At 48.6% G+C, this 71,636-nt stretch overlaps 1 protein-coding gene across 1 annotated transcript; it reads right to left on the reverse strand.

Annotated features, from left to right (window-relative positions):
• Positions 1-800: 800 nt before the first annotated feature.
• Positions 801-52,332, reverse strand: LOC132250263 (scavenger receptor cysteine-rich type 1 protein M130-like). Its single transcript, XM_059726793.1, has 16 exons — positions 52,216-52,332; positions 41,249-41,563; positions 30,253-30,567; positions 29,424-29,738; positions 25,933-26,250; positions 23,503-23,817; positions 21,950-22,264; positions 20,941-21,003; positions 20,542-20,856; positions 19,624-19,659; positions 18,333-18,470; positions 17,261-17,356; positions 15,907-15,990; positions 15,187-15,276; positions 3,333-3,479; positions 801-1,168 (listed from the first exon to the last, which is right to left on the reverse strand). The coding sequence occupies exons 1-16, from the start codon at positions 52,295-52,297 to the stop codon at positions 1,044-1,046; spliced, it is 3,069 nt and encodes a 1,022-aa protein (XP_059582776.1). The 5' UTR covers positions 52,298-52,332; the 3' UTR covers positions 801-1,043.
• Positions 52,333-71,636: the final 19,304 nt, after the last annotated feature.

Genomic DNA, 71,636 nt, shown 5'->3' on the forward strand with positions numbered 1-71,636 from the left:
CTGGGGTGGGGACGGAGTGCTCCCTGGAAGGTTGTGGCGCTCTATCCCTGCCCACCCGTGCATACCCCTGGTTGACAGCACCTGCTTTATAAGACTAGTGCAGCAATTAGTTATGGGGCTGCTACAACACTTATTAACCCTCACTGCCTTGTGCTCTGGGTGCTGGTACCTGCAACATGGATCCATCAATCTCAAAGCTCTTAGACTCCAGAAAGAAGCTACTCTTCCCTTGGCTGGAGCTGGAGCTCAGTATTGAAGTCTCCATTGAGCAGCCTGGCTGGTCATATTCACTGCAGGGAAAATTGCCCTGGTCATCCTCTACCACTATTCTTTCTGTCAGCTTTGCAAGAAATATTTAAAGCTTATGCATAGCCCTTATCAGGCTCTCCCTGGCATGACCAGATCCAGTAATCAAGTGTGGTAGACCCCACACTGTGAACTGGATGGTACAGAGGTCTCCCACCATGCTTTCAGACAGATTAATGGACTCAGCCTCAGCCGGCTCTGTGTTTTCTGTTGCATGAGTGTCTGCTCACAGTCCAAGTCAACCAGAACAGCAGCCAGATGCATGTCTGCTATCATTGTGGTGGTTACTTGAGATGGGTCATTCTGCTCCAGAGTGACACCTTTCATGTCAAATTGTTCTGACAATAATTGACAGTAAGCAGGGAGGGAGGAGGCCCAAGGAAGTGACGTCTATGAGCAGGATAGCTGATGGACTTCATGAGAGAAACAGCAACTCTGAACTTAATAACAAAAATGTTTTATTTATAAAAGATTAAATTGATGATAAAGTATAAAACCCAGAAAGTGCCGGGAGAGCCTGAGAAGTACAAAATGAAAAGGCACGTTACAGCACCTTCCTTGGTCACATTTAGAGATCTTGGCCAGTACTAAAATCCCTGTTCAAAAAGTTAGTCACAATAGTTCCAGGTGGGCTTGCCCATTTGGCTACAATGGCCTAGTGTGTATTTTGCACAGAAGGCTGCTGATCATATTGCATTTACACTCCCACGGGATATTATCTAAACACAAATCCATTCTTAGGGTGATGACACAGAGATGCCGTCTTCAACATCATCATAACCTGTGTCTCCAGGAAGAAGGGCTGGGTCATCTTGCACAGGCTCAAAGATTCCTTCACTTTTAAGCCAGGTCATGCTCCGTTCTGAAAAATATCAACAGAAACAAATTACAGAGAATATGTTTAATATGAGCCTTCACACATTCATTTAACCTGTGTGTGGCCTATAGCCTGTGCTGCCACTGGTCTCCCATCTCTTCTTGTAAATGATCCCAGACAAGTTTCCATTCTTACTCTCTATGCTCTCAAGGCCTACGCTTACATTCTTTGCAGCACAGATGCTCAGATTCAGGACGAGGATCAAAGTATTCCTGACATCTTTTGGGCAATGCAGGCAACTCTTCTGGGCAATGGAGGATCAGGACCTCAGTCCAGCAGGAGGAAGAGGACCTGGGACACAAGTCAGAGTTGCTTTGGGAGTGCTCTAAATACAAGACAGCTATGAAACAGTTGGGTGGCAGTGGCATTAGGTCCTTGCCTTCCTGAAAACAAGAACTGGGGTTCAGGAGCACACCTGGTCAGGGATAGCTCTAAGGATGGATGGAAGTGAAAAACACCCTTACTCTCATCAATTGCTGTTGACTTAAGCACTGACTTTGGTGAGACACCCTTTGGAGGCTCCTAATTCCCTTCAGGGACTGTGTAGGAAGCCTAGGCACTGATCTCGGTTTATCTGAATTCCAGGCACCCAGTTATTAATCAGAACAAGGCATTAAATGGAGCTGTCAAAGGGGATAATTTGGATTTGATGTTTATAGTTCTCTCTTATTCCAAGGCTTTACCTTGGGAACAGTAAGCCATTCTAGCCTGGAGGCATGCAGGGAAGTAGGTTCTTCTCAGCTGATGGCAGTGTTTCTCAACATGAATGGTTGGCATCTCTTCACTCCAGGCACATATTCTTTGCCAGAGTTTCATTCCGCGAGGGTGAGAGGGTCTTCAACAGCTGTCTGTGATTCTACACACATGGGCAAGATGCTCTGAGGAGCCTATGATTCTGATCAAAAGACTGCAACTCCCTCCCACATTGTCAAAGATATTCTACAAAGAAAGTTGTGGGAGCAGATCGGCTCCTGTGCTGTGATCTGCTGGGTTCAAGACAGGTGTCAGGAACTAAGGGGTTTGCTTCCTTCTTCTCAATGATGGGCTGACATTGTCTTATGACAACGTCTGTAGCCCTAGGGAGTCATAATGCCTGAAGGAAACTGAAGAGAGGACAGCTCCCTTCACCACAATATATGTCAAGACCAAGGACCTGTAGAGCAGAAGACATTGCAAGTCTCACACAAAGCAGATACACAGTTTATTCTCATTTAGTTCACAGAACCATATAATCCATCCCTAGACAGTTCCCTGCAGGTTGTAAGGCAGTAGCTTAGCACTTGAAAGAAGAGTTCAAGGGGCTCTAATGACAGGTACTTACATGCCTCATGTCATCCTCTCTCAGGGTAGCTACTTTAGACTTTTGCCTTAACTTTTGCCAACCTTTGGTTTCTGTATTTGAGCCCTGAAGTTAACCCTGTTTTATGTCCTGAAGTTTCCTTCTGCAGTAATAAGGGCTAGAAAGCTGGCTGATCTTTAAAGTGAAACAGCATTTTTCTTTTAATCATTTTCCTTCAGGAGCTGCAGATACAAGCAGACCTAGACAAGCTGCTATGTTGCGCAGAATGGAGCCAGATGAGGTTCAACACAGAGAAAAGCAAATTGCTGCATCTGGGAAGGAAGAACCCACAGCACACCTACGGGCTGGGCATTGCTAACCTGACCAGCACTGCAAATGAAAGGGATCTGGAGGTAACAACAGACCCCAGCATGAATATGAGCCGGCAATGAGATGCAGTAGCCACTAGGGCCAATAAAACTCTGGCATGCATCAATCGATGCGTCTCTAGTAAATCTAAAGAAGTGATTTTCCCACTTTACTCAACATTGGTGCAGCCACACCTGGAGTATTGCATCCAGTTCTGTGCCCCGCACTACAATAAGTATATGGTAAAGCTCAAGAGAGCCCAGAGAAGTGCCACCCGCATGATCAGGGACTTGCATGGTGAGCCATATGAGGAGAGGATGAGGGATCTTAGACTCTTCACACTGGACGGTCACTTGGCTGGGGTCATCTTAGCCCAGATGTTTTTCCTGCTCATGCAGGGGGCTGGACCCGATGACCCTTCGGGGTCCCTTCCAGCCCTGTGATTCTACGATTCTAAGTGATGATGTTGTGCACACTGGACACACTGCCCTTCCCTCTCACCTGTCTGTGAGTCCCTGTAGGTCTGTAAGTTCTCTCTTTCTGCTGGGACACCAGTGAGTCCAGAAACAGGAAAATGTGGAAGATCAGGAACTTCTCCAGCTTCATCATAACCATCTTCAGTGACATCTCCTGCCAGGGGAAGGGCCTCTGCAACAGAGGAAGGAACCACTGGACATGAGAATTCCTCCACCGAAGACAGAAATACATGACTGAAAGGGAAAAAAAGCTGAGGGGCTTCCACTGTCCAGATCCCTGATGCAATGAGAGACCAAAGCATCCACCACAAACTCGGTGTCACAGGATTGTCACATAGGTCAAAGTCAGAAGCACGTTTCAAAGTATAGGTGTGCTGTTATGCTGTAGGAAGGAGCCAAATGCAGCAGCTGTGCTGGCTTGTGTGAGGTAGGTGTGGGAGATCGAAATGAGGTTGTCATGCCTGAGGACGAAATTCTCAGTGCACATTGAGTGTAAGTTTATTAATCTTTGTGCACTAACTGCACAGTGCTTCTACAGTGATCCTTTAAAAGTGGAGAGTGCCTTTAGATGCGTGCTTCTCCTTATGCCATAATTAATTAAGTCTGATGGAGCATGTTAATTAGCGTGTTCCAGCAGCCCTTGCGACTCATGTATTCAGTGCCCCTTTACCTCAAAATGCTGGCAGGGATGTTTTAACTAAAGCTCATCAAACCAGGTTTAGTTAAGCACCACCACCACCATTTTGAAGCATGGGATGCTGAATACACAAGACAAGACACTGCAGGCACCTTAATTAGAGAAGCTATTGGAGCTGCTGTAATTAAAGTGCTCCCACCCAGCCCAGAGCATGTGTAAAGATGCACTGAGTTACTAGCATTATTTGGAGAAAAGAAGTGAAGGGCATCACAGGGAGAGGTCTCCCCAGAAGGAATCATTTGTGGGGGAAGGGGGAGGGGGTAGAATCCAGGTCCTCTGGCAACTCAGATACATTGTCCGGAAAGTAACGAGGTCATTTTGAAATATTGTTTCTAAGGCTGTGCGAAATTTCGCCGGCAGTTACTTTTCAACTCTGTTTCGACTCGTTTTGAGCTCAAAACAGCAAAATCAAAATGAAACAAAGAGCTTTGAAACATCCTCGAAATGAAACAAGTCTAGTCAAAACATTTAAAAACTTTTGAAACCTTTTGTGTTTCGAAGCTCAAGCTGGGTTTGCCTGTAGGGAAACAGAAACTAAAGTAGAGAGGGAGTGGGAAGAGTGGGGAAGGCAGGGAAGGAGTGCTCTCACTATTGACTGTGTAGCTCGCCATTAAGCATCATCCTTCCCTGAGGTCCCTTCCAATCCCAGTGCTCTGAGGGAGGATTGCAAAAACTTCATAAAAGGCAACATTGTTTGAACTGAACTGCCCTGATTTCTGCCTTGGTGTCAGTTAGTGAGCTGTGTGTTGCAGCAACTAAGCATCAGACAAGAAAGGCTAGCAGCACTGATCTTCTAAAGGATTCCCTACTTGCTAGCAAGAGGGATTTCCGATTCAGAATACCTTTTTCTTTGAAGCTCTTTAATTTTATTATATTCACTGATTCATTATTTTGACTTCTATAATTATATTGGATAGGATTACTGTAGAGTTCTATTTATATAGGAAACAAAATACATTCATATTTTATTGCTATTCATTGAAAGCTTTATACATTATAGAATTTATAAAGGGACAAAGCCATATTTCTGTTTTCTTTTATACATTTCTTATTTGCACCACTCACCTACCCACACTCTTGCACCCACACTTTTGAATTTATACAGGGGCTCAGCCATATACTTGCCATTTAACATTTCTTATTTGCCCCACACACACACCTAGTAGTACTACCAACAAACTTGCACCCACAGTGTTTGAGTTATACAGGGGCTAAGCCATATACTTGCCATTTAACATTTCTTATTTGCACCAGATATGTACATTTTTAAATTTATATAGGAATGTGAATACATTTATATATTTGTATAAAAGGAAGACATGAAATACAGCATGAAGCGTGGTGGAAAGGCAGGTGGCCACACTGACCAGCCTTCGAGGAGGAGCGGAAGAGTGGGTAGCAGGAGAGGTGTAAGTTCCACCCTGCCACCAAACTGAGATGCAGCTTCTTTCCTCCAGGTAAAAGGGATAAGGCTGCTGCAAGCAGCAAGGAGAGGGGAGCAGTGCCACTGCCTGTGCCCAAGACTGCATCCCCTCCACGCGACCCAACCATAACCCCCACCCCTACCACCATAACAGCAACAACAAGCAGCACCACCAGCATCGGCACAGCAGCCTACTCCACCACTATTTCACTTCTCATACTGAGCCTTCCCATGCCAAAGGAGGAGTTGGTGCTGGAGCTGGATCTCAGTGCCCTAGCAAGGGAAATTCTGGGGAAGGAGGGGGAATCAGCTGAGTCTGTGTTGCACACCCCTCAAGTTTTCCCAAGAGTCAGGTCTCCTTCCCCAGAAGGCACTTTGGAGGAGGTTGATGTACAGGTGGAGTCAAGCAGCTCAGGTGAGTCTGCTCCTTCTCTTGCTGTGCCTCTGCCTGCTGAGGAGAAGGAAATTGCAGCACCATCCACAGATGCACCCACACCCCAGAAGCGAGTGGGTAATGTGGTCTGGGATCACTTTGAGGTGGTAGATGATCCCACACATGCTATCCGCCTGCACTGCCGAGCCAAAACCAGCCGGGGCAAGCGAACAAATCATATGAGCACCACGGTGATGCTGATGCAACTCCGCAGCACCACCCCCTTCCACTTGATCCTTCCCAGCTTGGCACCAATGGGAGTGTGCCCAAAAGGAACCCTCTCTTGATTCAAAGCCCCCATCCCCCTAAAACAGAGGCAGATCACCCTGGAACAGTGGGAGAAAGATAGACAGAAAGGGGGGCACGTTACAAAGGTGAGCGATATCACCCAGAGCATTGGGGAGATGCTTTCTGTCGATGGCCAGCTATTCTCCCTAGTTGAGCAGCCAGGGTTCAGGTGGCTCATGGTACTTGTGGCCCCATCATACCAACTGCCTGCATGCACCACTTTCAGTAGGATTGTGGTGCCATCCCTGTATGAGGTATGCATGGAGTACCTGAGGGAGAAGCTGCACTAGGCAGGTCCACAGTTTGTCTTACACTTCATCTTGGCCATCTGGAGCAGCCAGGGTGGAGATCATGCCTACCTCTCCCTCACAGGGCACTGGTGTGACCAGTCATGCCATCAGTGGGCTCTCCTTCATGCTGAGGTGATGGATGAGTCCCACATGTCAACGGAGATAATGGGGACCATGAACCGCTTGGTGCAGGGGTGGCTTGCTGAGCAGGGCAAGCTCACACACAGGTTCATGGTCACTGACAACGGGACCAATGGGATTCATAGACATTAGGGCTGGAAGGGACCTGGGAAGATCATTGAGTCCAGCCCCCTGCCCAAGGGCAGGAAGTCAGCAGGGATCACAGGATCCCAACAACATAAACATCCAAATGTGTCTTGAAGGCGCTCAAAGTAGGCTCTTGAACCACCTCCAGTGGCAGTCTATTCTAAACCTCGGGGGCTCGGACAGTAAAGAAGTTCTAACTTATGTCCAGCCTGAAATGGTCATGGAGGAGTTTGTGACCGTTTGACCTCGTCATCTCTTTGGGAGCTCTGGTGAACAGACGTTCCCCCAGATCCTGGTGATCACCCCTGATAAACGTATAGGTGGCCACCAGATCACCCTTGAGTCTGCGCTTTTCCAGGCTGAAGAGTCCCATGGCGCTCAGCCTCTCATCATAAGGTTTGTTTTCCTGACATTCGAACATGCACGTGACTCTCCTCTGCACTCTCTCAAGATTCTCCACATCCGTTTTGAATTGTGGAGCCCAAAAGTGGATGCAGTACTCCAGCTGTGGTCTCACCAAGGCCAAGTACAATGGGAGAATGACATCCTGGGATTTCCTTGAGAAGCATTTATGGATGCAGGCAAGCATTTTGCTCACTTTACTAGCCGCAGCATCACATTGAAGGCTCATAGTCATCTTGTGGTCAGTCATGACCCTCAAGTCCCTTTTGTCCATAGTGCCACCCAGTGTAGCACTGCCGAGCCTATAAGCATGCAGCAGGTTTTCCCTCCTGAGGTGGAGAACCTTGCATTTTTTAATATTAAACACCGTCAGGTTCTCATCCACCCACTTTCTGAGCCTGTCAAGGTCTGCCTGGATCAGCCTTCTGTCCTCAGGTGTGGATGTTTTACCCCAGAGTTTGCTGTCATTGGCAAACTTGGGCAGTCGATTTCTGACACCAATATCTACATTATTAATGAAGATGTTAAATAGTATAGGCCCTAGGACAGAGCCTTGAGGAACCCCACTGGTCACAGAGCACCAAGATGGTTGACTTCCATCAACCATCATCCTCTGGGTCCTACTGCAGAGCCAATTCCCCAGCCAGTGGATCGTGGTGATGTCAAGGCTGCAGTTAGCCAATTTTGCCAAGAGGTGATCATGGGATACCAGATCGAAGACTTTTTTAAAGTCAAGATATACAACATCAATCTCTTCCCCCTTGTCCAGGTGATAGGTCACCTGGTTGTAAAAGGAAATGAGATTGGTCAAGCAAGACCTACCCGCAACAAACCCATGCTGGGTATGCCTCAGGATACTGCCGTCAGCTAGGCTGTTAAGGATGGCCTCTTTGATAATCTTTTCCAAGACCTACCCTGGGATAGAGGTCAGGCTGATGGGCTTGTAGTTTGCTGGATCCATTTTCCTCCATTTCTTGAAGATAGGCACCACACTGGCCTGCTTCCAATCTTTGGGCACTTCACCAGAGTGCCAGGAGCTCTCAAAGATCTGTGCCAGGGGCTGGGCTATGATGCTTGCCACCTTCTTGAGTACCCTTGGGTGTAAATTGTCAGGGCCAGCTGACTTGAAGATATCCACCCTCTCAAGATGTTCCTTCATGAGGTCAGCTTTGATGAAGGTTAGGGAATCTCCCTCACCTGGGCCTCCTTGTCCCATTGTGGGCAGGGGCATCCCATGGGACTGGTAAAAAACTGACACAAAGTACCCGTTTAGCAAGTTTGCTTTTTCCTGGGCGTCAGTTGCCAGGTGTCTCATCTGGTTTAGCAGAGATCCAATGTTGCCCTTGCTTCCTCTGGCTCCTCACATATCTAAAAATGGAGTTTTTTATTATCTGTAGCTAGCTGGAGTTCTGTTGCAGCCTTGGCTTTCCTGGTTTGTTTTCTGCAGGTCCAACCAGAGCAGTGTATTCCTCCTTGGAGGTGGATCCGGTCCTCCATCCTTTGTAGGGCTTTCCTTCAAATGCAGGAGGCCCACTAGTTTCCTGGAGAGCAAAAAGGCTACTGTTCCCTTTTGCTACCTTTCCTACGAGACAGGATAGATTTTGCTTGTGCATCCAGGATTGTTCCCTTGATGAGCAACCACTCGTCCTGGACTCCCATCCTCTTTGGGTTGTGGCCCTTGAGGGCCTCACTGACAAGTCTCCTTAGCTTGTCCAAGTCATCTTTCCTGACATCTAGGATTTCTGTATTATTGACTGACTTACCAGCTTTATGGCAGATGGTGAAGGTGATCAGCTCATGGTCATGGTCTCCCAGCTTCCCTTTGATTGTTAGGTTGTGGCTTAGGTCGTTCCCGGTTGCCAGTACCAAGTTGAGCAGCGATTTACCTCTCATTGGCCCATAGACTTCCTGCATCAGATAGAGTTTGTCCATGCAGGAGAGAAAGTTTTGCGACCGCTTGGATTTGGCCAAGCACTCTTTTCATGAGATGTCAGGGTAGTTGAAGTCCCCCATGACAACCATGCACAGGAAGCATTTGGCCTCAGCCAATTCCCTGTCGAACTCCTAGTCAAGGTCTTGATCCTGGGTAAAGGTCTGTAGTAGCCTCCAACCATAGTCATCCCTGTGCTGTGTTCCCCATGGATTTTCACCCAGAGGGTCTCAAGTAGTCCACCCTGGGTGCCAACGTCAGCTTGCAGGGACATGGAGCTTTCCTTGACATAGAGAGCTACAACCCCACCCCTTCTGTCCTCTCTCTCCTGTACAGGGTATAGCTTTCTATACCCACGGCCCACTCATGGGCACAGTCCCACCATGTCTCTGTTAACCCTATGACATCATAATTATTTGTGTTAAGCAGGAGGACAAGTTCCTCCTCTTTATTCCCCAAGCTCCACGCATTTGTGTATAGGCATGCATGTGTCCCTTTGGGGGACCTTGCCTTGTCTACAGTTTGTTCCAGTGCTTAGGCAGGTGTGGTATCCCTTAAGTACCTTAGCCTGCTGGCTTTCATAGATTCATAGGGATTCATAGATATTAGGGTCAGAAGGGACCTCAATAGATCATCAAGTCCGACCCCTGCATAAGCAGGAAAGAGTGCTGGGACTAGATGACCCCGGCTAGATACTCATCTAACCTCCTCTTGAAGACCACCAGGGTAGGGGAGAGCACCACCTCCCTTGGGAGCCCGTTCCAGACCTTGGCCACTCGAACTGTGAAGAAGTTCTTCCTAATGTCCAGTCTAAATCTGCTCTCTGCTAGCTTGTGGCCATTATTTCTTGTAACCCCCGGGGGTGCCTTGGTGAATAAATACTCACCAATTCCCTTCTGTGCCCCCGTGATGAACTTACAGGCAGCCACAAGGTCGCCTCTCAACCTTCTCTTGTGGAGGCTGAAAAGGTCCAGTTTCTCTAGTCTCTCCTTGAAGGGCTTGGTCTGTAGGCCCTTAACCATACGAGTGGCCCTTCTCTGGACCCTCTCCAGGTTATCTGCATCCTTCTTGAAGTGTGGCGCCCAGAATTGCACGCAGTACTCCCACTGCGGTCTGACCAGCGCCCGATAGAGGGGAAGTATCACCTCCTTGGACCTATTCGTCATGCATCTGCTGATGCACGATAAAGTGCCATTGGCTTTTCTGATGGCTTCGTCACACTGCCGACTCATGTTCATCTTGGAGTCCACTAGGACTCCAAGATCCCTTTCCACTTCCGTGCCACCCAGCAGGTCATTTCCTAGGCTGTAGGTGTGCTGGACATTTTTCCTCCCTAGGTGCAGCATTTTGCATTTCTCCTTGTTGAACTGCATCCTGTTGTTTTCTGCCCACTTGTCCAACCTGTCCAGGTCTGCTTGCAGCTGTTCCCTGTCCTCTGGTGTGTCCACTCTCCCCATAGCTTTGTATCCTCTGCAGACTTGGACAGAGTATATTTCACTCCCTCGTCCAAGTCACTGATGAAGACATTAAAGAGTATCGGTCAAAAGACCGAGCTCTGCGGGACCCCACTGCCAACACCCTTCCAGGTCGAAACTGACCCATCTACCACGACTCTATGGGTGCAACCCTCCAGCCAATTCGCCACCCACTGGACTGTGTAGTCATCCAAGTCACAGCCTCTTAACTTGTTCACCAGTATGGGGTGGGATACCGTATCGAAAAAATTCCTGAAGTCTAAGTATATGACATCCACCCCTCCTCCTGTGTCCAGGCGTTTCGTAACCTGGTCATAAAAAGAGACTAGATTGGTCAGGCACTATCTGCCTTCCACGAACCCATGCTGGTTTCCCCTCAGCATAATTTGTCCTGCCGGGCTCTCACAAATGTGAGCCTTGATAATTTTTTCAAAGACTTTGCCAAGGATGGAGGTGAGACTGAACGGCCTATAGTTGCCTGGGTCCTCCTTCCTCCCCTTCTTGAAAATGGGGACCACATTGGCCCTTTTCCAGTCCTCCAGGACTTGGCCTGTGCGCCACAAGCGTTCAAGTATTCCTGCCAGTGGCTCTGCAATGATGTCGGCCAGTGCCTTCAGCACCCTCGGATGGAGCTCATCTGGGCCTGCTGACTTAAAGGCATCCAGTTCTTCCAAGTGCCTCTGCACCATCTCAGGGTCTATGCATGGAAGTCTGGCGCCTTGCTGCTGCCTCTCTACAACCCCAGTGAGAGACTTGTTGTGCCCTTCGCTTAGGAACACTGAGGCAAAGAACTCGAGGAGTTCAGCCTTGTCCCCTCTGTCCGTCACCAATTGTTTCTGCCCATTTAACAGGGGTTCTATTCCTCCCTGGGCCTTCCTTTTACTCCCTATAAATCTAAAAAATATACCCTTTGCAAGGGTTACTCAGTGGGCCAGCCGTGGCAGTAGTCCCTCCTTCCCTCCGTGGGCTTAGTTTAAAGCCTAATGGAGCAGGTCAGGCAGTCTGGCTGAGAAGAGCCTCCTCCCCAGGAGAGAGAGGTAGAGTCTGTCTCTTTCCAGGAGCTCACTGTCTCTATCATCAAAGAGTGGACTGTGGTCATGGAAGCCAAAGCCTTCCCAATAACGCCAGTGCCGCAGTCTGTGGTTCACTACTCACATCCTCCTCTCCCTCCTCAGCCTGTAGCCTGAGACTGAAAGGGTCGATGAGAACACAACCTGCGCCCCCAACCCCATAAGCTCCACTCCCAAACCCCTGTAGTGCTTCATGACCCAGCTGGGAGAGCTCCAAGCCATTTCATTTGTGTCCACATGGATAAGGTCAAGGTCCCACAATATGGTCAAGGGGGTGCGTGATGCCAAATTTGTTTTTAGCCAATGTGTAATACACAAGATTGACCTTGTTGTCAGAGATGCCTTGGAGGGGGACAGGACTGCCGGTGATGGTGCCAGTACCACGAACAAGCTAATTTCAAAATGCAGGAAGGGGGTTGGCTACTTCCACCGGAGCTTCAAGCAGGGCAAGATGCTGTGGGAGAAACAAAAAGAGCTGAACATCCCACAGCACAAAATCAAGCAGGATGTGGAGACTTGATGGAACTCCATGTACCTGATGCTCGAGAGGCTGCTGGAGCAACAGAAGGTCATCCATGAGATGGCCTTGCTTGAGGACATTGGGATCAGCGGCCCCCTGAACAGAGCTGAGTGGGGTACCATCTCTCTGCTCTTGGTGGTCCTCGAGCCCTTCCTCGAGGCCAATGAGAGCCTCAGAGCTGCTGATGCCTTCCTTAGACAGGTGATCCCCATAGTGAGGGAACTTCAGAGACAAATGGTGAGCTTGCAAGGGATCAATGTTCCTGGCTGGGGCAAGCCACTGTCACCAGACACGTAGCCAATGGTGAGACAGCTGAAGGACAGCATCAGGAAACAGTTTGATTCCTTGCGGTCCAGTATAGTCCATGTGCTGTCCACCATGTGTGACCCCAGGGTGAAGGGCACCATATTCAGCAGCCAAATGCTGAATCAGTGGATGGAGGTGCTGGTAAAGAAAGGCAGGCAGGAAGAATGGTGGAGGTGGGGGATGTGGAACAGGAGGATCCACTGTCCCATTCCAGCATGCCATCTACCAGCCAGTCTTGTCCACCAGCACAGGCACTGCCAATATGGGGTAAGGGCATGGCTTCTATGGCAGGGTCCAGAGCCACCAGACCCCACCATCAGGAAGGCTTTGTGGCCTCAGCAGGGGCTAGTATGCCTGCAGTTTTGACCCCGCTGTGGCTTAACAGACACACACACACACACACACACACACACACACGACATCAATTTTGCATTCAAGACCTTGAGGTACAGTTTCCCCGAAGCTCCTGCACCTATCTCATTTAATCTTGGCAGGCTTCATGCCCTCAGAACAGGCTACCATTCCTGCAAGTTTCATCCAAAGAAGGCCAGAAATGACAAAGGTATAGGCTGTTTTGAGCTTCCCCATTATAGCCTCTGGGCAAAACATCAAAACAGCGTCGAAACAGCAAAACTGTTTCAACAAAATGAAATGGAACAGGGGTTTCAAGTCAAAACAAAATTCAAAATGAAACGCAGTTCCGTCTAAACATCATAACACAAGTCAAAGTGGAACGGTGACATTTCGCACAGCTCTACAGTGGATAACATGACATATAGTAATTTGTTCTCCATTGGGAGCTAGAGTCCAAGCTAGAACTTGGGACTGGCTCTTTTCCAGTGGCTCATGTCTCACCTAACCATGGCTCTTTTCACTTTATTCTTCCATCCTGGTCCTGCACATGTCCCTTGCTTGGTGTCCAGGGGTCCAGCTGCAAAAGGAGGGCTGGAGAGGGATTGGGATTATGTCTAACCTGTGGGTCAGGGGTTAGAGCCCTGCTTCTTGAATTCAGATTGATGCAAGTTCAAAGGCCCTGGACTGGAGGCTCAGACTCGGATCTGATCTCTCCAAAGTGATGGCCTAAATAATTTGGCTCTTGGGGCTAAGAAATGGAAGAGTTCTCCTCCTCCCTCAATTCCAAACCCACTATTTATGGGCTTCATTTTCATAGATTCATACTGCCATTGATGCAGGTCAGCGACACCGTGGCACCAAGTGCAGTTACTTCCCCAGATGACCTGACTCTTTCCTGTGCCAGTGCACAGTTACACACATGTCCCTGTCCTGTCCCAGTGCAGCACGTGCTTCTCTGCTTCTTCACCTGCCCCAGTCAGCTAAGGAAAGAAGAAAAAGCTGAAAAACCATCCACAGCCAAACAGCTATACGTAGTCATTTCCCATCATGTAGGGCTTGTCTATACTGTGGAAGGAGCGTGTCAGAGCTCTGGGGGGACTCTAGCACATCACAACCCTTCCCTGACCCAGCTGAGTCCTCATGCATGCACTAGGTGTCAAGTTTGACCATTGAAGCTGGTCCAGACTCTTTCCAAAGGCCTGCTGGAGGGGGCAAGGGCTCGAAACCAGGTACCAAAGGATGAGCTTGGAAAACGTTCGCCGACTCACTCCCAGACAGGAGCATACCTGTGGGTAGGGTTTGGCAGGGTGAGATGCAGGTATGATCAGGCCCCTGGGGCCAGGGCACGGTGAAGGAGTGAGACAAAACTCACAGCATGGAGGGCCGGCAGGAGCTGCAGCTGAGGATCTGGAGCGAGGGAGTCCACAAGGCCTGAGAGAATCTCTGAAGTGGAGTTGTTCAACAGAGGACATGGAGGAGGGCCCAAGGGAAAAAAAAACAAAACAAAACTACAGCCGCAGGTAGAGCCTTCCTGCACATGGGGGAGACCCCAAAGAGACTGTGAACGGTCACAGGGGTGGAGGGAAGGCTAGTACATAGCAAAGACTCGACTATGGGATTTTTTTTGTCTGGATTATGGTGATTGGGATGTTGAGCACCTGATCATGAGTAAAAGGGACATTACCAGAGCCTGACAAGAAGGTTGAGATGCTTTTCTGTGTTTTTTTGCTGTTTCTATTGAGTTTCTTGAGCACAGGCCAGCACTGGCCCCTGGAAGGCTGTACCCAAAAGAGGCCCAAGGACACCCTGGGGCAGGGGGCCAAAAATAAGGCCACAACAGGCAGCACTGTGACTTGGCTGCAGAAGAATATTGTGAACACCATCTCGAGATCCTAGGCTGGGGTAAATGGGAGGTTTTGAAGCCCCACAGAAGTAACAGGGATCAAGACGAGGCAGGATCACCATGGGCAGTGCCTCCCGGGAAAATATATGTCATCAAAGTCATGGCAGGAGAGAAAACATGAGATCCGCTTCCTGGCAGAGGAGGTGATCCAGAGCCAAGGTCCATCCTGTCGCCCCCTGTAGGGAGACGAGCTCAGGGCAGTGCTATAATACCCTATAATACCTACAGTCATCACAGGCACATTGCTACCATTGTTCTGGCAAGCCATCAGAGATACAGGAACACTTGCTTGCATTGTATTATTGATTCAGTTCTCATCAAAGAGTTGTTTACACATAGCATGGAGCCTGAGTACCTGAGCATTATGAGCTCCTGCTGATCTCAAGGAGATATGGGCACATCTCTCCAGACTGAAACCTCAGCCCCTCTCAGGAACATACTCATAAAGCGTACACTTTTCCTCTAAAATAAAGTTTCACAGCAGACTCTCGTTGTCTCTGTGGTATGGATTTGATCCTCACCTTTACCGTCTGGAGGCACAGGGATGTCACTCCATTCAGGCTCCTCCACGCTGTTGTAATCCTGCTGGAAATCCCCAGGGGAAGTTTCATCTGCAAGAACAAACCATCCTCAGTTTCCCTTGGACTTGTCCATTTCTCCAGAATGCTCCGAGTTCCCAAGAAACCCTGCTGCCCTGGACCTATGCGTCTTTGCAGTGGAGTGCAAGAAACCTCTCAGAGTGCTCTGGGTGGAAAGGGAAAGGTCATGGACATTGGTAAAAGAGGACTAAGTCCAGGTTCAGTTCTTCCTGAATAAATAAGGATACAACCCTGCTCAAGTGCATCCCATACTGTTGGGATCATGTGTTTTATTACAGCCAGGATCTGTGCAGCATCTCATGCAGACTGGAACGTAACTTGTTCTCTATGCTCATAGCAGGGTGGCAGGGGAGAAAAATTTTGGCCATTGATCTGGATTTGCTCAGTGATAGACTTTTCAATGCTCAGCATATTATTCCTTGTGCCGTTCCCAGCCCGTTACTCACATACAAGGAGTGTCTGGATCTGACTACCTATTCCTATGAAGAGGTTATCAGAGAAAACTTTGAATGAATTCTTAAATATGACCCAGTTCCACTGTCTCACATTTGTACTGGACCATGACCTAGAGGACATCCCCAGCAAATGGATTCTCCCCCTAGCTCTGGGGCTCCGTCTCTGGGCTCTTCTTTGCCGCATTACCTTGCAGTGATCCAGGATCATTTCCATTCTCGCTGTCCCCAGTGTAATACTGCAGCTTCTTCACAGAGTCCTCTGAGTAGGAGACTGGTAGGTGAGAGACAGTTTGTTATCCACCTGGGGATGACAGAGCCCACAGAGCGGAGCAGTGGCTTCAGTGGGAAAAGGATTCAGATGCCCTTTGACTTGATGCTCCTAACGATGACCTTTCCTGACCCGTACAGAGGTCTGCTCCCAGGCTGCAGGGGAAGAGGAACACTGCCTACAGTTAGAACAAGTGGAGTGTCTGCTGAGAAGGAAACTCATTTCCAGAGCTCCTGTAACAGGTTGTTCTCACCCCAGGCCCAGTATGCACAGCCTTCCAGGGCTCCCAGGACTGCAAAGTTATGTGTCATCATGGGAAGTGCCTTAGGTCTTCGTTAGCATTAGTGTTAGGTGGCTCAGGGAGCTCTTAACCTCCAAACTGTCTACACATTAAAACATTAAACTTGCAAGCACTCTTAGGTATCTTTAATTTATGCCAATCCAGGGCAGGTTAATCCCTGATACGTGTTACCCAGTTTGTGTTTCCTGAATATGAGGCCATTACCCAGAGGTAAGCCACCCAAGTAGCACAGCTCCAGCATCCCAGGATGCAGATTCCCTTCCCCATTCTATGTACAAAACTTTCCACTCCCTCAACTCTCCTACCCAGGGCATGGTACTGGCACCAAGCCAGCTCTTTGTCCAGCACCTGGGAACATTATGTGGCCAGGCAGGTTGCAGGGCACAGGCTAGTCCAGGACGGAGAGCTAAAGGGTGTGAAGTGGGGAGCAAGGTAGGGGGCCAGATCCAAGTCCCCATAAAATGGGGCTTCCCTCCTGGGGCCAGCTCCCTGTGAGGTAGGGCTTCCCAATCCAAAAGCAAATCCCAATTCATTTATGCCTGAGACTTTATTTAATTTACTTACTCTTTTTTTTTTTTTTAATTCTTCTTTTTTCTTGTATTGCTCGTTTTAGAGGCTTGAGTGGCTGGCTGACTTCATTTCACCATCCAGCCCCAAGCCACCACTGCCCCTCTACCGGCCATTTCACTCCCCATCATTAAACTCTCCCACTTCTACCTCACGCTTCTGCCAACATGACCCGATCTCTCCAACCCACCTTCATGGAGAGCGGGCACAGAAGCCTGTCTTGGCTCGCCAGCCCTCTAGCAGCAACTCTCAGTTCTGCAAGTTGGAGACAGGCAGAAAAGGTTTTTAACTCAAATGTTTAACTACTAACTACACTAACACTGATCAACCTTTGAGAAACTTAAAGTGTAATGTGTAACCAAACCCTTAAATCCTTGCTGTGTGTTGGCAATGGGGCGCACAGACCTGAGCGACCAAACATCTCGAGCTTCTCCCTCATCAGGTTATAATCAATCTCTTCATACACAGCATCAGTTAAGGGGCCTGAGTATCTTCCAGACGCTGAAAACAAATGGCAGGTTTTACACAGGGTCATGGAAACAGGAAATCTTAAGACAGGAAATATTAAGGTGTCCTCCAGCCTTTCCCTTTGGAGCTCAGCTGAGCCCTACAGCACACTTCTATGGCCTTCTCCAATTTAAAGAAAAATATCCCATGTGGCACTGACCAAGCCTATTCAAAAACTTCCCTCTGGAAACCATTACATGGGCTACGCCCCTGTTCCAAAATCTTGTCATATACTCATCTTAAATCTTTCCTATTTACTACCATCATAAGACTAACCGTTCCCCAATTCCACATAGTTGAAAACTGTAAATATATTCACACTTCCACCCACACACCCAGATGCACACATGCACCCACTTGCAAAATGCAAACATTGACGCTGGGTTCTACTGAAAGTTATAAATGAGAGGTTGCAATAAGGGGGAATTGCCAACCCTCATTCTGCCAGATATAAGAATTTTGTCCCCCACCTTCCCTTTTCTACCTTTTGTTTTCTTTGCTCCTTTCTCTTTTCCTGCCATCTGATTTCCTAATATTTCCTTTCCTCATAGTATCCATCCCACTGATCTCTGTCTTCATGAACACTTCCACAAGTGGAGTTTCTAGCAGTTTTCCAAATACAAACCCAAGATAATATTATTTGCCATGATTTCCCATATCTTTAATCTCCCATGAAATCTTGCTTTCCCTTGCCCACTCTTCTGAGCTTGCCCCAGTTCTGCTTGGTTTGCCTATTTCCCGGGAGCCCTGAACAACTGTACTGTTCGGTCACCGATGGTAGGTTTGATTTCAGAAGCATGCTGGATCTTCCTCTCACAGCTCTTCCAGCATCCTCCCCTCCTCAGCTGTACCTCCCGTTACCTTGCAGGCCTATGTTGCATCACAGCTCTGCCAGTGGCCCTCCCCTCACCTGAACCTCCCTCTGCTGTTGCTGAGCCTTTTTCCCATGGTGAGACTAATGAGGACTCACCTCTGCGCAGTGCCCTGGTGCTTCGCACCTGTCCTCCCAGCACGATCAGGACCAGGCAGAGAAGGGCCCCCAGGACAATGCAGATGACAATGGGCACCATGTCTCTCCCACCTATCAGAGATGGACGCTGAGGTGGTTCTGGAAGAAAAGGAACATGCAAGAGGCAGAGACTTCTGGGAGAAGCAGGAGAGCATAGGGGAGAGATGCAGTCTCTAATTAAACCACCCATGGCATCAAGTTCAGTGCTGAAACTCAGGCAGTTTTTCATGGAGGCAGCTGTGCTAGGAGCCACTGGATAGGAATGGCTCCTGCTCAGCACCCACTGCAGCTCCCACCCCAGGTAAGTTTTGGTGGATCCCTCACTCAAGGAGCTGGAGCTCATCCTTGCAGGGTAGAAACAGATGTTGTCTTTGTGCTGCTATAAAAATGTTTATAGCAGTGTAGAGGTCAAGCCAACATATGTCCATAGCCCTTGCTGCACCACAAATGCCCATAAGTTGTAGCCACAACATCACTGAGCAGAGCTTCCTGGTGGCAGAAATCTTTTAGGTTTATGGTGGGAAAGCGTGTGCAGTTTCCCAGCGTGGGGCAGGCAGGGCAGGCACTCCAGAGGCTTCAATGGCTTGATCTTCTTTAATCGCAGTAGTTCCTATTTCTGGGATGCACAGCATCAGGGCCCTGAAGCTTCGTATACTCCTCCCAGGCATCCCCATTTGGACTCTCCAGGCACCCACAAATGCTCCGTTGAAGTGCAAGAGCTGAGAGCAGCAATCAGATGATTGGCAGTGTCAGGCACTGGAGCACACCAGAGTTGCCTTTCACCACTTAAAAAATATGTGCCTTGGAGATCCCTGGAGTGTGTCACCATAAGCAGAGAAAGCCCATGTTCTGTGTACACATGCCCAGGGACTCCCTGAGGCATGTCTCTAAGCACGGCAAGCCATGCTTACCCACTTACAGAGATGAAACCCGGAGTTTGTCTGCAAGTGGGAAACCCTAGTTTTCCCCACTAAGAAATACATGCCCCAGGGAATCTCTAAGGCACATCTGTGTTAGGAAGGAACATGTTGCCCTTGTCCTGTAGGACTGGGCCTGTGCCCTGTGCAGGGCAACAGGTGACCTGCATTTCACCCAATGAAGTAGATCAGCGGTGTTGGGACCTATCTCATCACATGAAATCTGGTTCTTGTGCTCTTTTCTGTTTATACCCTCAGGATGGAGATTACAGCTCATCACCCTGGGAACCCAGCACCAGTGAAATGTAAGCCCCAGCAATAGCAAGGCATCTTACCTGTTCTCTCTGGAGATGCAGTAGTCTCGCTCTTATCTTCAAGGAAAGAGAGAAGAAGAGTGAAAGTCTGCAGGAAGGGGAGATGGCAGGTTTGTTACCAGGAGAAGGCACACTCTGAGAGTCTTTGTGGGAATCTCAGAGGTGGAGACTGGTGACCAAGAGTGGACGTGGGGCCTAGTGGGTATCACTGCCTCATTTCTGGATTTGTTGTCAGCAGACAGGGAGCAGGTGGGCAGGGTCTTCTTTTCAAAAGCCCTCTCAGGAGCACTGGGCACATCCTGTAGATGTAGCCTCTCTGCCTGCACACCTCACCTGCACGTCACTTGTACGTTGTGTCTCCTGGCACACAATAAACAACCAGCCTGTGCACAAGTGCACGCTGTGTCAAGGACAAGGTGAGTCCAGCGGAGAGGCTGGTGAGCAAGAAGAGCCCCATGCCTCTCTCCCATGGGGCAGGGTTATATCATATGTTGGTTAAAGCTGTCATTGTATTTCATGTCTCTACTGAGGCAGGTTCATGTGCTGCTACCCAAGCACTGGGTTGGAATAAGAAGCTGGAAAGTTGGTCACCAGTCTGTGTGTGTTAGTTTGAGAGCAGTCGCATGTCAGAACTGGGGTGCACTGGTGTTCTTGTGCAGCAGCTCCTGGCAGGGCAGGGCTGTATGGTATGGACATAGGGCCCTGTGGCTGGCAGATGAATAACACACCAGCAGAGTGGACAATGTATGTATGGAGGCTGGCATTATGGGGGCTGATGCCTTCAAAACCAGAGCTCACAAAGCCTTTCCCATCCCAGCCATGATTTCCTGCACTGAGAAGATGGTGCCCCTGTGGATGGACAGCAGGATCCAGCCAATGAAATACCTTCCCCAACCCACTTCCAAACCTGCATCATGGATGAAAGACACTGTCACTCACTGGTGCAGATCACAGAAGCATCTTCCTTATGGTGACACTCATTGTTACCCCAGGGCTCAGCACAACAGTCCCACAGAGACGACTCTGTCCCCTTGCAGTTCAGCTTGTCCAGCCAGATGGGGCCAGTCCCCTTCCCAAATGCTGCCTCACTCAGAGCAGATTCAGCAGCTCCACAGCCCAGTTGTTTGTACACAACAGCAGCATCCGCCATGTCCCAGGAGTCATCACACACAGTTCCCCAGGAGCCGCGGTGCCAAACCTCCACTCTCCCCGAGCATCCGTCCTTTCCTCCGACAACACGCAGCTTCTCCTTCTCTGGGAAAAGCAGAAACTGCCTTACTTGGGAGATGGGTAAGGCCTGAGAGCAGAAGGAGGAGATTCAGAAAAGGGCAGAGGTACCTGTGCAGCTTGTGGAGTTCGGACACTCGGCAAACTGTGTCGGAGTTGTTTTCTCTTTGCTTCCTAGGTTAAAAAAAATACATGCTGTGAATGGGCTGGTTAATGTGTACGTTATGAGGGAGAGCAGAAGTTAGCAGTACTCTCAATTATGATATTACCATTATATAAACATGAATTTTAAGTGTGTTTAACATATGGTGGGTGTGCAACTTCCCTGAATTTCAATTCCAGCTGTATTGCTCCATGGCAGTGGTTTTCATTCTTTTTACAGTTAAGGTACCGTTCATTTAAGTCGAGACACCCTCTATAGTGTTGGTGAATTGAGTGGCACCTTATATCAAAAGCTCATTTATTTACTACAATGCTAACCTCCTTGAGAGGGGCTACACAGAACATCTGATGCACCAGTCGGTCAGGGACAAGCCCATGCCTGCACTTACGTTCCCGCACCTGCTTATCTCTTCAAATGTCACAGCACCCTCCAAGGCTCTTGTGGCAGCTCAGGGTGCCCCAGATCCCTGGTGGAGAATCCCTGCTCTATGGACACCTGATGCACTGTACTTCAGCCTGTGAGAGGTAACTGCATTCCCTTACAAAGAGATTTGAATGTAAAGATTTTTACTTAAGAACCAACCACATGGACAGCTTATACACCAAAATTATGTCCTTTGATATGGCCTGAAAAATAGAATTCAGATCTCACAAGATCTTTGACATGCACACCCCTTATATGTTCATGCATGTGTGTACATACAGAGGTGTTCTTAGAAACAGAGATGGGAAACGCATGTCTAATAGCCACACAGATGCACACAGGACTCTTTGAATGAGAGAATAAGAATCTTTTCTGCCATTTTGGGGAATATAAACCGTCTATACTGAAAAGCAAATATTTCTATTATAGCACTTCAGTGAATCAAACATGTAATGCAGGTGTGTGTACATACATGTACACGTGCACCTACATGTGCTTTCATACACGTTTGTGGGCAAGAAATGTCATCATTACCAGTACACTTAATATGGGTCTCTTCTCCCTGATTAGCACATGACAGGGGGTTCCATGGCTTCGACGGACACTGCCAGAGGGAGTTGTGATGCTCAAGGCACTGAACGTGATCCAGCCATGTGTAACTAGAACCTTGTCCATATGTAAAGTCTTCAGCAATGTCGCCTTCATCTCCACAGCCCAGCTGTTTGCATACAATTGTCACAGTGACTGGAGTCATCTGATTGGAGCAAATGCTTCCCCACGATCCATTGTAGAAAATCTCCAATCGCCCAGCACAGTCACCGCCGTTCACCAGCCTCAGATCCATGAATTCTGGAAGGAAATGCACAACAAGGAGGTGCAGTGGTCGGATTTGATATCATCTGGAGTGAAATCCCAGAGAGCACTGACAGTCCTGGGCACTGCTGTGGATAAATACTGCACACAATAACTCCAAGGATCAGCGACTCTTTGAGGCAGCGCTGGGCAATTATAAATACAAGGGTCACTTATGGAAAGGCACCATTTCTCAACATATAGAAGCAGAAAGAGATGAGCAGCAGTAGCTGTCTGTGATGGTGTGGACTGGCTAGACCCTGTCGAGGAAGAGATTAAAGAGATTTGCTGGGTTGGGTTGGCCCCATCCTGCAGCCAATGCCAGGCCTGCAGGAGTGATTTAAAAGAAAGCCAGTCTCATAGAGGGGATGACTCTATTCTGATGTGCCCTGGCTCCTGGTCAGATGTCCTCCAAGACACAAGCCAGGTAGATTCCCAGGTCAGTGCTGTTTCTAAGACTAAGGACGGGCAATGTTTTTTTCCCACACCCCAGCTAGCAACTAATGAGTAACACCATTATGATGAGGTCTGACAGTCCTGTGCACTCAGATGTATATGTGCTGCAGACAAAAGCTCCAAGGATCTGTCTTTTGAGGCAGTGCCAGGCAATTAGAAATACAAGGTTCACACATGGAAACTAGTCATTTCCTAACATTTACATGTGATACTGCTCTTTCTAACACCAGAGAAAGCCAATGATTTCTCCCAGACCTGCCAGTAGGAACAGATGAGTAGCACTATTGTGCATTTTTATACAGGCTCCAGGGTGGGCCTGGGGTGCTTTAATTAAAGTGGATCTTAGGAGCCAGTCTAATTAAAATGCCCACAGCATCTCATGTATCAGCGTCTCTGTATTTCAAAATGGTAGCATGGGTGCTTTAACTAAAGCTAATTCAATGAGCTGTAGTTAAAGTGCTCTTTTGAAGAACAGGGACACTGAGACTTGAGATGTGGAGGCTGCTGGAGGCATGCTAATTAGCACTTTTCAGCAGACTTGATTCGAGTCTGCTCCAATCTGCTGTAATTACAGCACATAAGAGCAGCCTCCCTGCACATCCAGAGGCACCCATGATGACTATGTATGTAGGTAAGTGATCCTGGTATGAAAGGAGGAAGAAGAGAGTCTGAGACAGCCCTGGAGAGGTCCCTAGCATCCTTAGCTCTCTCCTCAAATATTAGTTTCCCTCTCTTATATCCTTGGTACCCAGTTTCAAAACAGCAGCCACAGAACAGACCTGAGCAGAGCACTCCTACATCCTCCTTGTGTCTGCAATCATGCTGCCCCCAGCCCCTGGAAGGGCACTCCCACAGCTCAGATTCATTTCCAGAGCAGTTCACATCATCCAGCCAGATCTGTCTTGAGCCTTCTCTATAATGAGCGGAGGCAGCTGCCTCGATGGCATGTCCACATCCCAGCTGATTGCACACAACATTGGAGTCTGTTCGGTCCCAGGAGTCATCACAGACAGTCCCCCAGGTGCCCTGGTAGTAAATCTCCACTCTCCCAGTGCAGCGACCTGTCCCATTTACCAGTCTGAGAATCCTGCTTCCTGCAAGGAGAAATCCTAGATGTTAATGGTTAAAGGTGAAGCAGAAAGAGAAGTTTATCTTCAAATCAGTGTTGATGCTGCATGGACTGCAACACTAATGCTTTAGGAATCATAGAGAAGACAAGAGATGTGTAGATTAAGGGAATGATGGAGCCTCTTAAAAAGTCCCTGATTTCCATCATGTAAGAAAAGGATCTATTCCTGAATGACTTACGCAGCACAACAACCCTGATGGGACCTCACCAGTGGGTGAGATTTAGTGATAGCAATAAGGGTTTCCTGAGCATGCTCTTCCTTTCAAATAGGTTTTAGATCAAAATTGTCAACAGTGTCTGGGGACATTACTATCCCTTAGGAAAATGACCACAAAAGCCATAGGCTTTGTTTATATTGATGGAAAATGATTGAGGAAACAGAGTGCTGGAGAAAACAGCTCCGGCAGCCTTTTGTCTTCCTCGGCCAGAGGGCCTGCATGGGGCTGTCGCTGCAGGAGGAGAGAAGGCTGCACGTAGCCTTAGCTGGGAAAGCAGGCAGGCCCTTAGGCTCAGGAAGGGAACAGCTGGAGAGGCTGCAGGTGGGCAGGGCTTATGGGGCACAAATAGCCAGTGCCCGAGAGCAGGCAGTCAGTGTGGGGGGGCTGTAAGCATCCAGGTAGGAGATGCCAAGCAGGAAGGCTGCCAGGGAGTGCTGGCTGGACTGGGAAGCTGCTTTGAGCTACCAGTAAGGAACTCTTCCTAGTACAGGATAGAGCCCAGCTTACTGGAAGGCTCTTTCATATAACCAGCACATTGTCGTTTATATTGGGAGCCATCACAGGGTTTGTTTTGTGGTATTAGCAGGGGGCTCACTCTTTTGTGGTAGTTAAACCAGTGGTTTGGGTTTGGGACTACAGGGGAGGTTTTGGAGGTCCCATTAGTGCCCGAGGGGCATGTGTGGCTGCCTTGAGTGCTGTCAGGGGCCTGGATCAGGGCAGCGAGGAGGCCAGAGGGCCAGGAGCTCTGGTAGGGTGGAGGCAGGGGCCACAGAGCCCAACACTGCCCTGCCTGTCCCCGCATCTCAAGGCACACCGTGCCCCAGCCCCCTGCTCCACTGGGTGGCTGGGGCACAGGGTGCCTCAGTACAGGGGCTCCTGCTGCTTCATCGGTGAATCCAAGAGCTGAGGCACATGGAGAAAGGGGAGCACCAGCCCAGGGCTGCCTGCTCCCCTGTCTTGAGGCACACAGCCATAGAGCTGCTGTCTGGAGTGCAGGATGCCTCAGCGCACGGGCTCCAACAGCTCATGGAGAGGGGAAGCAGGGAGCCCTGGGCTGCCTGTTTCCATTTCCATGTGCTGCTCCCTGGCTGGCGGGGGCATGGGCTGCCTCAGCATGCAGACTGTCTGCTGGCTAGCCCCTATACTGAGGCACCCAGTGCCCCAGCCAGGCCCCCGGCACCACATGGAGCAGTAGGACAGCGTGTCCTGCTGCAAAGTGCAGGGGCAGGGGCATGCACTGTCACACAATGTACCGGCACAGTTTTGTGCTGCTACTATTCGTACTGCTGAAAACATGCTCTTGCTTGTGTCAACATTGCCATTGTGTCAAAAAGGTGGTTTTATTGCGGGATGTGTTTTAACTGACCTGAGAGAGTAGCATTGGTTTGTGAGAGGCTCAGTTTCTCTAGGAGCTTTGCCAGTAGGACTATTTGGGCAGAATCTATGGAGTGCAACATACTGTTATTTTTCTGGTATATAATACTCTGGTTTCTCTTCAGATCACATAAATCTTTTCCCTTTTATTAAAGATTCCCATGGTATATAATATCTATATGTCAACTATGAGGGGGTTTCAGAAACTAATGGCTATATGAGTGCCCATGGTGTATGTCTGTGACAAAGCAGGAAACTACAGAGCAGCAAGAAACACTCATGGCAGCACACAGAATAACTGTATCTCAAAATTGCCATTAGTTTCTGAAACACTTTTGTACAATAATGGCAGGGTCTGGATCTGGGATCCATACCTATTTGCACTCGGATGACTTCACAGCACAAGGGGGTGGTAGCACAGGCTCTGGGATGGCCACATTTCTACTTCACAGGGAAGAGAGGTTTGTAGGATTTTAAGGACAAGTCACCTGAACAAACAACACCAACATCCTCAGCGATTCCTGCCGGCTCTGTCTCAGACAGGCTCGTGTTGCAGAGTGTCAGACGAGGCTCATTTCCTGTACACTGGACTTGTCTCAGCCCAACAAGGCCTGTCCCTCGTTCTGTCTTCACAGGGTTATAAGCTTTCTCTGCATCTACACACTGGAGCTGCCTGCACACCACTTTGGCATCATTTATGTCCCACTGATCATCCAGGACTCCGCCCCACGCACCACCGAGAGAAATCTCGACTCGCCCATCGCACCGGCTCTCTCCATTCAGCAGTCTGAGGGATTCAGAGTCACCTGGGCCCAGGAGAGACAGGAAATGCAGTCATTATTCCATGATATATTATCTACCATGCTAGACTCAGGGAAGTACAGCCAGGGTGCCTCTACATGAGCAGAGAGGCTGCTCCAACACTGTAATTACAGTGCATCTGAGCAGATTTGATTAATCAAGTCTGCTGGAGTGTGGTAGTTATTGGGCTCCAGCAGCCTTCTGCATCTCGTATATCAGTGTCCCCATGCTTCAAAATGGTGGAAGGGGCACTATATCTGAACCTTGTTCAATGAGCTTTAGATAAAGCATTCCTGCTGCCATCTTGAAGGGCAGGGGCACTGATACGTGACATGCTCCGGGTGATTTAATTAGAACAGCTCTCAGAGCCAGTCTAATTGAAGTGCCCCCCCCAACACAAGCACATGTATAAATGTCTTAAGTGTCTAAATAATTGGATACATGGGAAAGGGCAGTCAGTGCACTGTGATAATGCAAGACTTGCCTCTGTCACAGAGCCTTATCTGAACAAGTAACAGCTGTTTCTCAGGGGCCAGAGCACTGTTTCCTGAGCACATCTCAGGCACCCATGCTAAGCAGAGCTTCAGAGCAAGGGAGTGAGGGGCAGTATCCCAGTGGCAGGGAAAGTCTGGTGAGGGCAAGAAAAACATCTAATGAGGTCAACAGCTCTGACACTGCTTACCCCAAGACTCTCCCCTGCAGTGGCACCTGCATGGACCTGTCCTCAGCAAACATGAGGACACTCTGCTAGGGGCAACCCCAGGGAAGAAACAGCCAACACAACACAGCATGTACTTGGACTGGGGAGAGACAAAGCCTACCGTATAAAGTAGCACTGTCCTGCCTCAGCTGTAAGAGCAGCTTCTCGCTCTCTACTGTCCTGGACTTCATTCAAAATCCGTTCAGAAGCTGCTGAAAAGCTTTGGGCAGGTGTCGATGGGGGTGTGAGCTCAGGGCCTGTGCAAGGCATTCCCACATTTCAGTATGCAGCATCTCATGTATTCATCATCCTGTGTTTCAAAATGGCAGTGGGGGTTTTAACTAGACTCATCAATTCAGTTTTAGTTAAAGCACTCCTGCTGCATTTTGGAAGTATGGGATGCTGAATACATGAGACACTGTGGCATTTTAATTTAGACTGGCTCCCAAGAGCTGTTCTAATTAAAATACCCCTCCTGCCCTCCACCTTGAAGTACATGTATAGGCACCCTATGCTTTGTTCCAGTTTCAGGAAAGAAAAACCCATCATTTATCCAGCCTGAAATAGCTCTTTCCCTATCCTTTTATTTCCCCCACATTTAGCTATGTTTTAATTAAGTTATTTGAGAAATTGGAGAGGAAATCTACATGTTCCCTCTTCAGTAAGATGCCATTCTCTGATCCCTCCTCCTAGCAGTGGTGTAACTAGAGCGGGGAAAGCAAAGCAGCCGCCCTGCTTGCCGACCTGTGGGGAGGGCCTCGAACAACAAAGAGCTTTTGCAGTGGTGGCACAAATCACATTGGTTGCAACCGGAAGACACTCACGTCCTTTTGTGTGGCAGGTGCCCTGAGTGCCTGGCATCATCATTATGCCTTTGCCTCCTGGCCCCTGCCTCAAACAAACAAATGAAAAATGCCTCCCTGGAAAGCTACTGGCCCACTCTAAGGCCAAGTCCAAGCTGTGGAGTGGAAAGATCCCAGCCGTGGGAGTGCTTGCTCTGAAAGTGTGCTGAGAACTGACACACGTTTTGGGTCCATGGGCCAAGGTATCTGTCTGTTGTTTAACAGTACACAGACTGAAATAAGAGCAGACAGAACTCTGTCAATGAGTTGGGTTTTTTCCCCCATCAGAACACCAGTTTTTTGTTTGTTTGTTTTTTTTTCGGAAAGAAATATTTTTCAAAGAAACCATTGGGTCTGGTTCCCTGTGAATTAATAACATTTATTCTTGTAGAGTATAGCTGTTCTAGGAGGAGAGACTGACTCCCCAGGCCAAAGATTAAAGCACTCTCTGGGAAAGGGAAGACCCTAGTCCAGCGCATGCAGAGCTGAGACTTAAGCTGGTGTCTCCACCCCAGTTGGAGGCTCTCTCCAGAGGCCAGTGGATGTTACTGGGGTTCTCAGATGCTTTTTCTACAAGAAATGTAAACAGCTCAGGTCTGGTGCTGATCAAGAATGAAAGGAAATCCTGAAACTTGTTTCACTTGTGTCACAACTGCTCTGGGTGCCTGCTCCTGCGAGGGGTGCAACGGGATGGAGGATGCTGCAGTCCAGCAACTAGTGCAGGCAAAATCTAGGGCAAAATCTTGGATCTGGCCAACAGCTGGACTCCATTTCCCAGCACCCCCTGCCTGCATGGCTGTTGCACATTTCCATCCAATTCCCAGAAGCAGCTGCGCTGTGATAGCGTGGGGCCAGAGTTCCCATAGAGACCGGCTCCAGCAGCATGGCAGAGTGTGGAGATGCTCCAGGACTGGGCTGGGATCTTGTAGTTGTGATTGCGTGGTCTGGAGCTGAGGCACAGCCGCAATCTGTAGCCTGCATGCTCCGGGCAGGGCCATGCAGGCAGCAGATCGTGGCTGTGTCCTGCATCCTTGCAGCGGTGACAGCCTGGTCCAGAGCCGGGGTGGAGCATGCAGGCTGCAGATTGTACCGCTGCCCTGGCTCCAGACCACGCTGCCACCCCTGCAAGATCCCAGCCTGGTCCTGGAGCAGGTCCCTGCCCCTCCACCTGCCCTGCCAGCACTGCTGGGGGTGGTCTCCATGGAAACCCTAGCCCTGTGCTATGACAGTGGGGATGCTGCTGGGGTCTCCATGGAAACCAGCCCCAGCCATGTAGGCAGGGGCTGCTGGGAAATGGAGTCAACTGCCAGCCAGATCCAGCCCATGGGCTTGGTTTTTCCTGCCCCCAACCTAGAGTGACCTTGAGGACTGAGCAACTAACTGTGCAAAGTGAGGCAAGCGCTCCTTTCCATCTTGTTCTGTCTTAGACTTTCACAGGGATTTGGTCTCCAAGCAGCAGGAAAAGTTGCTCAAGTAAGTATTCAATATCATGAGGAGGATCTAGGAGTTTGCCAGAAAATTACTAATTCTTCAGTTCAGGTCTACTTCACACTTCCCTGGCAGAGCCCTGAGGTTCCCCTGAGTACCCCACCATGAGGAGTAGGTGTAACTAACTCTGTATCGCTCCTGCACTTACCTGAGCAAATCACACCAGCATCCCTGTCCTGTGAGCACTGAGAGGCCCCCAGCCTGGTAACAGGGCAGTGCCACAGGTGGGGTTCAGTCCCATTACAGTGAAATGTGTCTTCCCAGACAGTGCCAGTTCCCTTTCCAAAATGCCCTCCTCGTGGAGCGGACACAGCGACTCCGCAGTCGAGCTGACGACAGAGAAGGTGGGCATCGGATAAATCCCAGCGCGAGTCGCAGAGGGTGCCCCAGGCACTGAGCACCTGGACCTCCACTCTCCCCGAGCACCGTGTGCTGCCATTCACCAGCCTGAACCCTGTGAACCCTGGGGAGAAGGGAGAGGGTGTTTCAGAGAGGGGTTGAATAGCCCATGTGCCAGGCTACATCAAGCATGTATAGAAGGGAAAGGGAGTTGATTCCTTCCTCCTTGTCTTGGATTGTTTTAGATTTGCCATGAGCTGATCCCAGTCATTATTCCCTTTGCAGTTAGGTTGTGGGCAAGAGCCCCATGTAGCACCCTGTGAAAGAAGGTGTATTTTTATAATACATCAGCAGCTGCACAGTACCTGCCCATGAGTCAGGACATAACCTGTGGTATTATGCAACCTAATGAGGGACAAGACCACAGTGAACAAGATGTGAACTATCACCGGTTACCTTTTATCATCAGGCAACTGTGTGCAAACAAGTGTTTTCTGTGAAGCTGCTGAAATGCAGTGTCCTGCCCCCCCCTCCCCTCCATTTTCCAGCAAGGCAGTTAGTTGATTTTATAGATTTTAGTGATACGTTCTCATCTAGAGCACACATTCATAGTATTTTAGACGTGATGTTTCACTTACTTGAGCATATGACACCAACATCATTTCCATGTGAACATGATTGATCTACATATGGCATTTTGGGGCAGTACACAAGGCTAGACTCATTCCCCCGACACTGGAGCTCTTCTGTCCAAACGGGCCCTTGTCCTTCTCCGAAGCGAGCTCCTCCTGGGGTGGATACAGCTGTTCCACACTGTAGCTGGTTGCAGAGGACACTGGCAGCCTTGAGATCAAAGTGGGAATCACAGATGCTTTCCCAGGTGTCTCCCTGTTTTATCTGCACACGTCCTGCACAGGTTTCAGGCCCTCCAGCCAGACGGGCTTGAAAATGACCTAGAACATCAACAAAGGTGCTAGTTTAGAGTTTTCACGGTGCTAGTTTAGACCTGGACACCCCTTCCTGAGAGGTCTTTTATGAAGAGCCCGTTGTCCAGGATGCTGATGTGGCAGAGCAGTGTCCCTGACAGCACTGGGCCCACACCGAGCAGGCAGGCCAGCCTGAGCCAAGTACTACAGCAGCCACACCTGCAGCAAACCACAGCTAATAAAATCTGACCCAAGGAAGGAGCGCCAGGTATATGGGTTGGCTGCTGGGCACACCAGCGATGCAAGTAGCACCAGCTGGGGCCCTGGGTCTGAAGGCCAGCCAGCAGTTTTGCTGGGGCAAGCCTCCCGGTTCCTAACTGCTTCCACCCTCTGCCTGGCACTCCTGCCCTGTGTTTTCATGATTGATCCCAACAACTCAGTTGTCCCCTTTTTGTGTAGCCACCCCGTCTAAGGGAGGCCAATGAGAGACTGGGTGGGCTGTGTCCACATGTTTTAATGGTGCACATATAGGTCTGGTGTGTAACCCTGATTTTCAGCTTATTTCTAGACTTCAGCTTTGGATTTCCCTGCGGTTCTGTTTCCTAGCTCCTGATTCTGGTTTAACTCTGCTGTTGGACTTTGCCAGGTTGGTATTTCATGCTTGATCCCTGGACCCTAGGCCTGGACTGTGTCATGGACTCTGTTTGGATCTTTCTCTAGCTTTCATATATGCTTCCCACTCTTTGATGCAGCTCTAGGCCCTATTTTCCCTTGGTGGCTGTGTAGGAGCGAGCACTGATGCGAGGGAAAATAATGGAGAGTGCCGCTTCTGGAGCTGTTACCGTACAAGGATAGCAGCTCCGAGAGAGGAGCGGAGCAGCAGGAGGCGAGGTCTGATGGAGAGGAAGGAGGAAGAGAGAGAAGAGAGGGGAATGCTGTGGATTGCTGCCCAGATTGGGATTTCTCTGTTGACCTCCGGATCCTGACCCTGGACTGTATCCTGGACTCTATGTCTGGATCTTTCTCTGGCTTTAGTACATGCTTCCCACTCTTTGACACAGCCATAGGCCCTGTTTGCCTTTGGTGGCCTAAGTAATGGATCAGACCAGCTATGTCCTGGTCCATTGCACCCATCCTCGTCCACAGTGAAGTGACTGGAGCAATTAGAAATAAAAAGGCCCTATGTAAAAAAGAAAGGGAATAGGTAGCAATCTATATAAATGAGATGTTCTGAGGAATAGAAAGCTGATCAAGGAGAAATGGGTGCAATCAAGGTTGGTCCCCCAGGGGCTGAGAGTACAGAGGGGTTTTGTATTGAACCCTGCCCCTTGTTTGAAGCTGCTGTGCTCTGGACTCATTACGAAAAAGAACAAGCAAGGAACTCTTAGGGCTAGTACTCCATCTGGCTCTCTTTTACTGATGCAGCCCGAATAACCAGGCATCCATTACAGCTGGCCACCTGGTTGTGGCCAGTGGCTTGAGTCCAGGATAGGGCTCAAATGCACATCTGTAGAGCTCTAACGAGCCCCTGGTCTGTCAGTGTGCTGCCCCCATGCTACACGCAGATGCTAAAATGTCAATAATAATGGTAAAGAGTTGCCAAAAGTGGTCCGTAATTAGATTTCTGCTCTAGTTTGATTGAAGCAAGGTAATGCTCTTATCGTATGAGGGGAATAAACAACTCTGGTTGACCAGCAACACAGCAGAATGTTAAACAGCATCTACAAAGGATAACAGATCTTGGAGATCCTCTGTCCAAGTGTCCGAAGTGAAGTAGCTCCTGAGATCTCTGGGCTTGCAATCCCCAAAATATTCCAGAAGGTGGGAAGAACCATTGCTGTGCTAGGCCGTGTGTAGAGGAAAAGAGTGGCGTGTGCGCTTTTAAGCGAACTTTTAAGCGAGCTAAATGCTTTCACACCACTTTAATGGTGTTGGTGTTTCCATGCCGCAGCAGTGTATTGCACATTCATTTCAGCTGCTGTAGGAAATTCAGCGGTGTAAGTGTCTTAAATGACTGGGGGAGTTCCTAGTTTGCTGCTGCTACAGCCACAGAGCGAAGCACTGGGCTCTGTGCTGCTCCACGGCTATGCAGGAAGCCCTGCAGATGGCCTGGCCTCAGCCTTGAAAAGCAGGCTCCACACAAGAAAAGTGGCGAGCCTGATTTTTTTCTTTTTCCCCTCTGGAGCCTGCCTGCCTGAGCTGCATGGGGGCCTGGTGCTTCCCTTCGCAGCTGCGGTGCCCTGCTGGGACTGCCCGAGCCAGATGCCTGTGCTGCCTGCAGGGGCCACTGCTGCCATGGAGGGAAGCACCAGCCCTGTCTCAACAGCCAAGGGACCCCTCCGCCCGTTGGCAGCTCAGCCTCCCCTCCCTGCCAGAGAGGCAGGTAAGTGTTGGGATGTGTGCATGACACAGGTTTAATCAGTGCTAAATTGAAGAGGTGTTTTTTTTTTTTAAACCCACAGCTTCAATTTACAGCCCCCATTTCATCGTGCCCCCTAGGGTTTACTGATCTGAGGAATGACAGGGTGGTAACCTGGGAAAAAACATCTGAGCAAAATCATGCAAAAAAAAAAAAAAAAAAAAAAAGGATAAGCTTTAGTACACAAGTAATTTAAAGTTAGGGGGAAATTATTTAATGTGTTTTTATTGAAAAGAGGTCTTCCCAAAGAAAAAGAAAGAGATGAATTATCTGATAAGGGCTTATTTAGTTAGGTTGATGAGAGCAATGGCATAGACACAACAGTGTTCATGTTTCTGTGGGCATATCTACACTAAATGTTTACTATTCACCTAATCAGCTCCACAGTGAAACAGCACCATCTGCACGTGCCATGCTATTAGGACAGAGGAAACTATTTAACTCTGCCATAGGAAAGTTCTTTTAAAAAGAAATACTTTCCTAAAGACAGAGTTATTTTAGCTGCTTCAGTGCACATGTAGATGCTGAAGATGCTGCTGATCATGGTGGTCAGAGCAGCTTTTGTGAAATGGTGGCCAGGCTGTCTGGGGCACGAGGCTGACCAGGCTGTCCGGGGCACGAGGGAGTTTCAGTGCCGGGGCTACCTTCCAGCTAGCACCAAACTGAAGCACCCTTGTGTCCCAGTCAGCCCCTGCCCATGCCAACATCCAGGGTGCATACCCTGACTTGTATTCCTCTGCCCATCTAAGGAAAAGTCTATCAGCTTAGAAAGAAGGAATATGAATCATGCCTGCAGCCCAGTTACTTGTTGGGTTTTCCTTGCTGTAGGGTGGCTGGGTAATGGGGAGTCCTGGCTTAAAGATAATGCTGTAGGTCTAGCTGGTCCTGGGGGTATGTAAATCTCACCCTGGTGAAGTTGACCCCCATCCTGCACTCCATACAGTAAAGATGACCTGTTCTTCAGGCAGGCCTTCCTCCTGGGAGGCAGGACAGAGCAGGGACAACATATCCACCAGCAATGTGGTGCTGATAATGTTGTGCAGCTTCAAATTGGACCTAGGCTCCCATGGTCCCTGAGCTGGGTCATCATCTCCCTCCAGCTTCTAGGAAAAAGCAGCCATCTTCCCATTTCTGGGCCCTGGTCATAAGCTATTTGAAAGTCCAAGTGAGAGAAGGAAAGTGCCTAGCAAAGCTGCCTCTGGCCAAATGCATTGGCCTTACAGGAATATTTAAGGATATTGTGATCTGTAAAGATCTGTACTTTGTTCCATTTTGCTTCAGTGCCTTGCCACTGATTCACAAATCTGCTCTGACCACCAGGATTTTGTGCTCCAGGATCTAAGAATTTGTTTTTCCAAGCTGAATTTATAGGAAAGGCAGTGCAGGGACACAGAATCAGTTCAGGGCCTGCTGTTGGGAGAGAACTGCATCTATTGCCAGGTTGGACGCATCCATTTCTACTATTAACAGCAAGGTAGCATGGTCTGGGTGGGCTAAAACAGGGGCAGAGGTAAAGGCCTAGTTCAGATATTCAAAGGCTCATTGGGCTTCTGCAGACAAGTAGAACTGGAGGTTGGGCTTATCACCTCAGCAAAATTGATTATAGGCCCCTGATAAAAGTTGGCAAATCCCAGCAACCTTTGCAGCCCCTTCATATGCTGGAGGGAGTTTCCATTTTTGCATAGTCTGTACTTTGGGGGCCGTCCATTTTGAACCTTTCAGGAATAAAAAAAAAAAAAACAATGTATTCAATGGTAGTTTGAACATTTTCCTAATTTTGTAAATATGCCATGCTGACACAACCTTTCCAGCAGTATTCAGATATTCAGGGGGAGGTTGTCAGGGTCTTTAGAGAAGACTTGGATGTCACCCAGCATGGCAATTAGAAACTGGTCTAGGAGGTCTCAGGGTGCATCCCTATTGAAGTGCTGGAAGACAGCAGTGTTGTGGGTAAGCCTGAAGGGCATAATTAGTATTCAAAGTGCCTGAATTGCACCAGGAAAGCAGTCCTCCATCCATACCACTCCTAAGCATAGTAGGTTATATCTCTCCAGAGGTTTAAGTTGATGAATATACAGGCCAGTTTGAGTTGGGCAGGCAGAACTCAAATGAGGGGCATGCAATACTGGCTAAAGAAAAGTCAGCTTGTTGAGGGACCAGTAGTCTACTGAGAGGCAGAGTATCCCAACTTCCTTTCTGACAGACAGGACAAAGCTCCAGCAGGTGAGGGGGCCTCTATATTAACCTCAGAGCCAATTTTCCTACCAATACCCACAGAGGAAGGAATATTAATACAACATCACCAGCTTAATATGTCCTATTGGGGTTTTTGTTCCTGCCTGCAGGTCCACTGGGTAATCCTCATCCCAGTGCAGGGGAAGGACTTATGTATTCTTCTACTCAAGCACATCAGCAAACCCCTGATGCTTTGGAGGCAGGTTGGATTCAGCTTCTGGAGGTGACACCACCTGAGGGGCTGTAATATTTAGCAAATCTTCTAGGATTGTGGGCTGGCCTGCAACCCTAGGTTTCAAGCCATGGTGCTAACAATAGGTGGAATTCAGGCACAGGATCTGCTGGCTTTTCACCTGACCAGGAAACCCTCCAAAACACAAGGGGTAATGTGGGTAACAGATTGCCCCAAAACATATTGCCTGTTCGTGCCCAAAAATGTATAGTTCCAGACTCACGGTCTCCCTAATCCTTGGGCCCAGATGTCAGAGCTGAGCGATTTATCAATTCAATCCTCTTAGGCTTGAGCCACATTTTTAGTAGGATTCACAGGGTCTGAGCCACATGCTCATCCACAAAACTGTATGATGCTCCTTACTTGGGCACTGGTAATAAACTGTCTGTCCCACGATCAGGAGGTGGGTACACTGCATAAACTGAGAAATCAGTGGGCTGCATAAGCTGAAGGCTTTGTGGGGTGCATATGAGTTACCTCCCTGGGAGTAGGGTGGGGCTTCTGAAGGGGACAAAAAGGGAGAGGAAGAGAGAGGAGGTAAATTCTGGGCAGGGCTGAGAGGAAGAGTCCCAGCCCAGAAGAGAGACAAGGTACAGATCAGGGAGAGATTAAACTCTAGAGCCTCAGGAATGGAAGTGGTGGGGCTGGAACAAGTCCTTCTAGGAAAAGCGTGATCTGCTGGTCTAAAATGCACAAAAATCCCTTTGCAGGAACAGTTTGTACATTCAGTTACACTGGAAAAGCCTTCAAAATCCTGCCCTGGCCTTGCAAAGGGACTCCATGCACCTCTGAGTGCTGGGAGTTACTGTGACTCTGGGCTCCTGAGGCAGCCCCACCATGCCAGTCATGCTACCAGAGTCAAGGAGGGTGAAAGGTGATATTGTGGCCCCTTTCTGTGGCACATTCTTCATTAATGAGTGGTTGGATGGGAAGTGATCACCTAGGGAGCTCTGACCCCAGCACCCTGGGATTTCTTCCCAACGGTGGTGATGAGAAGCTAGCAGAGAGGCACAGACTGAGCCATCAAGAGCAAGTGCTGCCATTTGTCAGCAACACACAAAGAGGGTCTTGCCTGTGTGGGCAGCTGCAGAGGCTTGTGCTTTACATACAGAGGTGTATTAATGCCTTATTTATTCTCCAAGTCACCTGAGCAAATACAGACATTTTTGTTGCACAAGCTTTGATAGAGTGGGGCTCTGCACAAGCATTCCCATCCCAGAGGCTGAGTGCAGAGGGAAATACCTATGATTTCCCGGACATTGTTCTGAAGGAGTCTTTTTGCATAGGGAGGCTTCCAGGTAGTCTGAGCTGTATACAAGGGCTGTGCACCATGAGGGAGCTTCCTGCCACATGGAGCACAGCCCAGGTATACATCTTAGCCTGCCTGGGACCCTTCCTGCTTCAGAGCATACATCTCAGCTTACCTGGAAACCACCCCACCTCCAGACCACATATAAAGTCACCTGATCCTTAGCTGCAAAACTGAGCTTCCATGCAGTTTGGATCTGAGGAATTCTTTACCTGATCCCAAACACTATGCATCCAGTCATGCGTATACAGCATGGCAAGATGCACAATTTCGGGGCCATGGGCATAAAATCCCAGTCACGTCATAGTCACATGACATTATTTCAACAAGGAGAAATGCCAAGAGCTGCAGCTAGGGAGAAAAAATGTCCAGCATACCTATTGCCTAGGAAATGACCTGCTTGGTGGCACGGAAGCAGAAAAGGATCTTGGAGTCCTAGTGGACTGCGAGATGAACGTGAGTCGGCAATGTGACGAAGCCATCAGAAAAGCCAACGGCACTTTATCGTGCATCAGCAGATGCATGACAAATAGGTCCAAGGAGGTGATACTTCCCCTCTATAGGGCGCTGGTCAGACCGCAGTTGGAGTACTGCGTGCAATTCTGGGCACCGCACTTCAAGAGAGATGTGGATAACCTGGAGAGGGTCCAGAGAAGGGCCACTCGTATGGTTAAGGGCTTGCAGGCCAAACCCTATGAGGAGAGACTAGAGAACCTGGACCTTTTCAGCCTCCGCAAGAGAAGGTTGAGAGGCGACCTTGTGGCTGCCTATAAGTTCATCACAGGGGCACAGAAGAGAATTGGTGAGGTTTTATTCACCAAGGTGCCCCTGGGGGTTACAAGAAATACAGGCCATAAGCTAGCAGAGAGCAGATTTAGATTGGACATTAGGAACAACTTCTTCACAGTTCGAGTGGCCAAGGTCTGGAACGGGCTCCCAAGGGAGGTGGTGCTCTCCCCTACCCTGGGGGTCTTCAAGAGGAAGTTAGATAGGCATCTAGCTGGGGTCATCTAAACCCAGCACTCTTTCTTGCCTATGCAGGGGGTCGGACTCGATGATCTATTAAAGTCCCTTCTGACCCTAACATCATAGAATTAATATTTGCAGCTTGCTGAGGACCCAGCCCTTTCCTGTCAAAGATTTGAGGCAAGGATGAGTTTGCCTATTTCTTACCTGAACAGATGACACCAGCATCATCATAATGACCACAGTAATTCAAACTCCAGAATCAAAAGCCAGAGCTAGAAATAGGATAAGCCGAATGTTAACTGGGATCATAATCCTGCCAGAGGTCGTAGTAGGATCAGAGTTTGGAGTTGGAGCCAAGCATTAAAACCAGAGACTCACAAAGGAAAAGTACAGAGAGAAAGGAACAAAAACTTTTGACTATACCCAGACAAAAGGACTGTGAGCTGGGCCTGACTTTTAAGGGAAGGAGCAGGTGAGGCCTGTTGTCTGTGGCTTCAGGGGGCGGACTGCCCTGAGTGCTTCACTCAGCCCAGCTGGGACCAGGGTGCTGCTCTAGGCTTGTTGCAGCAGATACCTGTTCAGGGACGAACTGAGCTGCCCCCCTGATTGAATCTGACTAGATCTGGGACTGCACTGGCCTCATTACAAGAAACAAGGGAAATCCTTCCAATGATATCACCCCAAGTCAAGTCAAAGGTCTACCTGAACCCTGTGGCTCTGTGGAGCTTGTGTTGCTACTTTCTGTAGCCAACAGCATGTTAGGGTAGCTTGTTATGTTTAATGCTTTGAAGTTGCACCTGTTTACAGTCTTGTTTAGATAAAGCCTTATTTAAACATTGCTTACTTTTTTCTTTATTAACTTCTTATTTTTTTATTAGCTGGCTCTGAGTTGCTTGTGTAGAGCTCATAGGTGCTCATTGAATTATATCTTTTCTTTGTTATCACTGTGAGAAGCTCTTTTAACATCACACAGCTATGGCATTGTTATCAGCTCCAATTAACTGAATTTGGCACTAAGCAGCTGAATCAGAGGGCTGAAAGGATTGGATATATTAAGTAAATGTGGTGAGGGACACCAATGGACAATGCCCAAAGTATGATACTGGTAAAAGGCAAAATTAAGAGGTGGGCTTGTGATGGGTCTGTTAGACAAAGGAATATGCTGATAAGATAAAAGATACACGGTATGCTGACTGCAGAAAGACCAATCTAAAAGCAGAGTCAAGGAGTGAAGTTGAAGAAAGTCATAAAAAGCGGGGAGCAAGAAAGTTAGACATCATCATATATCCAGACTTCACCACTTGTCTGGACTGTCCCAGCCGATGACATGCCTTTTGCTTCTAGGAACTGAGTGGCTGTCTTTTCTGTTGAGCAAAGTAATATCTGGGAATGGGTGAGATTATTGTACTGAATATTTGTCCCTCTCTGAATATGGAAACTGCTAAGATAATACTTGTTGTATTAATACAGGTAGACTTTGATTTTAAGACACAGCTGTCTCCGTTTGTATTTCATGTTCCATTTAAGGGTTACTTGTGCTTTAATGATCCCTAAGTGCTATCTGGGAGACAGTGGTGCTAAGAAGCACACAATGTGGTATTAGGGCTGCCTTTGACTCCTGCAGACTGAAGACCTGGCATCTAGCACCACTTGGTCACCTGGGAGTAGCCAGTGTCTTGACCCCAGGATAGGGTTCAAATTCACATCTGCAGAGCTGTAGTGAGACACTGGGCAGTCACCGTGCACCCCCATACTACATGCAGATGGTAAATTCAGTAATAATGATGCTGAGAAGGCAGAAGTGCTCCATAAATATGTCTGTGCTGTAGCTGGATGGAAGCAAGATAAGGTTTTCTTATTACGTGAGGGGAATACACATCTCTCCAACTGACCAGAAACACAGCAGAATAGTAACCAGGGTCCACTAAGGATAACGGATCTTAAATTAGCAGGCACAGTGATCCTGCATCCGAGTGTCCTAAAATAAGTAGCTCCTGAGATCTCTGCTCCTGCAATCCCAAAAGCAGTCCAGAAGGGTGGAAGAGAGCTAATCCTGTGCCAGTTTTAAAATACATCTGAGCTGTAAAGAGATTTGAACTTTCACTGCCGACTCCCAATTTTGTTCTCCTTCACTTACCATCATCTCATCTACACCTCAATCACAGTCAGACAGACCGGCCACTTTTGTTTATTCCTGTCATAATTTACTGAAATAAATTGCTTGTTTAGTTTCCAGGGTCCCATATTGTAATCCCAGTTTCTCTGCCCATCTCCAGCCTCAGCTGCCCCCAACATCCCTGTTCCTCTCCTCTCAGATGTGATTCTTTTTCATTTTGCTGTCTATTCAGATTGTTTCCTTCTTTTCAACAGCACCCGGGTGTCTTTGGAAACTAAATACCATTTTCAGAAGTGACATAGGGAAGGGTTTTCAAAGAGACTAAGGCATCTAAAGATGGTGGCAGGGACCCAACAGGGTTTGCCAGAACCCATGGGAATTCAATGCTAAGCGTTTTGGAAAATGTGACTGGGAACTTTTCTGCACCTTTAGGTGAATACTATTAAATAAAAATCAGCCCTCAGGATTTACAAAAATAAGGCCCCTGGTAAACTTTACATTTCTTTTCCAATGAACACATTAATCACATGATAAAGTGAAGCATGCCACATGTTCAGGGAATATCAGGATATTGCCAAAAAGCCACAAGTGACACATTTTTGTGGCTGGTTTGCATCCAGCCTTAAATTGAATTTCTGGCATGTCCCAGATAGGGTGCTGCCCCCAGACAGATGATAATAATCAGCTGTCAACACTGGGCAGGAGCAGGAGTCTGGGATTCAGCTGCCCTGTGTCAGATATTGGGGATTGGACATGGGGCAGCCTTTCCCTCACCCAAGTCCTGGTTCAGGACCTGGGGATGCCCCCTGCCTATCCTGGAGAGGCTCCTCCATGCTCACGGACACATTTCAGAGTGCCTGTAGTTGTGCTGCGGGACGTCTGCTCTGACACGCTGTAATTACAGCACGTCAGAGCAGATGTGATAACCAAGTCTGCTGAGGCATGCCAATTAGCATGCTCCCGAAGGCTCAGCATTCATGTATTCAGTGCCCCTGCTCTTCAAAATGGTGGGGGAGGCACTTCACCTAAAGCTTGTCAAATGAGCTTTATTTAAAGCCCCTCCAGCATCATTTCGAAGTAAGGGACAGTGAATACACGAGATGCTGAAGGGACTTTAGTTAGAGAGGCTCCCAAGAGGTGCTCTAATTAAAACACCCGCCTCAGCTCCAGGCCACGTGTAAAGACACCTATTCCCCAGGTGCAAAACTGAGCAGTCATGCAATTGGGATCTGAGGAATTCTTTACCTGATCCCAAGCACTACACATCTAGTCGTGCATATATGGTATGGTATGATGCACAATTTTGGGGTTTGGGCATAAAATCCCAGTCACATCATATTCACATGACATTAATGTTTGCAACTTGCTCAGAGCCCAGACCTTTCCTCTCAAAGATTTGACTTAAGGATGAGTTTGCTGATTTCTTACCTGAACAGATGACACTGGAATCGAAATAATGAATGCAGTAATTCACAACTTCTTCCCTGTGCCTGCATTCTGAGAGAGCAGACTCATTGCCATGACAGTCAGTTCCAGCCATCCAAATGCTTCCAGACCCTTCTCCAAAATAAGCCAGTATAGGGGCACTGACAGCAGATCCACATCCCAGCTGCCTACAAACAACCTCAGCATCTGTCATGTTCCACCCAACACTACACACTGTCCCCCACTCATCCTGGTGTTTAATCTCCACTCTCCCAGCACAGGGGCTGCCTCCGTTCTCCAGCCGTAGCTCATCGGCACCTGCAAAAACCGAGAAAGAGCAGGGTTACAGAGAGCCCGGAGCCCCAGCACTGTTGTTGATCTGCCCTTCTGGCCTGGGCAGCTTCACACAAGGACCCTGGGGTCGGACCCCTGCTCTCTGCTCAGCCCTAGTAATGGTGTGGGCTGGCGGGGAGCAATTGTACACAATGTTGGCTTTTTCTAGCGCTCAGTGTACCACAACGATTTCCATTACTATTTTGCACCGAATGCTTTTAGCACTCATAATTGGTTAATGTGCTACGATTAGTGGAATGCACTGGAGGGCACCTCATAACCATTTTACCCTCCTGACCTTCTACTACAAAATTACAGCAGGGGGCAGGTTAGGAGTGTAGTGTGTGATTGGTTTAGTTTTTGGGGGGGTCGAGTTAGACTCCTCCCCCGCCGCAATTTTCTGCCGTTCAGCAATGCATTTTCGGGAGCTCTCCCCCAGAAAGGTACTGGCTCTGTCAGTTTTTGGGACATGGGGTGAGCCCTTTTAGCGTTTGGTTGCACCCCATAAGTACTGCCCTGGCACAGAGGCCAGCATACATGCCCATGTCCAGCCGTCGGGATTTTGGGGGCTTGGACCCCATTGCCCATGTGTGGCCTTCTCTTGCTGGCACAGATTTTCTGCTTGTCAGCAGTGCATGTTCAGGTGCTCTCCCCGAGAAACGTACTGGCTTGGTCACTGTTGAGGCACGGCAGTGATTTTTTTACAGTCACCTGGTGGGTTTTTTGGTTTAGTTTTTTTTTTAAACCTGTCTGTCCAAGCTGGTCCTGGTCCTTTTTAGCGCTCATCTCTGACACGGGAATGGTGATTACCTTCCTCGTTAACATAACGACACGCAGGCGTGCCAGCTTTGCCTCAGGGAATCATCACCTTTGCAACCATGGGGACGCAAGGGGAAACTACGGAAACACTTCAGACAGCTCAGCTACCACTCTCTTTGGCTCACTGCTGTCCTTGCTTAGCAGGTTTTTGACCTCAGCGTACCCCAAGTATCCCCTTCCCCCACGGGCATACCCATTTTTTCCCGCCAACACTGAGGGACTGTACGTCATGGGCCTGCCTTCTAAGCCGGGCCCATTTCCAGGCAACCCTGCCACCCAAAAGGGAGACAAAGCAATGACCAGACTCTCTTGATTGAGAAAAGATTTTTTTTTCTCCATACAGAGTCATCGATGCATCCTCGGAGAGCTGAATTGCAAACTGGCTAAGTTTTTCCTTTGTCCTTTGACAGCTCACTCTGTCCTTGCCAGCCAGCCACAGCAGCCAGCTGGTGGTGTGCACGCAAAGTCCCTTTTTCAGGATTGTGCCAAGTCAGACATGCCTGCATCTCCCCGTAGCTGGGCATCATTGTCCTCACGCATTTTACGCCTCGAGAATGAAAAGCTGTTACAGAGGTCCATCACGAGGTCCATCCATTCATAAACTGCGTTGAGCAGCAGGAGATTTCTCTTTCAGTATCCTAGTTGTCCGCTCCGATCTGCCAAGGGCCTGGAAGAGCATTGCCTTGTCTGCCTCGCTGAGGCCCCGGGAGTGGAGGAAGCCATGTTATGCAGCAGAGTCCAGGGACACGGCCTGCTGTGTTTCGGGGGAGATGTGTACGTCTGACTGTGCCATTGTCCCATTGCCATTGTCACAGTAACACTGTTTACATGTATGTCAGGTCCAGTCTCCTGCAGATCACATGACTCCAATCCCCTGCTTTGATTACCAGCCTCTTGGTTCAAGGCAGACATGGAAACAGCATTAACCCCATCTCTATTGCCCAAACCATGGTGTGGTCTGGTCCTCCTGCCCAGACAACCTGACTTCCTTATCACACCAATGACCGTAGCCCTTTCAAGGCCTCTGTGGAGGGCCAGTAGGGGGCGCTCCGGCGTTGAGCCGCCCACCTCCCTGCGCCCGCCCACCTTCCAGGCTCCGAGTGCCTCCCTTGGGGTGCCTTATGTCCGGCCGACCCCTTCCCTGGAGCACACCCTCTAGCCTGGGGTTCCCGCTGCCACCATCCAAGGCTCTGGACCCAATTCTGGCTCTGCGCACCTTGGAGAACACAGGCCTGATTGTCCAATGGGTACTAGACCCAATACAAGCACTTGGGGTACTTCCCAAGTCAGGGGCTGATTAGGGAAGCCTCCCTTAGTCTGCAGACCTAAGGGACCTCCTTAGCATAATTTAGACCCACCCCTCAATAAGTCTCCCACACCGGTCACAAAGGAGAACTTTATTGATTACAGGGGGTAGGACAGAAACAGGGTAAAAGGTAGAGCAATATCAGAGGAATCCCATAGAGCAAACCTGGGTGGGTGAGGTAGCCGTTTAAACACGCATCTGAGTTACTGAAGCTAAATATCTAATCGGATCTCGAGTAGCTTACTCACTCGCATCATCTAGAGGTGGTTGGAGTTTCCTCTGGAGGCAGGTCACTCTTGGAGCATGCAGTGATGAGGAGAGAGCCAGTTTCAGATTCACCTGTATGACCGCATGGCTAATGGCTGTCTTCTTCCTGGCCCGGGCCTTTTTATCCCCTCTCTGACCTCAGCAGCCCGGTCCAATTGAAGCTGCCAATACTGGCTACAAGCCGACCAATCTGCCAAGCATCCCTGGCTACCTGGGCCCGCGCGCAGGGTCGGGCCTTTACCCCCCCCCACCCCCCGCCCAGGTGACCAGAGCATTCAGGCCCCAGGCTTTTGTCATGTAGACAAGGAGGGAGATCCCCGCCCTGAGGGATTTAACACCAGCCTCTCAGGCTGGCAGAGACAGGTCTCTGGAGTGGGGCACCGACGGTGACATTTCTGCCACAGCCTCCACGTCCAAACTGTTGTGGCTCTTATCAAATGACTTCTTTTCTATATCTTAGTTTGAAATCTGATGCCACTACTAACTTCCTCCACTTGCCCGCACTGTGACAACCTACACTTTTTTTTTTCTTTATAGGAAATACCTTTTACATATAAATCCATGGTTTGATGCTTGGGCTGGCTAGAGAGATAGTACAGTAACTTTTGATGCAGTGCCTGTGTGTGTTTCAGTCCCTGCAGTTCCCCCTCCTGCCCGTGTTCCCAAGTCCCACCTTCCACCCACCACTGCTCCAGCCTGATCTTCAGGCCCTTCCCCACACCAAGGACATTTGCTAAAATTTCTTTCTCCTTCAGGTGCCTAACTGAGCAGCCCATGCTCTTCCCCCATGTCCCACAGTCACATCACCCAAGCACCCCTCCATCCTGCATTGAGGATGTCTTTCTCCTTTTCCATCCCTGATCACCCCTGCCCTGCAAAGCGAAACCACTAGCATGGCAACACCCAGACACTGTTATCAAAGGGATCCAAACCATTTATCAGAAACATTTTATTGAGTTTCAAACTTATATGAAATATGACATGATTTAAAAAAAACCCTGCAGGTACACAAAAGCATGGAGCCTAATGGTGTTACAGAGCACATTTGCCCACCTGAGTAGCCATTATGTGTGCCACCAGGAAATTGTTCACCACAGCTCCCCTACCACTGTTTGCTTGAATGTCTAACCCACCTCCTTGCCCTGCTTGGCTCCATCTAGATCTGGCAGCTGCTCTCATTTCCCCCAAAACTAGGGCCCAAGATTCACTGAAAATTTCACCCCGTGTTGGACGAATATTGTGCAACATGCATGCTGCCACTATGAACACGGGCATGGTCCCTGGCTCTACCTACAGCTTGTAGTTCAGTGGCCTCCACCGGGCTTCCCGGCACCCCAAGACACATTCGACAGTCATGCGGCATTTGCTTAGGTGGTAATTGAAGGGCTGTTTTGGGGGTCAGTCACTTGCCCAGTGTCTGGCTTCATGTGCCAGGGCAGGAGTGGGTAAGCTGTATCAGCAATTATGAGGGGCGGCACTGAAACACCCCAGATGACAACCTCCTCCAGTCCTGGGTCATATGAGCCCTTCTCCACCATCCCAGGCAGTGGTGAGTTTCAAAAGACAGGTGCATCATGGTTGCTTCCTGCCCATCCTTTGTAAATGTTAGTAAATCTTCCAGAGTGATTCACTACAGCTTAAAGGAAAACTGAAGGAAATCCCTTTCTGTTTGCAAATGACCAGTTGTTCTGGCACGGTGACAGGATGGGAATTTGTGTGCTGTCCAGTGCTCCTACACAGTTTGTGAAGCCCATCTCCTTGAATCCTTCCACCACCTCCCCAGGGTTACTGAGGCAGATGAATTTGTTTACTGCCAGCTCCTGAAGCAGCACACAGACCTCTCTTATTGCCACCCCTGCCATGCAGGAAGCCACGCGAAACTGTTTTGCCACCTGGCACCTGCTTGCTGGAGTGGCCAGTTTCATAACGGCCATGGCAACACGCTTTCCTGGGGCAATGGATTTCCACATGACATTTGTTTGGCACTCAACATGCAGTGACGGCATACTAACTATGTGGAAGAAGGTGTCCCTGCTCATGTAGAACGTCTCCAGCCACTGCTGATCTACCCAGGTCAGCATAACTATGTGTTCCCATCAGTCAGAGCTCCTTTCATGTGCCCAGATCTGGTGATTCTTGCCATTAAGGTATTTCTACAAAGTCACTATAGTCTCATGACCCCTAAATACATCTTCTTCAGAAGACAGCTAATCTCTTTAACAATTTATTTGCCTCCATTTTTCTGAGCAGGGACCAGGTCATTCCCCCTACCGGGATCCCTGATGGCCCCAGGGGAGGGGTAGCCAAGCCCAGGGTCAGTGAAGACCTAAGTTAGGGAACTTCTTGTGGGACTAGATGTGTTCAATTCAGCAGGTCCTAATGATCTCCACCCCAGAGTGCTGAAGGAGGTAGCAGAGGTCATTGCAGGACCACTGGCATGGCTTTATGAGCACTCATGGTGCTCTGGTCAGGTGCCAGAGGACTGGAAAAGGGACAATGTGGTCCCCATTTTCAAAAAAGGGAGGAAGGAGTACCCAGAAAATTATAGGCTCGTTAGTCTTACCTTGGTCCTGGGGAAGCTCTTTGAGAAAACTATCCAGGAGCACATCTGCAAGGGACCAGCAGGGGATTATGCTTAGGGGCAACCAACATGGGTACATTAGAGGCAGGTGCTGTCAGACCAATCAAGTGGCCTTCTACAAGCAGGTCACAAAATCCTTAGACACAGGTGTTGTGGTGGACATAGTCTTTCTGGACTTTAGGAAGGCCTTCGACACTCTCTCTCGCCCATTCTCATTAAAAAAATTAGGCAACTGTGGTGTTGATACCGTGGTCAGATTGGTCGCAAATTGGCTGGAGGGCCGCACCCAGAAAGTGGTGGTGGATGGGTCATTTTTGAACTGGAGAGATGTGGGCTGTGACGTCCCCCAGGGCTCGGTCCTCCGGCCCGCACTGGTCAACATGTTCATCAGCGACTTGGACAAGGGGGTGAAAAGCACCTTGTTCAACTTTGTTGATGACATTAAGAGGTGTGGAGAAGTGGGCATGCTGGAGGAGAGGGACAGGCTGCATTTAGGTGTGGACAGGTTACAGGGTGGGTGGATGAGAACAGGATGGGTTTCAACACTGACAAGTGCAAGGTGCTGCACCTGGGGAGGAAGAACCAGCAGCATACCTACAGGCTGTGGAACTCCCTTCTTGTCAGCACAGAGGCAGAAAAGGATCTTGGAGTCATTATTGATGCCAAAATGATCATGGGCCAACAGTGTGGGGATGCAGTCAGGAAGGCTAACCACACCTTGTCATGAATCCACAGATGCATCATGAGCAGGTCCAAGGAGGTGATCCTCCCCCTCTATGTGACATTGTTCAGGCCCCAGCTGGAGTAATGCATCCAGTTCTGGGCGCCGCACTTCAAGAGGGATTTGGACAGCATCGATAGGGTCCAGAGGAGGGCCACTCGCATTATCAGGGGGCAGTAAGGCAGGTCCTATGAGCAGAGGCTATGGGACCTGAACCTGTTCAGCCTCCATAAGGGAGGCCGAGAGGGGATCTGGTGGCCACCTATAAACTGACCATTGGTAAGAACATTGCCCTGGGTGGTGCTGAGGGGTGGCAAAGCTTTCAGGCCAGCACTGCCACAGGCAACTTCCCAAACAGCCAACGGCATATGGACCCCATGTGATATCCTACATTGGTGAGGGAGCAAGAGCACCTAGTGTTAAAAGAACCTTGTTTTTGTGCTTTCAAAGAGGTGCTTGCAAACAGGTTGGGGTGCAGAAAAGGCAAGAAAGACCTGACTTTGTGTTGACAAGGGTTTGCTGGACAGCCAGGGCCATGTGGACCCATATGGGTGCCTCTCTTTGCCTTCCATGTCTTGGGCACTGTGTGGGTGGCCAGGGGAGCCCCAAGGTCCAAGAAGGAGAAAAACCCTGTTGTGGGGTCCTGGGGAAAGGAAGCCGCAGCCAGCAACATGGCAAGGAGGGAAGATCCTGGGTTGCACCCCCATGGGTAAGACCAGTGCGCTGGGGGGGGGCAGAGATGTGCCAAAGTGTGCAGGGCCAGTACTGTCACAGCCTACTTGCCTGACAGGCTACAGTAACAAGGACCTCTAAGACACTTGTGGGAGCACTGTGGGAACTCTGGGTTGTTCAAAACATACGATGCATGTTAGAAAGACCTCTGGGAAAGTGGGGGGAAGTTGCAGGTTAGTGCCGAAGCTAGGGCTGGCTTCAGATTCATGAAGCTGTGAGTACAGTACATTTACTAACAGAAAATGGTTTCAGTAAAAAAATAAAATAAATAATTAACTTGATTCACGCCTTGAGGAGGTGATCTGCTTGATCTGTAGGCAGAACAATTTTGATCCATTCCCCATGCTGTGGAGAGGCATGCATTACACCAGCAACCAAATTGAAAATGACCTGGATTTCCCAGTGAATCCAAGCGGCACCTGGCGGACAAATCATGTCAGAATGGGGGAAATGGTGATTTCAGCTATGTGCAAGAATGCATGGGACAAAAGTATCATGATAAAATTAAACCTGGTGGAACAGTTAGCCATGGTAAAACTAAAACATGTTGGATGTAGTCTAACTTGTCACAATAAATTGAAACCTACCACAATTGAAAAAAAAAAAAAAACAATGTGCATTTTCACACGCAGCTAACCTAGCGAAACGGCAATTTTCGGTGCCTTTTCGTAACATGCATCTAAACAACACACATAGTGTAAAAGGGCCCAAGGAGCTGGGCCAGGGGTCTCCTTGCCTCTTGAATGCCTGGCAGGCAGATGCTGAGCATTGTCCCTGCTGCGTGATTCTCAGCACCTGTGCCTGCAGAGACTCCTGCTGCCCTGGCCAGCCCCAGCCCCTCCATCCTCCCACCCTCCTCCTCATCACTAGAGATCCTGCTTTTCTCTGATAAAATCATCCCCAATTTTCAGATTTTTAAAAAAAGTAACGCCAAACCCACATTTTCCTGTGATTACAACGAAACACCACTAATGTATAGAGAGAGATATATACACCGTGGTGTTTCATTTTGATCACAGGAAAACATAGATTTTGGGTTACTTTTTTTAATCCAGAAATTGGGATTTTTTTTTTTAAACACAGAGAAGCATGATCCCTGCTCACCACACAGACTTAAAAAATAGGCCCTAACCTATTCCTGGGAAACTCCTCCTAACCTCTCACCCCTACCAATGAAGCAGGGAAGGAGTACCACTTCTGTCTGCCTAGGCCAGGGATGGGCAATTATTTTGGCTGAAGGGACACTTCAGGAGTTTTGGTTCACTTTTGAAGGATGGAGGGTGACAGGGGTAGGTGCGGAGGGCAGCGGGGACATGACCTAGCCCTCATGGCACAGTGGGCAGAGGGGGTGGCAGGAAGTTACCAATTTATCCTATTTATGCCAGGGCCCACCTGCCCTGCACCCACCAGCATCTGAAGCAGCATGTCCGGATCGAAGCACTGGCTTCTTTAGGCTTTCTGAAGTGGTTCAGAGCTTCCAAACTGCTTTGGAAAATCTTCAGAGCTGCTTCAGAGGTCCACTGGGGCTACCACCCCTGCAAGTTTCATTCAACTCAGACAACAGACAACAAAGTTATAGCTATTTCATTGATTCTTCCCATTATACCCTATGGCAGGATCTCCGAGGAGCTCCGAAGCTTCGCAGCCACTTTGGCCAGATCAAAGCAGGAACCCGGTCCGGAGCTCCAGATCGGATCGCTGGCATCCGAAGTGGCTGGATCCAAAGCTGGATCAAATAGCTGCCTACTCGCACAGGCCTAACGGACATCTCAATAGTGAATTCTCCATGATTACTCTATGTAAGACTCTGATTAGGCTCTGTTTGGCAGCCTACACCCTCAGCATTAACTTGCACGATTCAGAGTGCAGGCCCAATGGCATGAAAGCCATAGGACTGCATGATGTCTGGGTGGTCTTTGGCAGTAACACCAGGCTTTCTTGAAAAGTTCTCAGAACTTGTTTCACCAGGAGGATCATTTTTCTCTGGTACTGATGTTTGGTGCCATGTCAACTGTGATCCATTCCCAAGTCATTGATGTGAAACTACATTCGACAGTGTGCATCATCTCACTAAATCTTTGACCGACCCCTCTACCGTGGCTCCCAATCCTGAGCAACATTGTCCCCACTCACATCCGATGGAAAATTGCAACTAACAAGCTACTGGAGAAGATCTATGCCAACCCAAGACTGCTGCTGTATGATAATCTCTTAAATCCACCTGCTGCATGTCTACCATCACAACACCCACTGTGGTCCAAACTGCTGCACCGGGCCCACACAGTGGACATCCTCTGGTATGAGGAATGGAGGTTGACATTACCATCAAATAAGCTCCTTGTCACAGATCCTACAGTCTGCCCACCTGGCTTCAACCTGCCATGCTGTCATTGGCCCTTGCTGAATAGGTCCCAGGAGGAGCGAGGTCTTTGTGACCATTCAGACTGTAGCTGTGACAAAACACACACCATCTCGCATATGGTCACTGACTGCCCACTGACTAAGTTCAGTGGTGGACTACAGGAACTGCACATAGCCACTGAGGACGCTATGGCATGACCTGGAGATTATGCATATTCTGATTCACTGACTCTACACAAGTGTGAAAGATGTTGTCTGAAAAGGAATACTTAATCAAAGAAATAACAAATTGCTTTATGGAAGCCAAATGACAAAGTTACAATTGTGCTACAAAAGGTGGTTCACATGCACATAAAAATGATAAACCTAAACACAGCTTAGTATTACTTCTCAATAGGTAAGTAATTCACTGTATCAGTAAATTTCAGGAAACTTTTCAGGAAAATTCAGAAAAGTATCTGTTGCATGTCATCTCATAAGCACCCAAAACTGTTCCTACTTTTGGGGTAGGTGTCTGACTTAGGGATGGGGCTAGAAGAAGGCCCCGTGAAGAAATATTCCTTTCCTTACGCCACCCCAAATTCAGTAGGAAATATGGAAGATACCTTTAGCCCTGCCTTGCCCAGAGCATGGAGGTTAGGCACTCTTTGTAAAGTGTGTTCAGCCGCTGCCTAGACAAAGGGGCCCTGGTAGCCAGCTCCCCATTTTTGCTAGGCAGCAGCTGTTACTACTACTTTACTGGGCAATAGGCAGGCAGTACCACGACTTTCTTGTACAGAGCTGCTTAAATGACTTCAGAATCCATAAGTCACTAACCATACTCAGAGAACAACTAGGAAAATCGCGCACAGAGTTGGACCTGATGTGCCTCTGAGGCAGAACTTGATTACGGCACATTTTGGGTAGGAAGAGATACAGAGCTAAGTATCTTGGATTAAAAGGTGGGGTCAAATTAAAGTAACTCTGGTCTCCCAAGAATTTCAGTGTCATGCTCTCCTGCTCCTCTCTGGCAATGTCCAGGTCTAAGCATGAGACCAAAGCACAGCCGAGTCTGAGCGCATTTCCAGGAAAGAGTGGGTATCAGCCCAACATTAACTGCTCCAGAAAATGCCCTTTGATCTGGAATCCCCACCTCCTGCCAGCCCACAGACTGAGATCTGGACACACCAGGCATGATATTATGGTCTGTCTCTAGCAAAATCTTTGTTTTTTTCTTTAAAAGAGGCTGATTTTCAATTTCACCTTCAGCTCTTTATGCTTCAGCTCCAGAAGAGCAGTGAACTCACGCACCAAGCTCAGAGACATAGAAAACCTCCAGAAAGCTCTGTGTTAATACCTGGGAATCAGAAAAACCCTGCTGGTGCTAGCCCAGCATGTGCAACAGGCACAGCACAGCAACATGACTTTAATTACTACAGAGGGTCTATCTAGCCTTTTTTCCAGCATTTGTGAACAAGCAGAGAGCTGGTCAGACAGAGGAGAGAGAGTCAGCATTGTAGGAGCCCCTTTGAGTTACTTGTGGCTCATTTGTAATCAAGGATTTCTAAGCAAAGATGCTCTTAGGTTCACTGAAAACAGCTCCAGACTCACTGTGCTACAGAAACAGGGTAGTGAATGCAATATACACAGACTCCACCTGGGGAAAACTATACTTACCGCAAATGTATAGCCCTTTCCATGCAGGAGCACCAACAGAGAAATAACCAGAGACATAAGTGTACTGTAACATTGCTGCCTTCCTACCCTGAGTTTCAGTGATTCGAGGAATGAAACACCAGTTCTAGTGAAATCAAACTACTTTCCTAGTTCTAGTTTTCTCAGCTCAGTCAGTGAAATAAACAGGTCCTTACCCAGGCTGGTCTGAATGAAGAGGAGAAGAAGCCAAAGCCATTGAGCTAAGAGATGTCCCTTCACTGCCATCCTACACCTCATCCCTTGCTGGCACTGCCCTGCCTTCACGTCACACTGCCAAGGCTCCTCTGTGTCTGACAGAAACTACAAAGCAGAGGAGGAAATATATAGATTCAGGAGCTGGCACCCGCTGCAGGGAGGAGCCAATAGAAACAACCTTCACCTTTTTAGACATTATCAGAGGGTTTATCTCCAGTGTTTCACAGCCAAAACCTCCAATGAACTGGTGAAATTCAGCCTGTGACCATAGATGAGAGACGACTGCGCTTGTGATGTCACATTCGAGATCATGTAACCACAGTTTCGGGGGTAGGTAGGAGAGAGCAGTCGGGAAATGGCTCTATTTACTAGGATAAGAAATACAGTGACACTGAGCACCAGCCAGTTTATAAATGTGTATGCACAAACAGAGGTGGCAAAAAGGAACCTCTAAAACTGAAACTCACAGAGCACCCTGGATCTAGATGTCTCCATGCAATGAAAAGCTTGGACATGGGACTTGCCAAAGGGATCAGCCATGTCAAGAAATAAAAGAAAATTACCTCTGCCCCTTCAGGGGATCAGCACTGCTCTGGGCTTCCTGCGTAAACAGGAACATTGATGGTACTTTGGTGGCGATACTATTTGACAGACTTTCCTTTGCACATTGTGACATTCAGTGGTAGCAGAGCGTCCACGGGCTTCCTGTTCAGGCTGTTAGGATTTTCTTTTGCTGCTTAGCCTATGCGTGCACATCAGTGGTACCATGACACATTTAGCAATACACCCCAGGGACTCTGAACCCTGCCCAGTATGTAGGGCTGCCTGAGGTGGTAAACCTAGGCTGTAGGGCTCAAATCTGTTAGGCATTCTGGCAGGTAGATATTACCACTGGTTTCTGTCCACTTCCACCAGCCTGAATAGGAAATCCCACTGCTCAGAAGATCCCAAAGATATGAAGTTCCCATGACATCAAAAAGTGGTTTGTATGCTCAGTCACTGGAGGGTCTGACCATCCAATCACTGTCAGCCTGTGACGCAATCCTCTACCAGGATGGGCTGGGAAGCCATGTTGCATGAAAGGCTCCCTAAAACACTGTTGATGGAGTATGGGGAAAAAAAACCCTGTGGGGAACATGATGTCCAGGACCAATGAAGAAGGCCCCAGGGGGCTTGTTTGAATGATGAGTAGGGTGGCCATCAAGGTACCTCAAGAATAGAGGAAAGTTGCATTTAGTGCAAGTGTCCCCACCACCATGAATGTTGTGTGCCTCCCAAGGCTGGCGGAGCGTGGAGAGCTCCTGCAGGCGGCCATGGCTGTGTCAGCAGTGGTGGGAGTGGGCCAAGCGGGGAGGTCCCGCAGGGGGCTGCAGCTGTGTCGGTGGCAGGAGCTGGGGGGGAGGACGGTGCGCTGAGCGGTGAAAAATAGAGGACATATATGCATCTAGTTTCATATCAATAGAGGACAGAGGACAGGGGACCATAAAACCGGACTGTCCTGTGTAAAACCAGACAGATGGCCACCCTAATGATGAGTCTCATTTGCGGTAGCTTTCCTCCCCTATTCCTACCCCTTTGTGGACATATACAGAAGCCCCCAAAGGAGCAGTCATGACCCCTCACTAGCTCTAGATGAGGGGCAATAAGTGGTGGATGGTCAGAGTCACTTCATGTCCCTCTACTTCTTCCTCCCCCTCCAACACCATAGGGGATGGAGTGGGAGAAGAACCACAGCCTCCTGCTCTGCAGCTGTCAGGGTGAGGTTTAAACATGGAACAACAGCAACATCTGTGCAGTCAACACTGTGTCTTGGTGGTGAGGGCCAGCACTGACCTGGTGTGGAGTACAGTGCCACCTCCCATCCAGGGATCACCTGGGATTTTCCTTGCCTTCCTGAAGCCTCTCATATGGAGCCTCCCAAATGGTGGATAATTGGAGACCTGCCTTTTAGCTTGGATTCAGGAGGCCTTCCTTTCCTAGGAAGAACTAAAAAGGCTTCCTGCCCCAAGTGTCAGTGTTTCTCAGCTCTGGAGGGCACTCTGAGAGCAACAGCACCAGGGCACCCAACAGTCAGGAACCAGCAGACAATGTCAGCACAGTCGCCATATATGCCTGTTAATGAATGATAACATTGAAACAGATGCAGAGATCTGAATGTAGCCGAGGAGCAGGAACAGGAAGCAAACTACGCAGGGTCACGCTGGCAAGCAGCAGCAGAGATAGCTCAGGTGGAGAAGCAGGTTCTTGCTGGCTGAGGGGAGAGAGGCTGAATGCTCAGGTGGATGGCATTTCTCTGTTCTTCTGTGACATGATACCTTTAGAAAACTACATCCAATCTGCCAGGGAGACTTCTGGGCATCACCACAACAATCTCCAATGGTTGTGGTGACAGTCAGGAAATGAGAACGTCAAAATAGCTTAACACTGCTCTTCCACCCTGACTCCTGGCTCCTGCAGTAGGGAAGAGGACTTTGAGGTCCTGTGACATCAGAGGTGACTGAGTCAGTCACTGCTTACTCCCATAAGGGTATTTGCCTATTTTACTCCCACTGATGGAAATAAGCCATCCAAAGGGGCCACAGTGTAGGCTGTAGACATGGTCAGTGGCTGACAGACCACACCAACCAGTGCAGACCACCGACCTAGCAAAAGCCTGAGTTATGACTGAGACATGCTTAAGCTTATGTACAATCAATCAATAAGGCTATTGTTAAATCATAATCAGTAGCCTGGCAAAGTAGAACAAGAATCTGTTTATCAAGCCAATAATATTAGACTAGGCCCCGAATAAGCAGCTGCTTTTGAAAAGGTGTGTAACAGGATCTAAAAGTAACAACTGATGTTTTGCCTTGTTATAACAATCGTGTTGTATGCAGGCAGAATCCTACTGCAATAATGTGTTCACCTGCTGTCGACTGTGACCACTTTCAAGGGACTTATGGTAAACTGCAGAAATGTGGCTGGAGCAGACTAGAAAGCCTGTTCCAGAGTGAACCTTTGCAGATGTTAGACGTGGCCTAGTCAGTGAAGTGAAAGAAACAGGAGATAGCAAGGAGCGTTTTGTGGTGGTGAAGGAAAGAGATGAGAAGTTCTCCCTCCCAGAATTGTATTTTTCTCAAGAACAGACCCCAGCTAATTGGCATCTTCCAAGTCTACATTAACACTGGTTCTGTCCAGTTCTCCAAGTTTCAGCAGGCTACTTGCAAGTGCTGCCACAAGGTACTTCTAGGGGCCTACTAATGCCTACACCCTATGGCCTCTCCCCTATCCAGTAGTCTCATCCACCATGCCTTTCTGTTGAAATTAGGAAGGGAAGCTATACGGGGGGGGCAAGGCATGCATTTGGAAGAGAGGGTCCCAAGGCTCCCCCCTCAGCCTCATCCCAATTTTACTCTTGCTGAGCCCTCTGGCCTGGGAGCCACTGTTCAGAGCCACAAGCTCCTGGCGCAGATCGGGTCACTCCTCTTAACCTCAGGTTCTAGCACCTGCACTGTCCAGCACATGGGCAGTTCAGGGCCCCCGGACACCTCCTGGCTCACAGTTCAATCAAATTTGGCCTCCTGTGGCTACAGGACACACTCTAGCCACACTCCGTGACCTCAAGTTCTGCACAGTGCAACCTGAATTTTGGGATGCCCCCTGTCACCAATTTCTGTGGCCTCCTCCATCCCTACAACCACAACTTGGCCCTCCAGGGGGAAAGAGGCAAGTGAAGTCTACCCCTGGGAAATGAAATTGCTTGTCCTGGTTCAAAGTAACGTCCTGCATAGAGTTCACCACGCAGCTTGGCAGTGGGTTCCACAGAGAACAACAAAAACACAACAGAAAGTGTCTGGAGTACTTAATTTTCTTCCTATGCAGGCTCCCAACTTCCCTTCACTCAGGGGTGCCAGAGCCCTCTCTATAGTGTGGGCTCCAGTGCTCATGCCGCTCACAGAGGGCTCCATCCCCGACAGCTTCGACAGCCAGACTGCCTTTTTGGTCCCAGGTCTGGGCTTATGCAGGTCCCTCTGGGTCACACGACTCCTCTGCTTCCCCTCCCTGGGCCAGCTGACTCTATCGATACAGTTGCCATATTCCTGCAGGCCTCCAATGCCTGTAGGTATGGCTCTAGTCTAGGGGTACTACTGGGGCCCAGACAGAGATGTTACGCCTCAGCTCTGTATTCTTGGGCAACCCTGGCACAGGATGCAGTCTGTCTGACTCACAAAGGACTCACCCCCCCCCCGCCCTTCCCTCCTCTACCTAAACGAAACTGATTAAGATGCAGCGAAAGACGCACCTAAGAACCTCACCAGATAAGGGTGATAAGGGTGAAACAACTGCCCTAGGTCTCATTTGCATCCGAGATGGAACCAGATGACCATTCATTTACATGAGAAATGGAGAACAGAAAGCCTGAAGCAGAGACTGCAGTGGATTCTGGGACCAGAGAAGCAGGAGAGCACTGCATGATGGGGAATCTGTGCTTCCAATGTTAATCAACCCATGTTCACACACACCCAGCTCAGCATTTATCAGACCAGTTCTAATCTGGATTTGCTAAGGACTTTTCTCCCCCCAGACACACACACACAGCTCTAAGTTTAATAGGCATCTCGGGCCGTACATTCCCCGGTCCCACTATGGGAGGCCTATTTAAACTTGATTGACTAAAACTCGGTTGCCGGGTTAGGGAATGCTGAGGCAAGAGACCGAGTCAGAGGGGGTATGGGCAACATTTGAACAATGGTTAAGGGTTCATCACAGCATCCAGCCTGCTGGAGCCCTAATCCCAGGTGTTGTCATATCTTTCCTGAGACGACTGGTGGGAGTCCTCTCCACAAAAGGTTATGAGCACCCCAATAATTGCTTTAAATCTGGAAAAGTCATGCTAAGCTGAGGCTTGTGCACAACAAGTAAAAAATCCCAAATCCTGATGCTGCAAGCTATCTATTGTTCCTGAAGAAACCATGAGATATCCCCTCAGTATATCTGCCATCCATAGGAATCTCAAGCTGGCTCCCAAGTATTTGGGTTACTCCCTAATCTTAAGTGTTTCCTGATTATCAATCAGTTTCCTGAGATGGTCCAAACCAGATAACCCCTTTTCAATAGAAAAGACAATGATTTACACTACTGAGGGTGCTTCGAAGCAGCTGAACTGAGAGTATAAAAATCTCTAAGTGTGTGTGCTGAAAGAAAGAAGAAGAAAGAAAAAGAAGAAGCAGGAGGAAAGAGGGAGAAAAGGAAAGAAGAAGAAAACTCCTGTGCTGACACCATCCCCTGTCATTCTTGGGACGCTGGAAGAACAGATCGTCTCTCTCTTCAAGGATTGTGCTACGGACTGTGCCTGTCAGCTTTGAAGCCTGAGTACCGTGGATTAGGTGAGACCCCAGCATTCTCTCTCTTCTGTCTAGGCATAAACTTCTGAACCTGAACTGTATTAGTTAAGCCTGAGCTAAGTTTCCCCAAATACTTGTGAAACCAGGGTAGTATTGTCATTGTTTGTGTTTGTTTTTCTTTTGCATGTCTATTACTACTAGTACTATTATGCATTTCATATGTTTAGCAATAAATAACTTTTATAGTCAAACTGGTAGTAATTGGGTATATTTTTCCTTCTCTGCTTCTTTTTCCTCCCGTGCTCTGCAGCAACGCTTCTTTTACCTATGCTAAAGATCCCTGTGAAGCCTAAATTATTGTGGGGTCTGCTCATCAAGAGGCCAAAGCTTGGGACGTGCTGAGTTTGAAACACATAAGGGGATCAGCTTGTACAGGCTGACTGACCCAGTTTGACTCAGACGTGCCCTTATGAACTGAATGCTGGCTCATGAGGGTGTCAGCTGGACACCCAGCCGGATTCAGAGGGATTCTGTTTACCTGTGTGCTTGTGTCTGACTGCATTTTATTGTTGCTCTTATGAACTGATTCTTGGCATATGAGGGTGTCAGCCTGTCCATGCTGATCAGCCTGGCCAGGTCAGGTGTGTCACGTTAATTTGTGTGTGTTTGTGTGTATGACTGATTTGGTGACTGGAGGAACCCAGTCCCATTGAGATTGAGTCCTGCAAGATAGCTCCACTGGGGGTGAGGGCTTGCAGAAGGGAGAAATACAGCTCCGTATAGTAACACAAGCAGTACATTGACAGAATCACCAAGACCCTAGAAACTATCCCTAATAAATGAGCACACCCCAAAGTAACGGGCAAATTTGGTAACAGAGAGAGCACCAAGATGATGTGGAAGGAGGTGAGGGGGGAAGGCGGAAGGGGAAAGGACCTCTAGCAGGGAAGGGAACGCTGCTAAACACTCAACAAGGTAAGGAAGGAAAAAGTGTAGAAATGTGGAGGGGGCAACGAAGAAGGGGCAATGGGCCAGTGGTGCCTGGACCCCTTCTCATTTTAGTAAAGGGGTAGGGGCCCCATTACAGGTGTAAATGGCGGGAATCCTTGAGAAGACATCTGCAAAGTCAAGACAACCTGCTGCCAGCCTGCATACCAGTTTCTTTCTCCCTACTTTGTCTCCCCCAGTTGGTAGGGGTGAGACACTGTATTGTACTGTTGCAGGTAGCTAGATAGGCATGGAAACAAGTGCTTATTCTTATATTTTGGGGTGTAATCAATAAAAGATTGAGTTATAGACCTCTCTCTTGTCTCTTTTTCTAACTTGGGTGGTAGTAATGTTTTACCGGCTAGGAGGGAATGGAGGATCATTGGGAAATGTGATTGTATCTTGACTTGGTGTACAAAAAGGGTAATCAGTAAAGCAGCTCCTTTAGATCAGGAGCTATGTTTGCTTGGTAAGAGCGAGGCCTGGGAATTGCACTGTGGTTCCCTGTATACTGCCTGGCTCAGGTGAGATCTTTGCCCAATCCCAACTATTTCAGCTCATCAATCCAGTGCCTAGGTGATAGTTCAGGGAGTGGCCTTCTGAATGATCTGTAATGTCATAGTGCCACCATTCAGGTTTCTTTTCTGGCAGCACTAAGTGGGTACTGTCAAGGGGAGAAAGGAGCCAGGCAGACATCGGGGTGAGTGTCATAGGTAGGGCTGGTGCTTCAGGATGGGAAAGGGAAGGAGGAAGTGATGAGTGCAATTCTGATTCAGATTACATTTAAGCTTAGAGCGCAGACAGAAGTGACATTTGTCACACAATCAGCTCCTTGAAAGTGCTCTACAGACCGACCCTGACAAAAGAGCACAACTGCAGAGCACTTTGAAAGTGCCAGATTGCATAACAAATTAACCCTCATTATCTGTCCATTGAAAAGAAAGCCCTCCAAAGTGGAGTGCCTTCACTAACTTTTGCTTGATCAGGGTTGGGCTGATGTGGCCCAGCCCTGCCCCTAGTGCTGTCTGCCTGATGGAAGTGGGAAAAAGGGAGAGGAGGGACCTGGGCTTGGCTTAGCCTGCATTGGTCAGGGAAAGAGTAGATTTGAACTACTGACCTTCAGGGAGCTCCAGTTCAACTGCCCCCACTATTGACTGGGGCACATGCATACACTTTCCTTGGTGCAGTTTGCTGTGCCTTATTTTACTGTACAGTAACATTACTCTGCATTAGTGCGCATGCACCCAGAGTGTATTTGTCACAGGAAAGAAATGGCTTATTTCATCTATTGTAAACAACATCATTATTTTCAGCCAGTCAAATCTTTGAGGTTATGTATTCAAAGTCTGCATAGTGCACCACTTGCCAGTATCTCACCAGTCAACATTTGAGGGGATATCACTTATCTACTCCTTCCATATGACTCCTGCAATCTTAAGATACTTACACCTCAGGCCTATACTTCTGGTCCTTTTCTGAAGCTCTCCTTAAACAGAAATCACAACATGGGTTTGAAATGTTTATAGAGTCTTCCATTTCCCTCATGATAGCTGTCTATGAGGAAGATGCTGTCTCAATAATCCTACATGATACCCCTCTGTTCAAATGGTGAAGGGTTACAGTAGGTCTTTGGCATTACTGCATTATTATTTGTGACTTTCTATTAACAAGAATGGTTGGACATTGCCCACACACACATAGGGGAAACTTAAATGACACAGGTGCAATCAAATGCTCCAGACATAGTGTTTCAGGCATTAAATATAAACTCCCCAACACACTTTCTCTTATGATTTGGAGATTAAGTCCCTGAATGTGCAGGCTTTCTCTCACTGTAATTTGGAGATTAAATCCCTGTGTGTGTACGCTGCAGCTGCAGAAACCACAGCACACAGCAATTTATCAACATGAGATATAAGCGTCCTTGGGGAAGGCCCAATCCAGGAAGAAAGTGGTTTTCCTCCCTCCTGTTATTTCTCCGCAGATTATATCACATCTAGTAATGCAGCTGTCATGATCATGCTAAGAAATACACTACCAGCCCCATTAACCCTCTCTGCTCTGCACAAACCCCCTCCCTTCGAGGGAGGGAGGAGAATCTGAATGTATAGACCCTGATCCTGGATGTTAAGAACAGTGAAGGCATCTTGCTATGGGTCCAGAAGTGGGAGTTAAAACTTTCTTCTGGACTCATGCTAAAGGATCCCCTCACACCCTCCTTCTGACCTCCCCCCACCACCATCAGTTATACCCAACAATTGCTGACCACTGCCACTGCAGCACAGTGAGTCATGCTTGAGATGATGAGATAACAGGGGCTCAGAAAGGGTGGAAAACAGAGTGTTCAAACTTTAGTTGCTGCAGTAAGAAACACAATTGTGCTCATGTGCGAGTGGTCCTCAGTGTGCGCGTCTAGATCCAGTGCATCTGGATGCCTCCCCAGACTAAAGGCAACTTGGAAGAGACTCTTGGAAAGGTCATAGGTAGAATTTCATAAAGAAGGGATACAGTCTCCAACCAGTTTTCTTGGCACCTCTTCCATTTTTTCCTGGCACCTCCTTGTTAATGGAAGACCTCTGCTTCAAGCAGTGTGCCCTGGGAGCAGCACCATCGACACAAGGTTAGTGCCTAATGCAAGGGAGTGTTTGTCAAATCTGAAGCAAATGACAGCCTCTGGCAATTGCCATTTCTACCTCCTCCATATCTACCGCTCTGCTGTTGGTTCTTTAAAATGCTGTCCCTCATTAGGGCTAATGCAAAGCCACCGATGAGCATTCAGATCTCATTACTTCTCAAGACTGAATACCTAGGTGGCACGGGTGGAGATTTACGTTCAACCTCAGCAGGTAGAGCTTGCTTTAGGGAGAACATGAGTGTTGGCCACAGTGAGATCTGCAGGTGACCTGTAGCAAGAACTAATAATGACCTTGCTAGCTCATGGAGTGAGGTCACCATCTCATTGCTGGCCTCTGTTGCTAACTTTTTTTCTGGGACAGCCCAGCCTGCATGACCTTGAGCATCCTGGAGATCATGCTTGCACTGCCCTTGACACCCTGTGCAGGGCCACAACCTCCTGCCTTTCTACCTGGCCAAGGCAGAAAGGCATGTAATGCCATTATATGTGGCCTGATGCTAGTGTGCTCCACTGCTTTTACTGAGAGATGAGGTGTGAGTAGCTCAGGACAGCAGTCCCATGGGGGAAAGTGATATCCTTGCTGTAAGGCCTGGAGCACTTGAAGACTGTGGAGGGCTTTCACCACTGGCATCAACTGTGGAGTGGCTGAATCGCAGGACTATGGCTTCCTGCTTGCAGATGTGACTGTGAAAGCAACTGCCAACTCAGGAGTGCCTGTGCTATCTCACTCTGTGCTCCATGATCCCTAGAACTGGTTTGGCAGGGACTACTGAGAGTGTTCCCATGAGGTCAGGGGAGATTTCCTAGATTGGATGTTGACAACCTATGGCCAGTGGGGTGGATCTGGGTGAAGAAGCCATTTGATACTGCCCGTGAACATGGCAGCATTCGGAGTTCGGGGGATTTGGCATCAGTTGCTTTCCCTGTCCAACTGCAAGGAAGGGCACAAGTAGCGGCTGGATCCTAATGCTCCAAACTTGGTGAATAGGGCCTGCAGCCTCAAAATCTGGCTGAATTGCGCCTTATGGGGTTGCTGGCATGTAGCTGGCAGGGAGAGTTCTGGGTAATGGGAAGGTAAGAGCAGGGTTTAGCAGGACTGCAATCCATGGGGATCCATAGCAGGCTGGGATCCCCCCAAAACCAGGCAAGCAGGTAGCTGGTTACTCTTGGAATGCATGCTGTGCACAGGGGCAAGTGATGTGGGTGCTGCTGGGCACATCCCCCAGCATATTGAGGGAGATGCCCATTACAGAATATGTTGGTCAAGAGAACAGTGCTGGATGTTGACTTAGAAATGGTAGTTAAAGGTTGCTTCTGGGGAATTGGTTGATAGGTATATATTTGTGTGTGTGTGTGTGTGTGTGCAGGGCCCAAGCATTGGTGGGAGAGGGGTGGTGGGAACAATTACACTTTACCAGGGCCCAGAGATCCATGGGGGCCCAGCTGAGTTTGCAACCCTATTACCACGAGGAAAAAAAAAACAAAGGCTAAACTGTAGGTCATGCTTGAGGATACGTATGGAAAGTTATGTACTACATATATGGGGTCTCCACTGTGAGATTTGCTGGAGCCAGTCAGAAGCAGAACAAGCGACATTGTGAACAGTGAGTTTCTGGCCAGCCCAGGGCCCTTCTGCAGAATGGAGAGCGTGTGCGCGTGCAGTTAATTCTAGGACTTGTAGCTTGAGAGACAGGGATTTATGCTTCCTGGTGTGACATGCTCTCTCATGAACTACACGTCCTAGAGTCCCTTGTGCATTTAGATGGAGAGGGGAGGGACAAAGCCCCATATAACCAGGGATATAGATCCTAGGGACAGTGGAAGCCACAGTGTTGGTGGTAGGACTTACAGGTCCTGAAGTGAGTAATGAGTTAGGCCTGCTGGTGATGGGTACCCCTGAACTTTCACTATGCATTTTAACCAGGGAACAGCTTTGTAAGTTTTGAAAAGTATTTTATCTAACCAAGGGCATAGAGTAGGTTGTTTAGGCTGGGGGAGATCGCTTGTTGCTTAGTTGCTTAACTGCTGGCCTCGCTAGAAGGAATGCTGTATCAACAAAGTCCGGAGCTGGAAGGGGGGTTACTTGCTGGCCTTGCTATACCTTTCATCACATCAGCAAGTTTAACCTGTTACGTAGCTATATAAGGCAGACGCCCACTGGGGTGTGGGTGCTTGCTTTGCGAACGATTGCCAAGCACCACTTTCTGCACAGAAATAAAGATTAAGTTGGATCCTTCAACCCTGTGTGTTAATTGGCACAAGTGCACCGGGCACGAACTCACCGTTGTTTGGGGACAACAATTTTCTGGCGACCACAAAGGGACCCTAGCTGACTGCCTTGCCCGGTCCACCTCTTCGGCTCCGGCAACAACCGTGGACGGCGTGAGGGCCAGGTACCACCGACCTTATTCGTCGGAGGTCTGACCATCTCCTGATTGCCTGACGGAGTCGGGGAGGGGCACAATGTCGCAACGCTCGAAGGACCAACTTAATCAGGTGGGGCGAGGGAGGTTTCAATGGACTGGTGAGTACTTCTTTCCATATTTTGGGCAGGTTGGGAAAGAGACGGCTTTGAAAGTTCCAACCGTATAGATACCCTAGGCGAGTGAGATCGGGTGGCAGCCCCGTGAACTCCCTTTAATCAGTTTGGTTCTGAGGCTGAGCGGCGGTCGCTGTCTGGTAGTTGGATAATGGGAAGTAAGCAGTCTAAGATTCCACCCTGCAGTCCCTTAGGATGCATTTTGAAAAATTGGCCGAAGTTTGGAAGTGACCCTATGATAAAACAACAGATGATTCGGTATTGCAATACATGTTGGCCACAGTACCAACTTGCGGATGGTGCAGCCTGGCCGGAGAATGGCAGTTACAGTTGTTTTGTAGGCTCCGAGGGAAGTGGGATGAGATGCTTTATGTAGAGGCATATATGACTTTGTATAGGGATGAGGTTACACCAAAGTTGTGTGGGATATTTAGGGGAAGTGGGGTAATGGCTTTACGGGGGGTCACCACAGTATGTCCAAAGGAGCTGGAGGAGGAAGATGTGCAGTTGCTAATTGCTCCCATGGCTCCCCTGTCTCATCCTGTGAGCCATGCGTCACCACAGGGGACTTTCACTGCATCTGTAACGGCTTGTCAGGGACTCTCGACTGGCTCGTCCAGTCCATCGTCCCCCACCTCCCCTGACAGCCTTGGGTTGCCGTCCCCGGGTCCGGCGGATGTGGATGGTAGCAATCTGGTGGTAGAGGGGACTGTAGGAGATGGGGCGTTTAGCCCTGTGGCAAGTCGCTTATGATCAGGGGCCCAACCAGTAGTTCAGGCCCCTTTACAACAAGTGGTGGGTCCTGAGGGTGGACCAGTTTTTGTCCGTGTGCCATTCAGCACGGCAGACTTGATAAATTGGAAGCAGTCTGTGGGCCAATATCGCCAGAATCCGGAGGCAGTGGCCCAGTTGTTCTCTACTATTTTCCTCACCCACCAACCAAACTGGATAGATATTCAGGCCTTACTGGCCGCTCTTCTGACTCCAGAAGAAAAGAGGTTGGTCTTAGAGAAAGTACGCACGATAGCACAGCAGCGTCACCCAGCTGGTGATGTAGATGAACTTTGCCCTAAGAAAAATCAAGACTGGGATCCCAACACCCGAGGGGGCTGGAGGGAGTTAGAGCTGTATCAGGAGTTTGTGCTGGCTGCTCTCCGGGAGGCTATCCCCAAGCAGAAAAATTTGTCTAAATTGTATGAAGTGCGGCAGGGTCCGAAGGAGGATCCATCCAGTTTTTATGGGAGGTTATGGGAGGCAGCCAGACAGTGGACGGATTTAGATCCGGAGCTGCCAGAAAACGCCAAGATGTTTAACACACTGTTTATAGGACAGTCAGCCCCAGATATTAGAAGAAAACTACAGAAGACTGAAGGAGCAGCTGGAATGAGCATCAGCCAAATGATTGAGATTGCTTATAAAGTATACTCCAACAGAGATCAGGTTAAGGAGAAAAGGGAAGATAAGAGAATAAAGGCACAGGCATCATTACAAGCATCATTGTTGGCAGTGGCAATTGTAGATCAGAGGAGTCGGGGACGAGGCAGGGGAAGTAGAGGGCATAGAGGAGGTGTGGGCTATGCTCCGGGAAGCTACGGCCAGGGTCCCAGGTTGGAACCTAATCAGTATGCTATTTGCAAGCAGGAAGGGCATTGGAAAAATGAGTGCCCCAAGAGGGAGAAGAAGAGACGAGAGGAGGAAGAAAGATTGTTGATGTTGGATGGTTCTGACCAGGAGTGACGGGGACCGGGGGCTAACACTGAAGTAATCTCTGTCTCCCCCGACGAGCCCCTGGTTAAAATGCAAGTAGGGGGAGAACTTATTGACTTTCTAGTAGATAGTGGAGCCACACATTCAGTTGTAACCAATTTTAAAGGACCCTTATCAAAAATCAAGATCCCCATAATTGGAGTCACCGGCCAGCGGAAGTATCGTCCTTTTGTGCCACCCATGGAATGCAAATTGGGAGGAAAGAAAGTGTCTCATCAGTTCCTGTATATGCCTGAGTGCCCCATACCTTTGTTTGGGAGGGATTTGCTGTGCAAATTGCAGGCCCAATTGACCTTTTCAGAGGGGAAAATTACTATGAAGATACCAACTGAGGAAGCCTGGAAAGCTCAGGTGTGTCTCCTATTGCAGGAGGGGGAGGAAGGGAGAATTCCCCCAGAAGCAGAAGACGCTGTAGTACCATGGGTATGGGCAGGAGAGAAGCCAGGAAGAGCCAAACTGGCTACCCCTGTAAGCACTGATTTAAAGCTGGGAATTACCCCGCCCAGGATGCCACAGTATTGATTGAAAATAGAAGCTTGGAAAGGCCTAGAACCATTAATAAAGAGATTCCTTAAATATGGTTTACTTCGGGAGTGTCAATCATCTTTCAATTCCCCCATTTTGCCTGTAAAAAAACCCCACAGTAATGAGTATCTTTTCGTGCAGGACCTCAGAGCCGTGAACAAGGTCACGGTGACCCTTCATCCGGTGGTGAAGGACCCTTATACTTTGCTGACTACTTTGTCTGAAAAGGAACAGTGGTTTACAGTCCTGGACCTGAAAGATGCCTTCTTTTGCATCCCACTTGAAAGAGACAGCCAAGATATTTTTGCATTCGAGTGGGAAGACCCAAATACTAGGAGAAAAACCCAATTGTGCTGGACAGTTTTGCCTCAGGGTTTTAAGAACAGTCCCACTATTTTCAGCACTGCCTTAAGTACCGACCTTCAGAAGTGGGACAAAGGGACATCAGGAACTCTGTTACAGTATGTGGACGATTTGTTAATTGCAGCAAAAACGAGGGAAGAGTGCCACCTGCTGACCGTAAGTTTACTAAACTTCCTGGGACAGGTCGGTTACAGGGTATCTCGAAAGAAAGCCCAAATAACAGAAAAAAAAGTACGATATTTGGGATTTGACATCTCACAAGGCCAGAGGATGTTGGGCCCTGAAAGAAAAGAGGCCATCTGTCAGATGGCAGTCCCAAAGACCAAGAGACAGTTGTGAGGCTTTTTAGGTATGGCAGGATTCTGCCGGATCTGGATCCCCAATTTTGGACTAATAGCCAAGGCTCTTTATGAGGCCACTACTGCTAGTGAGGGAGATTTGCAATGGACGGCAGAATGCCGAAAGAGCTTTGACACTATCGAACAGGCCCTTATGACAGCACCGGCCCTGGGCCTACCTGATCTGAGTAAACCATTTCAACTTTATGTACATGAAAGCCAAGGAGTAGCATCAGGAGTGCTGACCCAGTACTTAGGTAGCTGGAGAAGAGCAGTGGCCTACTTCTCCAAACAATTGGATCCCACTAGTTTGAGATGGCCGGCCTGCCTGCGAGCAGTGGCAGCTACTGCTATGCTGGTAAAGGAATCTAAGAAACTTACTTTAGGACAACCAATGACTGTGTATACCCCACATTCAGTGCTGGCGGTGATGAATGCAAAGGGGGGAACCTGGCTTTCCCCTGGACGAATGGCTAAGTACCAGGCGACTCTCCTGGATCAAGGAGATATCCAGTTGCAAACCTCTAGTACCCTGAACCCAGCTACATTGATGCCATTGGAACAGGACAAAGGATTACAGCATGATTGCATTGAAACTATTGAGAGTGTGTATGCTAGTCAGCCGGATCTTAAAGATGCCCCACTACGTAATGCAGACCTTGAATTCTACACAGATGGAAGTAGCTTCAAGGACAATGGAACCCGAAAGGCAGGATATGCCGTGGTTACATCATGGGATACCATGGAAGCAAACGCCTTGCCTCCAAATACCTCTGCACAGAGAGCTGAGCTTATTGCGCTGACCCGAGCTCTCCATTTGGCAAAAGGAAAGATAGCCACTATATACACGGATTCGAAGTACGCCTTTGGAGTCTTACACGCCCACGGAGCTATATGGAAAGAGAGAGGACTCTTAACAGCAAGACTCTTAAAGCCCAGTAAAGCATGGAATAGAGATCCTGAAATTACTGGAAGCCGTGATGGAACCACTAGAGGTAGCTGTGGTGCACTGTAAGACCCATCAAAAGGGAGATGCTGACGTTATTAAAGGAAATCGATGAGCAGATGCTGCGGTGAAAAAGGCAGCTAGAGGACAAGGTCAAGAGACTCAAATGTTAGCATTGATGCCTCAGGTAGTGTTACCTGAGGAACCTCCCAAATATACTGAAAAAGAGAACCAACTTGCAGAGAAATTGGGAAGCAAAGAACAATAAGATGGATGGTGGGTTTTGCCTGAGGGACAAGTCCTGATGCCAAAACTGATTCTTAGCAAAGTGCTCCAAGAGTACCACCAGAGCACCCATATGGGAGCAGACGCCATGACCCAAGGTCTCCAAAGAATTGTAGTGGGACCTAAGATGAGAAAAACAGCAGAACAAATAGTGCGTAGATGCCCTGTCTGTTGTGCCAACAATCCTAAGATTTCCCCCAAACCTCCGCCAGGAGCAGGAAGGCAAGGACTATTAGCAGGAGAATGTTGGCAGATAGATTTCTCTGAAGTTCCCAGGAAGGGACATTACAAATACCTGTTAGTGCTCGTGGACACTCTGACTGGATGGACTGAGGCCTTCCCGTGCCGAACCAACCAAGCAAAAGAAGTGGTCCGGGTGATGCTAAAAGAAATGATTCCATGATTCGGAATCCCAGAGGGATTAGCCTCAGATCGAGGGCCACACTTTGTGTCAGAAGTGACCCAGGCAGTTTCCCGGGCTCTGGGGATACAATGGGACCTTCACACAGCATGGAGACCGCAGTCAAGTAGACAGGTGGAACGAATAAATCAGACTCTAAAAAGACAGCTGGCTAAACTTTGCCAGGAAATTCAGTTGAAATGGCCCGAAGCTCTGCCTCTTGCCTTGCTTAGAGTGCGCATAGCCCCTAGAGCTAAATTGGGAGTTAGTCCATTTGAGTTAATGTATGGCAAGCCATATCCTAAGAATCCAGTGGTGATGCATGGGAGTCAAATGCATGTAAAAGGGGAAGGTTGGGTAAAAGATTATTTGTATTCTTTGTCTGCTGTATTGTCTTCTCTCCACAGGTATGTCCAGGAACGACTTCCACTCCCTCTAGATACACCAGTCCACAAGTTCCAGATCGGAGACAAGGTGCTGGTCCGGACGTGGAAAGGCGAGCCGCTTCAGTCCAGGTGGAAGGGACCGTATCCTGTGATTCTCACCACTCACGCTGCAGTGAAGGTTCAGGGGGTAAAACTGTGGATACACTACACTCGGGTGAAAGCCGCACCAGAAGTACCACCTGCAGAAGAAGTTGCTCAGAGTGTCGCACCGGAAGCTGACACAAACGGACACCGTTGGACAGCAGAGCCAGTAGAAGGACTTAAATTTCTGTTTAAACGTCAACCATGTGGAAAGTAGTTCTTTGCATAGGTGTAATGTTTCTAGAGTCTAAGGGGTTGGTGCATCAAAGGTTCGATAAGAGTCAAAATGTGTGGGTTCATTTGGCAAAGGATGTATTAAATGTCACTCATTTTTGTTTGGCAGGTGGAATATCAGTTGATGATATTTTCACGTCATGCCTTATAGGGGTGCCCACTCCAATGGAAGCACTCCGGAATCAGACTTGGTTCACATCTGGGGCAATAGGAGGTCCAATCAATTACACTAACAACTCCATGTGGGGAACCATTACCACAGAAAAAAACGCTAGTACCTTTGAAATAGATTTATTGACAGTCACCTTCCCTGGTAACACCAGCTGTACCAATTTTGTGAACTGTACCCAAGCTTGCAAAAGCCTAACCAAAGAAACGAAAATTTTCAATTGCTCAGACATGACTAATGTATCTTGCAACTACGTTTATGTTATATTACCCCGGGGGTGGTTCCTCCTTTGTGGGAAGACTGCCTATTCATATATCCCAGCCAATGCCACAGGAGGCCCTTGTGCTCTAGGCCGGTTGACTGTCTGGCTACCAGGTATGCCTAAGATCTCTAGTAAGCGTCACTGGAGAGGTTCAAAGGTGCTAGATAAATCCTGTGATAGTGACATAAACCTCCTGAGTGAGGCCGAGGTAGTGTCCTTAGCAGTTTTCCTAGTAGGGGTGCCAGGCCTAGTAGTGGATGCTGAGAGGCAGCTTGGTAAGGTGGCCTGTGCCCTGGCAAAGGGCCTAAATACAACTTCACAGGCCCTAGCTGCCCTCAATATTGAAATGAAAGAACTAAGAGGAGCTACTCTGCAAAATAGAGCAGCCATAGATTGCCTGTTGCTGAGGCATAACCACGGATGTGAAGAGTTCGATGGAATGTGTTGTTTTAATTTGACAGATAACTCCGAGTTGATAGAGTCAAAAGTGCAGAAGTTAAAAAAAGTTCTGTCCCACATTAAGCAAGGGGAAGGGTTCGACTTCTCATGGCTTACTTCTTGGCTTCCTAATTTTTGATGGCTTAAGCAAATTTTCCTATTAATTGTGGCAAGTATGTGTATTTTCTTGATGATCTGTTGTGGGATACAGTGTGCGCCAATGTGTTGTGAGATACTCAAGAAATCAATTTCTTCCCCCGTTCACCGTGTGATGTTTGTAAAATCATCAGTTACAAACCCGATCCAAAACAATCGGGAAGAAGCAAAAAGATTCTGGAGATGAGAAAGATAGTCGAGAACTATGGACCTTTTCCATAAGGGCCATAGTCTCGAAGTGGGGATTTGATGGGTACCCCTGAACTTTCACTATGCATTTTAACCAGGGAACAGCTTTGTAAGTTTTGAAAAGTATTTTATCTAACCAAGGGCATAGAGTAGGTTGTTTAGGCTGGGGGTGATCGCTTGTTGCTTAGTTGCTTAACTGCTGGCCTCGCTAGAAGGAAAGCTGTATCAACAGAGTCCGGAGCTGGAAGGGGGGTTACTTGGGGGGGAGCTGGAAAGGGGGCTACTTTCTGGGCTTGCTATACCTTTCATCACATCAGCAAGTTTAACCTGTTACGTAGCTATATAAGGCAGACGCCCACTGAGGTGTGGGTGCTTGCTTTGCGAACGATTGCCAAGCACCACTTTCTGCGCAGAAGTAAAGATTAAGCTGGATCCTTCAACCCTGTGTGTTTATTGGCACAAGTGCACCGGGCACGAACTCACCGTTGTTTGGGGACAACACTGGTCTAAACATTGCACAGAGAAGAACTGAAACAGGGATAGGGTTAGTGCCTGGAAGGAAAGGACATTTCTTTCTCTTTCTGTCTCACATGCACAAAAATACAAAGAGTGTGCTGAAGGCCATCCCTGCAGAGAGAGAAATGGCCATTTATTATTCTATCGTGTGATGCTACTCTTGATGTCTCTCACTAAGAACAACAACAAATATTCTGATTTGTACTTCACAACAAAGTACTGGTGCATTTAACATTAAAGAAAGGTTTTGTGAGGTTATCAACTTTGATTTAAAAAATAGAAAACAGATAGCTGAAATGCAAATAACCAGCTTGAAGCATCATAACATTCCTCTTGATGACTGTAGAGGTCAAGGTTTTGATAATGACTCTAATACGTCAGGGAAAATAAAAGGTGTCCAGGCCTGCATTATGTCCAAAAATGAACTTGCTCTGTATTCTCCTAGTGCTTCCCATTTCCTAAATCTTGTAGGAGTCAATGCTGTCGCAGCATGTACTGAAACATTCACATTTTTTGGTTGTGTGCAGCAACTTTTTGTGTTTTTCAGTGCTAGCCCTGTGAGGGAAGATTATAGCACATAAGACACACTGCTCACGCACTCCGCTCTCTGTCAGACACGCTGGAGTGCACGTGCTGGTGCTCTCCGTCCACTCACAAAGCATCTTCCAGGTATCCTGGAAGCGCTGGAATGTGCTCTTGCATTCAATTTGATGCACGAGCTCCATCACAACTGGAATCAATGAAAAGATACTTCAGCTCATTTTCATGCCTTTTGTTGGCT

This window comes from Alligator mississippiensis, chromosome 4 (assembly GCF_030867095.1).
Source record: "Alligator mississippiensis isolate rAllMis1 chromosome 4, rAllMis1, whole genome shotgun sequence".
Classification (NCBI taxonomy): Eukaryota; Metazoa; Chordata; order Crocodylia; family Alligatoridae; genus Alligator; species Alligator mississippiensis.

Excerpts from the sequence above, each read along its gene's own strand:
- LOC132250263 (XM_059726793.1), bottom strand. The coding sequence starts at position 52,297 with ATGAGGTGTAGGATGGCAGTGAAGGGACATCTCTTAGCTCAATGGCTT. Across the intron at positions 26,251-29,423 it reads TGCTGGTGTGATTTGCTCAG|GTGACTCTGAATCCCTCAGA; the intron begins GTAAGTGCAGGA and ends TCCTGGGCCCAG. Across the intron at positions 20,857-20,940 it reads GAACTCCACAAGCTGCACAG|AGAAGGAGAAGCTGCGTGTT; the intron begins GTACCTCTGCCC and ends TGCTTTTCCCAG.